We start from the raw sequence: 70,866 nt of genomic DNA, 5'->3' as shown, positions 1-70,866 counted from the left end.
TTTACCCCAGGGCACTTGCATGACTGAAGTGGGAACGTGCTCGTGTGCTAGGATGTGGAGCTCCACATTCGCACGTTAGGCAGGAGGTTCCTGGGGTCCTGGCGCCAGGCCCCTGCTCACATGAGGAGCCTCCAGTTCTTGCAAAAGGGCACTTCTCTCTGCCAAGCCCTCCTCTGGCCAGGCACAGAGATTCATTTTCGAACCATGAAACATAATGGGGAATTTTTCCACACCCTGTACCATGGCTCAGACCTGGAAATGGTCGTGCTTTTTCATTCATTCATTCATTTATTTATTCACTCACTTGCTATGCTTTAAATGCTGGGTTGAACTCTCCGCAGATATTTTGAAGAGATAGAACATCAAGGTAATGATACTGAGAGGCTATACAATGTGCAATGAACTTTAAAGGTGAAACAGAGAGCTCCAAAAGGCCACTGAAATGTGAAAAAAATTCTTCATCTCACCAGTAATCATAAAACTTTATATTTAAACAAGATGAATTTTTTGTCTCTCTTTTTGATAAAAATTTAAAAGGTTGATATTAGTACTGAAAGTATAAGAAAACAGGACCTCTCATCTAGTGCTAGTGGGAATGCAAATTGAATAAACATTTTTGGAAGATAATTGAGCAAGTTCACATCTAGAATTCATCTCAAAGTAAAACTTGGGCATACACACATAGGAAAGAATTTTTATGACGTTTATAAGAAATTTAAAATAACACAAAAGACCATCAAGAGAGGATTAATAAATAAATTATGGCACAATATTCACCCATTGAAGAGAAGGATGTTAATGACAATGAATGATGTTTGAAACAAAATCATGCAAAAAGCAAGTTGTAGAAAAGTCTACAGTGCATATATTAATAAATGTATATATAGTAGAGATAGATATTTTGTAAAATATTCCAAAAGGATATATGCTGCTCTTGACAGTTATTCATTTGATGGAATGGTTTTCTACTTAATAAACTTTGTTTATTAGGGGCGCCTGAGTGGCTCAGTCGGTTAAGTGTCTGCCTTCGGCTCAGGTCATGATCCCAGGGCCCTGGGATCGAGCCCCGCATCGGGCTTACTGCACAGCGGAGAGCCTGCTTCTCCCTCTCCCTCTGCCTGCCATTCTGACTATCTGTGCCCTCTCTCTATCTCTCTGTCAAATAAATAAATGAAATCTTAAAAAAATAAATAAACTTTGTTTATTAGAGCAATTTTACATTCATAACAAAATTGAGCAGAAAGTACAAAGAGTTTCCCATCCATCCCCACCCTTCTCATAACCTCCCCCACTATGAACATTCCTACCAGAGTGATGCATTTGTTACAATGATTGATTGACACATATTTATTATCCAAGTCCATAGTTTACATTAGGGTTCACTCTTGGTGTTGTCCATTCTATGGTTTTTAACAGATGCATGGTGACATGTATCCACCATTATAATATCATACATGGTAGTTTCACTGCCCTAAAAGTCCTCTGTGTGCCACCTCTTCAACCCTCCACTTCCCTAATTTCTGGCAATCATTAATCTTTTTACTGTCTCCATAGTTTTGGCTTTTCCAGAATGTCATATAGTTGGAACCATACAGTATGTAGGCTTTTCAGATTGGCGTCTTTCACTTAGTAATATGCAAGATTCCCACATGTCTTTTCATGGCTTGAAAGCTCATTTCTTTTTAGTGCTGAATAATATGCCATTGTATGGATGTACCACCATTTAGTAATCCTTTCGCCTACTGAAGGACATCTTGGTTTCCTTTAAGTTTTGGCAATTATGAAAAAAGCTTCTGAAAACATCCATGTGCAGGTTTTTGTGTGAACATATGTTTTCAACTCATTTGGGTAAATATCAAGGAGCACAGCTGCTGGATCATATGGTAAGAGTATGCTAAGTTTTATAAGAAACTGCCAAACTGTGTTCTATCGTGGCAGTACCATTTTGCATTCTCACCAGCAATGAATGAGAGTTCCTGTTGTTTCACATCCTCACCAGCGTTTGGTGTTGTCAGTATTTTGGATTTGGCTATTCTCATAGGCGTGTAATATTATCTCATTGTCATTTTAATTAGCAATTCCCTAATGATATATGATGTTGAGTATCCTTTCATATGCTTAATTGTCATCTGTATATCTTCTCTAGTGAGATGTTTATTCAGCAGGTCTTTTGACTAGTTTTTAATTGGCTTATTCATTTTCCTTTTGTTGAGTTTTAAGTTTCTTTCTATATTTTGGATAACAGTCCTTCATCAGATGTGTATGTTGCAAATATTTTCTCCCAGGCTGTGGCTTATCTTCTTGTTCTCTTGACCTTGTCCTTCACAGAGCAGAAGTTTTAATTTTAATGAAATACAGCTTATGATTTCTTTCATGGATTGTACCTTTGGTGTTACATCTAAAAAGTCATCATCATAGCCAAGGTCATCTAGGTTTTGTCCTATGCTACCTTCTAGGAATTTTATAGTTTTGCATTTTACATGTAAGTCTATGATCCATTTTGAGTTGATTTTTGTGAAGGTTATAAGAGCTGTGCTTAGATTCTTTTTTTTTTTTTTTGCATGTGGGTGTCCAGTTGTTCCAGCAAAATTTGTTGAAAAGACTATCTTTGCTTCATTGTATTGCCTTTGTTCCTTTGTCAAAAATCAGTTGACTATATTCATGTTGGTCTATTTATGGGTTCTCTGTTCTGTTCCATTGGTCTATTTGTCTAGTCTTTCAACAATACCACACTGTCTTGATTACTGTAGATTTATGGTAAGTCTTGAAGTTGGGTAGTGTCCATCCTCCAACTCTGTTCTTCTTCAATACTGAGTTGGCTATTCTATTACTATTTTGAACAAAGTGTTATCTGATGGATCAATTAAGAATAAGAAAATAAAAGACTGTTTACCATCACTTAATCATTCTCCAATGTTCTCCCTTTCTTTATGTAGATCTGAGTTTGTGACCTATATCATTTTCCTTCTCTCTGAAAAAGTCCTTTTGACATTTCTTGCAAGGCAGGTTTACTGGCAATGAATTTCCTCAATTATTGTTTGTCTAAGAAAATCATTATTTCCCCTTCACTTTTGAAGGATAATTTCACATGATGTAGAATTCTAGGTTGGGGGGTTTTTTCTCCCAACATTAAATATTTCACTCCACTTGCTTACATGGTTTCTGAGGAGAAGTCTGATGAAATTCTTATCTTTATTCCTCCATAGGCAAGGTGTTTTGCCCTCTGGCTTCTTTCAGGATTTTTTTCTGAAGTTTGAGTATGGTATGTTTAGCTACAGTTTTTGGCATTTACTCTGCTTCACGTTCTCTGAGCTTCCTGGATCTGTGGCTTGGTAACTGACATTAATTTGGGGAAATTTTCAGCCATTATTCCTTCATCTTGCTTCTGTCTGATTCTTTCTTTTTCTTCTGGTATTCCCATTGTGATATGTTACAACTTTTTAAATGTCCCACAGTTCTTGGATATTCTGTTCTGGGTCTCTTTACTTTTTTGGGGGGGGTCTTTTTTTTCTCTTTGCTTTTCAGTTTTGGAAGTTTCTGTTGTCATATCCTCAAGCTCAGAGATTCTTTCCTCAGTTGTGTCCAGTCTACTAATGAGCTTCATTTCTCTTAGTGTTTTTGATCTCTAGCATTTCTTTTTCATTCTTTCTTAAGATTTCCATCTCTCTGCTTACCTTATCCATCTGTTCTTGCATGCTATCTGCTTTTTCCATTAAAGACCTTAGCATATTAGTCATAGTTGTTTTTTTAATTCTAACATCCCTTCCATATCTGACTCTGTTCTGATGCTTACTCAATCTCTTCAAGCTGTCTTTTACCTTTTAGTGTGCCTTGTAATTCTTTGTTGAAAAGCAAACATGATGCACTGGACAAAAGGAACTGCAGTAAACAGGACTTCAATAGTGTGGTGGTGAGGTGTTGCAGGAAGGGAAGTATTCTATAGCCCTATGATTAGGTCTAAACCTGTGCCCCTGGACTCTGAATTTCACCAGTGCCTCTCAGTTTTTCCTCCCTTTGGTGGGACAGAATGACTGGAGGGGACTAGAGTTATATATGTCCCTATCCTCATGTGGAAGGCCAGAAAAACCAGAGTTGGATATTTCCCTTCCTCCAAGTCAGTTAGGCTCTGATAAAATCCCAACAGGTTAGGCTTTGGTAAAATAATTTCTCTGGAGGCCAGCAGGCCTTGTTAAGAAAAATTGGAGTCTTCTAGCATATCTCAAATGGTTCCTTTTCCCCTCCCCCTGCTGGAAGAATGAGGGTTCTTTTTCTGATATTCACTGTGAGGACCTGGTAGAGCTCCTGGGGCTAAAACTTACAAAAGTGTGGGGGCCTCTTGGTGACTGAGTCTCCCTGGTGTTTTTAACTCTCAGTGTTGTCCACACTGAGCCTCCAGCAATTCATCAATTCCAGTTCAGGTTCTCCTACCCCAGTACTGGGGCCTGTGGAGACTTCTGCTCATGATTTTCTGCTCCAGGAAGTTATGATTCTCTGTAGCCACCTGCCCATCTCTCCAAATCTGGGGGCAGTAGTTTTCCCTGTAACCTCACTTCTCTGAAAGATCCACAAGGAGTTTTTTATTTTTCAGGCTTTTATTTGGTGTTAGAATGGAGTGAAGACTTCTAAACTCCTTATCTGCTGGACCAGAAACCAAAAGTCCCTGTTGGGATGATTTTAAAGAGTATGTTTGCTTTCCATCTGTAGTAGTCAAAGAGAACCAATAGGATGTATCGAGAGAGAAAGAGATTTCTTTTTAAGAATTGGCTCACACAATTATGGAGGCTGGCAAGTCCAAAATCTGTGGAGTGGGATGGCAGACTGGAGGCTCAGATGAGAGCCAATGTTGCAGTTCAGGTCCAAAGGCCGTCTGCTGCAGAATTCCCTCTTGCTCAGGGGAGCTCATTCTCTTCAGGTCCATGCAGGCCTTCAACCGATCAAGTGAGTCCCGCCCACAGTATGGAAAGCATCTGCTTTACTCAAATTCCACCAATTTCAATGTTAATCTCACCCCAATCACCCTCAGAGTAATATCTAGAATAATGTTTGACCAGGTATCTGGGCACTGTGGCCCAGCCAAATTGACAATAAAATTAACCATGACACAATTTTTACAAGTTCACATTTGCTGGGAATGTTTGCAGTGTGTCTGCTTTGCTTATAATCAGAAAAAAAAAAAAAGAATACAACAAAATTAAATAAAAGGCAATAAAATGTGGTAGGGCGCCCGGGTGGCTCAGATGGTTAAGCGTCTGCCTTCAGCTCAGGTCATGATCCCAGGGTCCTGGGATCGAGTCCTGCATTGGGCTCTCTGCTCCTTGGGAGCCTGCTTCTCCCTCTGCCTCTCTCTCTCTCTCTGTCTCTCATGAATACATAAATAAAATCTTTAAAAAAACAAAATAAAATAAAATGTGGTAAATAATATATTAGAATTCTAAGATGCATTTGTAATGTGTTGCTTCAGAATGTGATGTCTGGAAACTTGGTAAGAAATGATGCTCAAATCACGGGTAAAGTAAGCTTTATGTGAGAATCCCAGGTAGGAAGACTCTCCAATGAGTGAGGAATACAAACTTGATGATTTCTATTTTGGTTGCTCAGACACCTTTTGTTTTTGCTTCCATCCAAGTTATCCTCTGAGTCTAGATACATGAGGTGCCATTTTTAAGGGAAAATGTTCCATCTGAAGCTGGAAGCTATTGGTGGAGCTCAGTTGGGATCAGGCAACAGGAACAAAGAAACAGGAGGGTGGTGTAAACAGGTTTGTGGCATGTGGGAAGCAGACAGCAAAAGAAAGCATGGAGGAGGGAGGGTGGGGCTGGGTGAGGGAAGGAAGGCAGAAAACGCTGCTCAGTAAGTTGGAGCAGATGGGCGGCTGAAGCACACCTCACAGAGCTGGTGTGGAAGAGAGGGTCCCAGGGGGTCCAGGGCCACAGTCAACATGCCAAAGGACATCCAAAGGACATCCCTCCAAGTGACTCTCCGAAGTTCTCATTTCCCAATCATGGGTCTCACCAGGTCTCAACACCCCTCCACCCACTTTAAGACTTTCCCTGACTCCCCCTTGCTCTCAGGATAAAGCCTACGCCTCCTAGGCTGACCCCCAAAGCCATGATGGTGTGTCCCCAGGTTTTCCCAGCTGTGTCTCCTGTGGCAGCTGCTCCTTGATTGCTCATCTGTCCCTTCAGCCTGGAAGTCTCTGCAACACCCCCAACACCCATGGGTGAGTCATCCCTCCCTCTAGGCTCAGACAGAAATTTCCAGCCCCATGTGCAATGACTTGGGTCATTGTGTCTGCCTCCTCCTCACACTGCGCCCCCGAGGTCAGGGACTGTATGGCATTTATTCTGACATCTCTGATGGCAGCCTGGGCCATAGGCATGTGTCGCATGGTTAGGAGTCACTCAGCCACCCCTGCCTCCTCCACCTCCCCCCCCCCCGCCACGCAGGCTACCCCCACCGCCATGATCACTGCACATCACCACAGCCATTACTGGGAAGCAGAGCGTAGAGGGGACAGACTCAAGGACAGTAGCTCTAGCTCTCAGTTACTCTGGGCTTGCCATGTGCCGGGCAGGTTTTGAAACGCTGCACACAAATGATCTCATGTCGTCTTCACCGAGAACTTTATAAAGTCAGCACCACTGTGAGCCTCATTTACAGATGGTGAAATGGAGCCTGGGAAGGTTGTCTCTGCCCCAAATCCCACTGGTGAGGATGGAAAGGCTGGGATTTGTACACCCACCATTTGACTTCACAGCCAACACGAAGCCTACACTTAAGTCTTAACTCCACAAACTTGTAGAATAACCAAAGAAAATCAAATTTTATGAAGTGATCCTAGAGTTCATCTGGAAGGATAATTGTGTCAAAAGCCATAAAATATTTGAGAGAAAAAGAATGACTGGGGTGGGGGTGGTCTTCCTCTACCAGATATTAAAAAGTCACAATACTTATAAAGTCACAATACTTAAAATGGTGGGATTGAGTCCAACCTCCAAGCGTTTATGAGAACGGCAGCATCTAACAAAGAGATTGCTTTGCCCCTACAGCATCTTGCAGGAGGCGTAGGGTGGGTATTATATGACTGTCAGTGTTGCATTGCCCTTTTACAGATGTGGAAACCGAGTCCCAGAGGGTAGGGTGAGTCACACATGACAATCAGGCCCTCTGAGGGGGAAGTGTCTGAAATCTCCGAGGGAGGGGAGCCTGGGTCAAGAGAACTTGAGAACAAAAACAAGAACTGCTTTTCCTTCGGAGGTACGGAGGTGCGAGCGAGCACCAAGCCAGGAATGGAAACTGTCCCCACATCTACACCCTTAGCAGGCACCACGGACCCACCTCGGTACCCTTCCTGGCTGAGCCGCGGCAGCCTGAGAGTCTTATTAATGCAGAGCCTCGGCCATCCGCGAGGACTGACTCATGAGATGAAAACGCTTGCCATCTTAATCTGGGTCAAACCACCTTCCCTTGCAGACGATGACCCAGGGTGTGGAGTGGGGCTCCGTTCCACCACACTGTGTCTGGAGCCCTCCTGGCAGCTCCACCAAATGCCCTCTCATCATGTGTGACCCTAAGTCAGCGGGGGCTGCCCTTCCCCTGCACCTCCAGACACAGCCACTCCGGCCCCGCTGCACCCGCAGCTGCAGGAAATGCAGATCCACAGGGGATGCCTGTCTCTGTCTCCTCCAAAAGCCCACTGCCGGCTGTTCGGCTCACTTTGCCTGCCTGATCACCTCAGCCGCCAGCCGCTGGTCCCACCTCGCCCCACTTTTGCCCTTTCTCTTCCACTCCCCAAAGCACCTCAAATATAGGGCTTTTGGCCATGACAGAGGAATATTCCTGCAAAGAACAAAACTCAGTTTAAAACTAGGCACAGGGGTGCCTGGGTGGCTCAGTCGTTAAGCGTCTGCCTTCGGCTCAGGTCATGATCCCAGGGTCCTGGGATTGAGCCCCGCGTAGGGCTCCCTGCTCTGCGGGAAGCCTGCTTCTCCCTCTCCCACTCCCCCTGCTTGTGTTCCCTCTCTCACTGTGTCTCTGTCTGTCAAATAGATAAATAAAATCTTTAAAAAGCTAAAAAAAAAAACTAGGCACAGAAAATTATCTGTCATTAGAGTGTGTCGGCCCTTTGTCCCAACAAAGGGAATCCCTTGCGTTTTTCTTAGGAGATTCTGTTCTCCCTCTCCTTTCCCCCCAAAACCATAACTCCTACTTCGGGGCAGTCTCCCTTAGAAGGGATGTTGGTAGTCTGGGCACCATGATGGAGCAGGTACCTTCACAAAACCCTCCCCATGGCTTTGCTTAGGCTGTCCCCACTGCCTGATTCACTCTTCCACCTCCTAATCTCTTCTCATCCTCAGGATATTTTTCTCTTTGTGGGAGGACCCTCCTCGGCTGAGTTAGGGGCCCTGCTTCAAGGATCCCACAGACCCCTTATAACATATCAGGTTGGAGTTGGTCTACAAGTTTATTGGACTGCTCAGATTTTTTTTTTTTGAATCTTTAACTTTTCTGATTAATGCTCCCCTTGCCCCACCCCCGATTTTTAAAATAAGCTTTTAATTTGTTTTCCAGGTTTTGGAAAATGGAAAAGTTCATACAAATATCAACATTTCTGATTGACTTTAAAAACTAAAGTCTCTAGGGGCACCTGGGTGGTGCAGTCGGTTAAGCGTCTGACTCGGTTTCAGCTCAGGTCCTGATCTCGGAGTCGTGAGATCCAGCCCCACGTCAGGCTCCAAGCTGAGTGCAGAGTCTGCATAAGTCTCTCTCTCCCTCTCCCTCTGTCCCACACCCCAAAGTGCTCTCTTTATGTCTCTCAAATAAATAAACATTAAAAAAACAAACCTAAAGGCTCTAGTTCTGGGGCCCACATGACAAGTGACTAGGCTAACAGCGGCTACCACCAGCAGACACACTAAGGTGCATCTCTGCAGTTCAGCACAATACCCACCATTCCCTATTGCCTTACACACACCCCATCTGGCCCCACACCGTGTGGGCTCCAGGTGCTGTTTGAGTGGCGTGTCCCCGGTCTGCCTCTGTCTCTCTGGTTGGACCATGAGCTCCAGTTACTCATCTGCAGAAAGGGGGTGGAAGTGCAGGAGGGCCTACTTCACAGGGTTGGTGTGAGGATTCAGTGCAGTCACGCTCCGCACTGGCCCGCTCCCTGGGGGTGCACGCATGACCAGTTCCGGGGCCCCTGACCCCAGCCTAGCCCACCAAACGCTCCCCAGCTGCAGGGCTTTGTGGTCCGTACTGCAGCTGAACTTGGTCACCCCAGTGTTGCAGCAGAAGTCAGAAACTGCCCAAGATTCAACTCTGCCAAAGGACCCAGGTGGGCACAAGACAGGACCTGGGGTCGGGAAGTTAATTACGCCAGAAGAGAGCCTCACACCGTGCAGGGCCCACACCCACCCTGGTGCTCCTGCCCTGAACAAGCTGCCATGAGACCACGGGTTCAGCTCACACGACCGGGGCTGCTCCTCCATCTTACCCAGGAGCAGCTCTGGGGCTACGCTCCTGGCAGAAGTGGGGGGGTGTTTGGGGTGCTTTGGGAGAAGGGCTGATAGACACGATAGGGGCCCAGGTAGCACCCCCAAGCCACTGCCGCATCCTGCCTACTGTTGCCTCGACAGCCCAGGTGTCCAGACGTCTCCAGTCGGGCCTGAGGGGTCCTCTCCAGGGGAAAAACCTTCACCAGTCAGTCCCTGAGGCCCAGACTGAGACAGGATTCTGAGCTTGTCTTGAAGTCAGTGCAGCACACAGCGAGCAAGCAGTGGGCGGGGGGCCAGGAGATCTGGGATCTTCTCCTGCTTTGCCCTCAACCAGATCTGTGCCCTCGGCCACGTCCCTGCTCCTCTCTGGGACCCAGAAAGGGAATGCGTCCAATCAAGGGGCCTCCAGCTGTGGCCTGGGACGTCTCAGGCTTCTGCGTCCCCACCTCCTCTGCTTCTGCCTGCTTTTCTCTCTTAAATATTGGGATTTCAGCCAAGATTGATCTAAAACAAGATAAGCAACATAGCGTAAAAGTTAACAATCACAAGCTCTGGAGACAAACAGAGCTGGAGGTTCAAATGAGTAAGTTTGGGCAAAACTGCTGGCCTTGTTGAACCTCAGTTTCCCCATCTGTAAAATCGGAATCATGCTGGAACCTATCCCCACTGGGTAGTTTCAAGTTTTAGGTGAGCTCATGCATGCAGAACACTTGACGTTGAGCCTGGCATGTGATGGGTGCTTCATAGATGTTACCTACTAGTGTAATTATTAAAAGACCCTGCCAGGAGGGGAAGAATGAAGCGGGGGAAACCGGAGGGGGAGACGAACTATGAGAGACGATGGACTCTGAGAAACAGGCTGAGGGTTCTAGAGGGGAGGGGGTGGGGGGATGGGTTAGCCTGGTGATGGGTATTAAGGAGGGTACGTTCTGCATGGAGCACTGGGTATTATGCACAAACAATGAATCATGGAACACTTCATCTAAAACTGATGATGTAATGTATGGTGATTAACATAACAATAAAAATTTAAAAAAAATAAAAAATAAAAGACCCTGCCAAATGTTTATTTTAAAGTTTGTAACCATTCACTGAGGTCTCTGATCACCTCAGTCCTAGCTCCTATCTCTGGTTTCCATCCCAGCCCTCATCCCCCACCTTGACGACTGACTCTAGGAGCCACTGAGCCCTCAGCCCGGGGCCTGAGATTGATCCCGGTTGGACATGAATGCTGGTCCCAGCCTTGTCTCTGACTAGCTGAGTGACCTTGGGTAAGTAATTTCACTTCTCCCAACCTCAGTTTATCATCTGTGAAGTGGGGATGATGGCACTGTGTACTTCCTAGTGGTGCTGTGGGGATTGGTATAGCACCTGACACAGATAAATACTCAATAAATGGCTGTTATCATTAAATTCAGTTGGGATAAGCGTTTTGGTTTTGGTTTTTAATCATGTTTTGGGGAGCGATGGGCGCCCTCTAGTGGTGGAGCCCCACATGGAGGGGTGTCTTAGCCTTTACCCAGCGGGGTAGGACGGTAGTGAAGGGAGGACAGTTGGGGTCTAGATCTTAGAGGTGGACCTTCTTCGGACTAAGGATGAGTCTCCACGCAAGGCCACCACGGGTGGGCCTGGGACCACTGATCTGTAAGCTAGTTAGGCAGGGAGGGCAGAGCAGAGAGAGAGATCCAGGTTAGAACCCGGGGTAAACCTCCGCGAAGAAAGAAGGGTGCCCACCGTGGAGCTAGGAGACAGGCATGAGAGGGTGCAAAGGCAGTTCTCCTTCTTCCTTCTTCTAGTGCTTGGTGCCCCCTCACCACCATATTCCCTCTCCATTTTACAGATGGAGAAACTGAGGCCCACAGAGGGGAAGGGACCCTCATGAGGTCATGTAGGGCATCCAAGGCAGCAGGCCAGAACTTCAGGTCCATTGCTATCTGCCCTACAAGGGCAGCTTGGCCAAGCCAGGCAATGGAGAGCAGAGGACATTTCATTGAATCACAGAGTGAAGTTTCGAAGGAGAAGAAAAAAACAGCAGCAGGCGGAGTTCCCAGGGCTGGAGCGCTGCCCAGCTGGTCCCAGGGCTCAGGGAGGGCGGGAATGACGCAGCCTGGGCCCGTGGCAGTCTCAGGAGCACCATTCGCCGGGAATCCGCCTGTGGGGGCAGCCAGAGGGGCTACAGAGACTCCAGGAAGGACGGCTGAGCCGGCAGCCCGGCCGAGTCCGTGGGGGTTCTGTGTGTGCAGCACGGTGTGGGCTCAGGATCCCCTCACCCTTCAGCACCGCTCAGCACCCCACCCACATACCCAACACACACACACGAGCGCCCAGCCCCAGCAAAGAGGGTGTGCCTGCGTAGGCAGCAGAAGCCTCCTCAGCAGGGACGGGGTCAGCCTGGAGCAGGCCCATGAGAGGGGGCGGCCATGAGCAGGAGTCCAGGCCCAGCTGCCGGCCGAGGCCGAAGTCTGAGTCTGTGAATGCAGCCAGCTCACTTCCCCCGCTCCAAAGGGCCCCCATCCTGTCCTCCAACCTGGGAGTCCTCGCCCACTGTGTGTCCTACAGACTTTCTCATGCATTAGAGCTCAGCTGAGGCTCACACTGCTTTTGTCGGACCTTCCCAGCCTACAGACAGGGAAGCTGAGGCCCAGGGAGGGGAGGGGACTGCAGGGCTCTGGGGGTGTTTCTACTCACCTCAACTGTCCATCATTCTTGGGATCTGCAGAATTAGGCTAGTGGGAGGGAAGAGCAGACTCTGTTCAGCCAGAGAGGGCCACTGGCCTCCAGGACCCTTGTGAGATGGCAGCGCGATAGCTCGCACTCTAGGCCTCACCAGCCACCAGCTCCCAACGCGTGTGCAGTCCCATGGTTTGAGCAATGAAAGGATCCAGCTCATGATGACAGAAAGAAAGCAGGCTTTGACACCAGCTGGACCTGAGTTCAAATTCTGGCCACCATCTGTTGTACCTGTTCTAATCACTTTAGCTGCCTTCACTGATGGAATCCTTATCAGAACCCTCTGATACAGTGTTGCTGACAGCTCCGTTTGCAGGTAAGAAAACTGAGACACAGCTGGGAACGGGCAGAGTGGGGACTTGAACTCTGCCTGTCTGGTCCCTTCAATACAAGCTACAATGTCCACTTATGAAGTATGAAAAGCACATCAGAGATGTTAGCTGTACTATGGGGCTGGGAACTTGGAGGTGATGTCACCACAAGGGACGAAGACCTTGAGAGCAGGGGCGCTCAGAGAACAGCCCAACCAGGGAGCACCCATCCCTGCCAGGATCCATTCTGACCACCCAGATATGCTGGGTTTGAGAGACCAGAAGGAAACCGAGTGAGGGCAGGCCTCTGGTTGGAGTCTGGGGTCCCAATTCACAGCTCCCACCAGGTCCCCTTACCAAAGTCTTCTGCTCCTCAGTAATTACTGATGCTCTCCTCTGGGACTGGCCCAGGTCTAGACACTCAGGACAAGGCAGATGAGGGACCCAAGCCCATAACAGCCCTCTCAAGTGGGAATAGGCCCAGTGGGATGTCATTGTGGTGGGGAGGCAAGGAACCACGGCATCTTGATGAGGCGGTGGCCCCGCTGCCTGTGGGAAGGCACTGAACTCTGACCCCAGGGCTGAGAGGCTGAGATCTCTCACCCCCCATGCCCCTCACAAGAGCTGCCCCTTTAAGAGGTCTGGCCCCGTCAGGAAGAGAGATGGGGCAACGCCATTTCCCACCAAGTGCCCCTTTGGCCTGCAGCTGCAAGAGTCCTGACTTCCACACCCCTAGGCGGAGCTGGGGATAGGGAGCCCCCCTGCTCTTCCTTCCACCTCTAGCCCCTCCCCCCCCAGCCTGCCCCAGCCCTAGGTCCCTGTGCCTTGGTGTGGCCTCTCAGCAGCCCCAGTCATCCCATCCCTCTTGATCCCGTTCCCTGGCTGGGACTCCTGGCTGGGCTGCCATGGCCCTTCCCTTCCCACTCCGTGCTTGGCAAAGGGGTGAGTGTCTGTTCTCAAGCCGGGGCCCAGGGGGCTAGACAGGGCCAGCGATAGGAAGGGGGATGGAGGGCAGGGTTGTCTAAAGGGAACCCCTTTCCTGAGGAGCTTGCTTTGCCCACCATAGGACTGTGGGGTTAGGACAGACAAAAGGGAAACTAGCCCTCACTTGAAGGCTGGAGAGCATCTATCTCCACAGAAGATGAAGCAAGTGGTCAGGCTTCGAGAAGAACTGATTAACCAAGGCGAGTCCTGCAAGAACAGGAAGATCCCATCTTCCTGGGCAGGCTAGCCTTCCATCACAGGAGGGTAGGAAACCAGGAGCCCAGATGAGCTCCTACTCCACTCCTGGCAATGCAGAGGCCTGTTATAGGCCTGACACCAGTCCACACCCGTACCTGCCTCCCTTCCCACCTCAAGCTCTCGCCCAACTAGGAGAACAAGTTAGAACGTGGGCTTTGGAGTTTGACCAATGCTAGGTTCAAATCCTGGCTCCATCACTTACAACCTGTGCGATCTTGAACAAGTCATGTCACCTCTCTGGGCCTTGGCTTCCTCATCTGGAAAATGGGGATAATAGTAGCTGCCTTAGGGGTTGTTGTAAAGAATGCCTGGCATGGAGAGTGTGCTCACTCAATTCTTGTTCTTCTCTGTGGGTCTGTCTGCCCTGCACACCCACCTATCTTGTGGGTCCCGGGGAGCCATAGGCAAGGATTCCTGATCTCCTCGGCTGTGGGAAGTCCCTCCCCTCAGCTCTACCTTCCTCCTGCCGGTGTGCAGTGCATGTTCAGCAGGGATGCACAAAGATGTATTATAGCCTCTTGCCCGAAGAGCTGCGGACCCTCACCACGGAGGCTGCTGGGGACCCAGCCCAAGGCCTCCCCATTGCTGTTACCCACTGGAATCAAAGTGAGGCAGAGAGGAGCCATTAGAGGGGGATGTTTTCCCCAAATCTGAGTCTGAAGGCCCAAGGTCAAGGCTCTGCCTGCCACTCTTAGCAGAATGATCTCCCTTCTTCTGAGCCTTGCTTTCCCATCTGCGAAGGGGAGAGCACAGGAAGGTCCCCAGAGACTCCAGCGTGAAGGTGGTTTGCGAGCCTCGGTTGAGCAAGGCCAAGGGCTGTAGATTCAGGCCTCAAAGCTGCCCTTGCCTTTGTTTGCTTTATTGAGTAAAAGAAAATACTTTGAACATTTTATGGGGACTTGGGGAGAGGAGGAGGGGTCAGGGAGAGGCTTCATCCAAGAGAAACAGCCTCCAAGGAGGATTCTGCCAAGAAAACCCAAAGGCGGGGGCCAGGAGGGTTCTCCTCTGAGCCTGGCCAAGGATGGGAGCTTGAGGGGACACAGGAGCCAGGAGAGAAGACAGAGAACTGTCTGTGCATGGGAGAAGGGACCCTGCTGCCCACTGGGGCCTCCCTGGATAATGAGCCAAGACAGCCCCTTGCCCCAGTCCCTCCGAGCCTCCTTCTCTGCTGCTGCTGCTGGCTTTGCCCCCAGGGCCCACCTCAGGACCCCCAGCTCACCCACTCACTCCCACTCGGCCACGTTCATTCATTCCCTCATGCCATCACACACTCATTCATTAGCACAGGCAGCCGCTTTTCTGTTCATTCATTTCCTCATCATTCACTGATGCATTTGCTCAAAGGTGAACAGTCACAGACACTGCCCTCAAAGTATTCTTGGGTTAAGACATGCTCCCGACAGAAAATCTCCAAGGCAGAGCCCACCTGAGGCTGAAGACCAGCAGGTCAGCTGTGAGGGCCTCACAGAGAAAGGTAGGTTCTGGAAATGTGAGGGGAGGGTACCAGCGGTGAAGGGGGAGGAGATGGCAGGACAGGAAGATGGCAGAGAGGTGGCCAAGAGTGCAAGGTGTTTCAGAAGGGAGAGAGAAGCCAGAAAAGGGGCAGAGCTCATCAGCCACAGAGCAGGCCAACCTTGGCTCCAGAAGGGCACTTCAGTGTCCCCCACGACCTCTGTGGGCCCTGACCACTAACCAGGCCAGGATCCCTTGGAATGCCCCAGCATTCCCCATGGGCCTTCTTTCTCCAGCTGGGTCCAGGCCCTTGCTTCCCAAGGGACTGAGGTCAGATCCCAGCTGGGCCCATCCCGTGCAGCACGGGGAAACCCTGGCGTGCCCTCCCTGCCCCGCTCCTCAGGAAACCCCGGTGTTTCCTGCTGTCCTGGTTGCAGAGCTAAAAATCTTCCTCTGGGCTCCTGTCCTCAGAGGCCACAGGTCTTGACATTCAAGCTCAGAGACTGCCAACACAGCTTGACAACAGCTATTTTTCTGAAGGAGGAGGAGGAAGAGAGGTAGAATTTGAGGGGGGAAGAAAAGAGGGCCTGGGAAGCGGGCGCAGCTGGCTTCATGGCTCTGTGGTTTCTAATTCAGTGTCTGTCCCCTGCAACAAGGGACACCTCCAGGGTGCGGCCTCACCCCTCCACGGTGAGGGCCCGGATTCCAGGCCATATCTCCACTCTGGGGTGTCTTTTAACCAAGTGCATGACTCTTCCCTAAAAAGTCACTCAGGCCCTTTGCCTCAACTTAGCACCTGAAGGTGTTGAAAACCCTCAGGTCACCACTCCTGCTGGGAATCCTGGCTGTCACCCAGAGCTCCAGGGGAAAAGCCTGAGATGACAGACGAACTCTCTACGTACTCCTCAAAGCATAGCAGGAAGAGGAAGATTTGGATGCAAGGGCCATCTCTACACTTTACTGAGTACTCTTGGGTCAGTCAAGTACTTTCTCTGAATTCCAGTGTCAATGGGGACAATAATAGATACGATAATAATATGAGTGTTATCCCCACTTTACAGATTAGGAAGCTAAGCTCAGAGAAGTTAAGTAACTTGTCCAAGGTGATCCAAGCAACAAAAGAAATAGCAAGTACCCCAGGGCACCTGGGTGGCTCAGTCGTTGAGCGCCTGCCTTCGGCTCAGGTCATGGTTCCGGGATCCTGGGATCGAGCCCCACATCGGGCTCTCTGCTCAGCAGGAAGCCTGCTTCTCCCTCTTCCACTCCCCCTGCTTGTGTTCTCTCTCTCACTGTGTCTCTCTCTCTGTCAAATAAATAAATAAATAAATAAATAAAAAAAAAAAAAAAAAAAGAAATAGCAAGTACCCCAACCCAGCCACTCCAACTCCGAGTCTGAAGACTGACCTATCACACCAAAACTCACAGTGTTTTGTGCATTCATTGAAGGAGCAAACACGGAGCGTTTCCTTGTCCTGGGCACTGGGCATAGAGAGAGAAATCTTGCGCCGGCTCTCCAAGAGCTTCTGGCCCATTGAGTGAGATGGATAAGTAACCAATAATAACGGAGCTTGACTGTTGTTCTAATAGATGAATGATAAGATGCTGGGTGTATTAGGGCATTCAGTGCAAGCTGCTTTAACAAATAATCCCAGCCTCTCGATGGCGTAACAAGATATCACATGGTGCAATGCATTGGCAGGGGCTTTTGCTCCATGTAATCATTATGAGATCCAGGCCTCCTTGGAGTCTTCTACTGGAATCCTCTACTGGATGTCGGCCAACACGCAAGAGAGAGGCGTCATGGAGGACTGCACAGAACGTTTTATGGCCTGGCCCAGAACTCACGTACCTCACTTGCCCATGTTCCATTAGCTAGAACCAGTCACACTGCCCCACTTCACTGCACCGGAGGCTGGGAACTGGGGAGTCAGGATTGATGCTCCTCTAGCAGGTCTCTGCCACAAGGGGGGAGACAAAGGAGAAAGTGGCTAACCCTATCTGATTGAGCAGAGAAGCTTCCCAGAGGAAGTCAGGATGGAACCGAGTCCAGCAGGGAAGTGGTCAGGGAGAGGGTATTTCAGGCAGAAAGAACCGCACGTGCAAAGAACTATGTAAGATCATTGATCCAAAAATGCTTTGCAATTAATTCTATAAATCTAAGTTCCGATGATTGAGTAATTTCCTAGGAAGTAGAGGGAAGGAAGGTACCTTAGGTCAGCTTGCCCAGAGCACTCTCTAAGCTCAGTATTTGAGGGCAAGTGATTTATTAAAGAACCGCTTTCAGTAAGAGATTGGGAGGACAACAGGGAATGGAAGGAGCCAAGCCAGGGTGCAAACTGAGGCAAAGCCCCAGCCTCAGGTTGATCCCACAGACAAACGAGGGAGTGAATGTTCCCCCTGAGCTTGTGCGGGACACGGGCACTGGACTTCTACGTTCCAGTACCAGTCAGTCATTGGCCAAGGATGCCCTGCTATAGGGTGAACGGAGAATATAAGTTCCAGGGCACGACCATCTCTTGGCATCTGGGTGAGGCACCTGCAGCCAGGCCAATAGGCACAGAGAACACAGAAGCCAGGGGAGGGGCTAAGAGACAGGAAAAAGGAACAGAGTCGGGGGCTGGGTGGGAGAAGCTGGGCAGGGCAATGACAGTGTTGGGTGCAGAGACAGAGTGGCACCCCAGGGGAAAGGGGCCTAGCATGACACTAGGGCTTGGCAAATCCCAAGAAGTACCAAAGGCCATATCCTTAGGGCCTCTCTAGCTGGAGGCAGGTGGAATTGAGGAAGCCAGGTGATTCTGAGTTCTAATCCTGACTCTGCCACTAGGTGAGGTCACTGTGTGGACAAAAGTCTGAAGGCAGCACCCTCATCTTATTTACAAATAAGAATGAAAACATGGACTTGAAGGGTTGTGCTGAAGATAAGAGGCAGGGCCAGGTGTACACAGTAGGCATTCAATAAATGCCGACCATCCTTGCCATTTTGCTCTTTGAATCTACACCCCAGAGCCTTGGGTGATCCAGAGCAGTTACCTGCACAGGTTGTGAGGGAACTACTTAGTCTGTGTCCCAGTACGTGATCTGATTCCTACCCACGTCCCAGTCCTGGAGGCCCCAGGAGGAGGGGAAAGGGAGGAGGGGAACCGCTAAAAGCCTGCCCCAGGAGGTGACTTCCTACCCAGTGACTTCAAGATCTACCATTCCCACACCATCAGAACTGGAAGGCACCTTACAGATCACTCAGGCCGTTATTTAACAGGTGGAAAAACCAAGGCCCAGAGAAAAGAAGAAATTTTCCCAAGGTCCCACGTTCCCAAAAACAGGACTGGCAAATAGGTTGCACCTCACGTGCCAACTCTGGTCGATTGGTAGTGGCTGCTGGAGGACTGTAGTAAGAGTCCTGGGTCTTTATCTGGGCGCAGTGGGAAAGAATGCTAGACTCAACTAATCATGCTGCCGTGGGAGGGGTTGAGAGGATATAACAGGTATTGACATTATTGCAGAAGAAGACAAAAGAAGATGAATTGGCCCTCCTCACCAGCCTCTGCCCTCTCCCTAAAAGGTTCAGTGACGTTCCTAGAAGATGGTTGCAAAGTAAGTCAAAAGGACTGAAGGGGACAAAAATCTGATGTCCAAAATTGTGAAATCAGTTAATAAACGCTAGAATATAGCAACTGTAACTCCTGACGAAAACACTGGAATCTGGTAAGTGGCTCAAGTGTCCTGAATTAGAGCAGACATGTGTTGTTTCTATTCCCCTTCCTAATAGAGTTCTAATTTCCTCTTGCCGAATTCTGCTCTCCACTGCACACGGTCTGCTGTATCTGTTCTAACCTGCCTCCCACCCCACCCAAGCCTGTAATCGGAATCTTACCCAGACAGACGCAGACATGGGAACGGTGGGGTCTCCTCCAATGGTGGCTTCCCGACCAGCTATTCGGACTTGGAATGAAGATTCCCCTGTCACGCATCACTCCACCGCCTGTGGTTCTCCTGCGAGTCAGTAAGTTCCTTAGGAACAGGGATTCTGTCTCTTTGCTAATGTGTTTCCCAAAGCCTAGCAAGATCCCTGAACATAGTAGGCATTTAATCATTTTTGCTGTTCTGGAATGAATTAATGAAAGCATGAATATAAGAAAATCTCTAAGTTCTGAATCAGAGGACAGGCTTTAAACACTAGCCCTGCTTCTCACTAGCCATGTAACCTCGGGCAAGCCTGTTACCTCTCTGAACCTCAGTCTTCTCATCTATAAAATGATACAATTACAATTCCCAGGATGGTTGAGAGGTTTAAGTGAGACAAGGGATGTGAGAGTGCTTTATAAATTGTAAATAATGTGCAGAGGGTAATTACTCCCATCACCAAATGGAGGATCGTCCTTAGGTTGGTAATAGGCCTGGAAAATACAAATAAAAGTCCACCCTAGCAGATAATTAGGGTCATGATGAAGCAGGCATTGTCCTTGCCCCCAAACAGTTTGTGATTCAATGTCTGTGTTAAGTTGAAAGTCACAGAAAATTTAATTCAAAAATAAGGAGATTCTGTTGACTGAAGTCACTGGAAAACTTTTGATGCTTGCTTTAGGTAAGGTTTGATCAAGTAGCTTAAATGATATCACTAAGGGCCTAATTTCTAAGCAGAAAGACTGTAGCTAAACACCGTTTGGTGGCCCTGTGACTGAGTACATAGTAAGAACGTAGGACATTTTTATTGAAAAAAAAATTGCTCTTAATCTCACATATGGAACAAATAGAAACTCCAATGATTCAAGAGTCTTTGGTTGCATGGAACAAAAACTAACTTAGGCAAAAGAAATTCATTGGTAGTACTGAGAAAGAGGCCAGAGAATAAGGCTTAGAAATGGACAGGAATCAATGATTGGAAGGGCCTTGTAAGCCACTGTGAAGAATCCCAAGGTCAATGGGAAAGCAACCAGAGAGTGACCTGCTTCTATTTGCGTTTCAGAAAAGTCTCTGGCTGCAGCCTGCAGGAAAGATGGAAGGGAGAAAGAGTTAAAGAGGAGGCCAGAGATGAGGCTGGCGCTATGGTCCAGGTAAGAGGTGAGAGAGGCCCAGACTGGGCAGTGGTGAAGCACAACTAGAGAGTATAAGGACCCCAGAGATGGTAACAAAGGGAACCAACAGGATATGGAGGCTGGTTGGATGTGGCAAGAGTCAAGAGCTACCTGCAGGGTCCAAAACTGGCAGCTGGGTTCAGCAATGGCACCATTTACTGCAATGGGGGTCATGCAGAGACGATGGCTTCACCCCACTGGGTCTTGAGTAAGAGTGCTCCAGCTGGCGCCATTTGTCCTGTAGAAGGCTTAGGCCAGGCAGCCTGCCCAGGGAACCGGCCAGAGAGGGATGGGCTAGAGAAGGATGCCCAGTTTGGTATCGGACGTCAGGGTAATTCCAAACTCTTTTGGGTACAGCGATGGGCCTCCAGAGCCAAGTTCTGGGATGCTCTCTGCCTCTGGCTCCCCGCCACAGGCATCATCTGCAGGGAATATTCAAAGATGTAAACATGATGATTTCATCAAGGTCCAAGTGTCAGGGGACACATGTGCAGGCGATGGCAGCCCATCAAACCGTGGAAACTCTGACCTGGGAGGTTCAGACACAACAATGTGGAGGCTTCCCTCCCCCAAATCCCCTCTGGCCTGCGTCCAGTTCTCAAACGTGGTTAATTAATGTAATGAATTATGACAAACGTGTATGGCGCCTCTGATTTGCTGACAGCTGATACAAACAGAGGCAGTGGCCAAGAATCCCAATGCGTACATCACACACACACACACACGCACACGCACATGCACACGCACACACCACAACTCCACCAAAAATAGCTTGCAACTGGGTTTGTAATTCAGTGACTTTTCCATCTGTACTAGAACATGGCAAGAAGTGGCTGTTGCTGCAAAGTTGGAAATACATTGCTCCCTATTTTTCACATTATAAAGCCTCCTTCTCCTCACCACTGCCGCTCCTATGACATACGTTCACGGGTTACTTTAGCCAACCCTGCATTCCACAAAGGAAGAGAACCACATTCACTGAGGACCTACTATGTGCCAAGGGTTTTCTCTACTAAGTCAGAACTCTCCTGGTTGCAAGCAACAGAATTCCAATTGAATCATCTTAGGGTAAAACAAAAGGGGGTGGGATGTAAAAAGGACTTTGAAATATCTCATAAAAATGAATATTCAAACCATAAGAAAAGCAGAGAAATAGCTAGATCCAGGGACTCAAACCCCCACCAGAGCTGAAAGTGTACTCTTTCTCGATCTTCCAATCAATTCTCATTTTTCATGGATTCTGTATATGTGAATTCACTTCCTTGCTAAAATTTATTTGCAACCCCCAAATCAACATTTGTTGCGTTTTCATCATTGTTCATGGATATGTGCAGAGTGGTGAAAAATTTGAGTTGTCCAACACACACATCCCCAGCTTAGGGCAAACAAGGTGGCCAGCTCATCTCCACTCTCATCCCCGCTTGTCATTGTCTATTTAGTGCCACATTTTTCTCATTTGAGTGCTTTTTGGTGGTGATTTCACCATTGAAAATGGTCCCCAACCATAGTTCTACCTAGTGATCCTAAGTGCAAGAAGGCTGGGATGTGCCTTACGGAGAAAACACATGTGTTAGATCAGCTTCATTCAGGCATGAGTTATAGTGCTGCTGACCATGAGTTTAATGTCAATGGATCAACAATGTATATTAAATAAGGTGTCTTTAAACAGAAACACAAAGAAAACAAGGTTAGGTATTGATGAGTTAATGAAAATGTGACAACCAGGGGCTCACAGGAACCTTGCCCTGTATTTCCCCTAGGAGCAATGGTTCAGTGGTCACTAATTCCGTTTGTGGCCAGTTTATAGAACATAACTATCATGAGTAATGAGAATTGACTAAATCTGTTCTTTTTCCTTTTCTTTGCCTGCCTCTGTCACTCCAGGTCAGTGTCCTTCATAGGACAAGGAACAGGCCAACAGCTCCGAAGCCTCATGTTTGATAGCATCTGCCACTAGAGAGGGGCTTTTCATGGTTGGGAAAATCCTGACCAATTGAATATAGCGGGTGTAGGGAAGGTCATACATACATGGTGTCTCCCAGAGAAACAACATAAAGCACAGAAACAGTAATTCCTAAAAGAACAGAGATCCATTCTCATATGATTGAAAAAAAAAACTGTGCAAACATATTACACACACAGGCGCACAGATGCACATTATTTAATTCTTGCGTAAATTTTACCATATCCACACACCACTTACAACATTACCAACTATTTTTCCTAAATTAACTCTTTTTCTTTCCTTAAATACATTCTAAAGGAAAATTTATATTTCTGTCATGTATAGAAATTGATCATCAAAATAAACTCATGACTATCAAAATAAGAAACTAATGTTCACACATGATATTAGTCCATGAACCATCTAAAACACTCTCCCCTGAAACCAATCACATGTTTAGGATCATAGGTTCCTGTCTGTGTCTCTGTCACCGGACTGGGAGCTCCTTTCAGAGGGGACTGTATCTTGTTCACTTCATCCCAGCACAGCTCCTGGCACAGAGTGAATACTCGATACACATTTTATATCTAGGCTAAGATTGCTGCTATCTGCATCTCCTTCCCAGGCACATTTGGAAAGGAGACTGGATAAAGAAGAGGACCCCCTCAGGGGGCACGGAAGGACAGAGGGTGCAGAGAGAGGGGACACGGGGTGCTGCCTAACATGGCCAAACCCTATATTACCTCCCCTCTGAGAACTAGACTTTCCATACACTTACTATGAACATTTCCTATTTTCTCAGCACCTTTGTCTACATGCCTTTCCTGAAATGCTTTTTCCCTCTCCTTGGGACATATTCTTCAAATTCTCCCTCCTCTTCTGTATCATTTGGGAAGCCTTTAGCAACCAGTTGAAAGGGACTTAAATACAAGAACATTTTGTTGTCTCAGACAATGAGAATTCTTAAGGAAGGCCCCACATGACTTAATCCAGTGGCTGTACGAAGATCCAGTTTTCTTCCATCACTTTGCTCTTCCATCCTCCATGCAGCAGCTAGTTGTCCTCATGGTTGCAATATGGCTACAACAGCTCCAGCCACCACATCCTCACCAAAATCCAGATTCAGAAAAAGGATCGTGACTTCCTTATGTATGTTTACAAGAGCTAAGAAACTTCCCTAGAAACATGCCCTGGCACAGCTGCCCACATCCTTCCCCTCATAGCTCATTGGCCAGACTATAGTCACATGTCCCTTATTAAGCCAAACATTGGGAAAGGGAATGCAATTAACACCATTGGCTTCGACGAGTTAAGACTCAGACCCTGAGGATGAAGATGACACAGGGCTCCTCTGAAGTACATAACCCCACAGGGGAGCAGAGAACAAGAACCAAACCTGTATTCTGTAGTGAGAAGTCTGCCATCATTCTTTTAAACCGTATTTCTTTAAACCCTTTAAATAAGCACCTTTCAGGCCACTTGGATGAAGACCCTCTTTGGTCCATGGAAGCCTTATGTCTAAAGGTTCAAACGTTTCCAGTCTTTTCTCCCCTTCTAGACTCTTCTGCACAAAGACCACTCCACACTATGTAGCTCCTTCGTCTAGACCTGTTGGATTACTTTGCCCTTCTCGAACTACAGTATGACTTGTAACTTAATCTGTTTATGAGTCTGTCTTTGTCACTAGGCTGTGAGTTCCTTCTGGGATGGGCCAGAATTGTGCTGGGATCTAAAAGCCAGGCCCACCTAATGCCTGACTAAGGTGTGGTGTGAATGCTGGTTACACTGAATTTACTGAATTCAATTGTGAGGGCAAAGAGGAGGGGTAGGAAGAGGGAGAGAGAAGCAAGGAGGAAGGAGAGAAGAGGACAAAGCCATGAATAAAATACAGGCTTTGGCTGCAGACAAAACACAGGATGCCTGAAAAGCCAATTCACAAATGGGGATGGAGATGCTATTGTGGGAAATAATCATTTGTTAGCTTAAATAAACCCTTTTACCTCAATTACATGTGCTAGAATACAAAGTATTGACTCAGCCTGGGGAGGAAAGCAGAAGTTCAAACCCACCATCACTTCATTAGCAGGCACTAATTGCCCCAAGGCTTAGGTCAAAGGTTACGGCAGGATTAAAATTGACAGTGAAAACAAAAGCAAGGCCTTGACTCCTGAATTAGCTAATTGCTCCTCTCTCCTGCCTTACCCTGGCTTTTGATGGACGTGTTCTCTTGGCTGGCAGGTCCCTCTGCCCAACGAAGCCACTACCTGCAAACCTCCCCTGGGTAACCTGAACCCTCACTACACTCAGGCCCCACCCTAGCCTGTCTGGAGGTACAGAAAGCAAGTGCTGGAATGTACTGGAGGTGGAGGGGAGCAAGGGAGTTGCAGCATCTTGGCAGAGAATCTGTCTTTAAAACCACTGCACCAGATGAGCGCTCACTACGTCCCAGGCACAGTGCTAACAGCTTCATAGGAACCATCTCGTTCCATCCTCTGTGAGCCTTGACATTCTCCACTAAAATGAACCCAGGCTCTGAAAGAAACAGCTGATCCCAGGGCGGGGCTGGGAAATCAGAAGATCAACTGGGGACATGTTGTCACACCAGGAAGCCGTCAGACTGCTGGGGGCAACGACAAAAGAACACAAGAGCCACCCAAAAGAGCACTCACTGGCCAAAGGTGGAAGAACTTGACCTTCAAAAAGCATAATGACTGCTATGGATTGAAAGACATTAATTAGGTTTTTAATAATTCCCATGGTGACACTAAAAAAATGCATTGGTCATCTTTGGAGGATGCCAGTTAACTAATTATTCTGAGAAGTGGTAAATAAAGAGAAAGAGTCAAGCACCTGCCTTTCCTATATGAACTAGCTCTCGGGGTAACTGAACAGTTGATGGGGGAAAGTTCTTAGTTCATAGGAGAATCCCAATTAATAAACACAACAGAAATGAGAGAATTAGAAAATCATTGTTCTGCCACCCTCTGGGAAGAATGGATCTAGGCCAAGTTTTCTCAACCTCAGCACAACTGACATTTGGAGCCAGGTAATTCTTTGGTGTGGGACCTGGCCTATACATCAAGAGATGTTTATTCAGCAGCACCCCTGGACTCTACCCACTAGATGCCGGTAGCAGCCTCCTGGTTGTGACAACCGAAAGTGTCTCCACACACTGCCCAGTGTCCTGTGAGACAAAGTCCCCCTCGCTGGGGACCACCGATGCAGGCCACCATGCTCAGTGGCTACTCAAACCCCGAGGTGATATCTGGGGGGAACAGAACCACGCCTGACTCATTAGGGCCCCTGGGGGTACTTGAGGAAGGTGTGGTACCCACAACGATCATCCGTGTCCATCAGCTTGGGCCCCCAGACTCCCCCAACAAAACAGAAACCCAAGGTGAATCTTCTAGTAACATCCCCCGGTTTTTGCCATCCAAGCTGCCACTCCTCCATTGAAATCATAAATCTTCTCCTGGCCCCTTTCTGTGTTCCTCTAGAGGCTAGCCTCTCTCCAGCCAGGTTTTTGCACATGCCACCTCTTCTGCCTAAAATGCTTACCCCTCCTACCCCCTTCTATTCCTGCCAACACTGTCTTACTCTTCAGGTCGCAGGTTTCCGTGACTCTTCCTCCAGGAAGCCTTCTCTGACTCCCACGTTGTGCTATGCTTGCCCCTTGTGTCACTTGTCACAGTGTGTAGTCACTGTTAATGGTCTGTCTCCTCAGTAACGCTAGCAGGGGCAGAGACCATGCCAGATTCATTGTTTTATCGCCAAGGAACCCAGTATGAGGTAGGCACTCAGAAAACGTTGCGAGGAGGAAAGAGGGAGGAAGGGAGGCCCGACCTGGCGCTGTTAGTGCTGGTGTGTGCACTTGGCTGAGCATCAGAGTGTGACTGACTGTTCACACATGTGCACATCAGGGTGAGTGTGAACACAGATGTACATGCACAGTGCAGAAGGGCCATGCAAAAATGGGGGCTTACAAAAGCCACAGCCTTGGGGTGCCCGGGTGGCTCAGTCGTTTAAGTGTCCAACTCTTGGTTTCGGCTCAAGTCTCGATCTCAGGGTCATGGGATCAAGCCCCATGTCAGGCTCTGCACTCATCACGGAGTCTGCTTTAGACTCTCTCTCCCTCCCCCTGTCCCCCTTCCCCACCTCTCTCTCTCTCTCAAATAAATAAATAAATCTTAAAAAAAACACAAACCACAGCCTTGACTCTCTTGCCTCTCTCCCCTCCCAGCTGCACCTCCCACCACTCTGCCTCCCGCTCGCCAGCCCCTGCCACACCTTCATGGGTCTTTTCTGCTTTTGCACGTGCTCTTCCTTCTGCCTGGGCTGCCCTTCCCTGTTTTGCAGTTAAACCTCCCTTCAGATTTCCAGAGTCTCCTGACCTTATCCAGTTTGTGCCCTCGTCCTCTACATCCCAAACTTCTGGGCCTCCATCTATACGCTCTTCTCTTGCTGCGTTATAGCCCACCTGTTTGCAGCATTCGACTGTGAGCTCCCCAAGGGCTACCTCTTAAGGTACCCACAGGGGACTGTGTTGTGGCACCTCCGTGCTCCCAGCTGCAGAAGACAGGCGAGCGAGCCAGTGTTTCCAGATTGAGACTCTACTGTCTCTGTGTGGGCGTAGAGCATACAGGTGCATGCATTGGCCTAGGATGGGGTCTTCACATTTTTTTTTTACTCACAAAACCCTTAAGTAATTTTTAAAATTACATCTTTTCAGTAGAATCCATGTCATGCACAGTTAAATTCAGCTAAATCTAATAAATACACACCAAGAATGAATAAATGAACAGGTGACAGCAAATAAGAGATTTCCACCCAAGTAAAAAACCAATGTGGATTTATAGTAGCCAGTAATCTTTCTGCAAAAGTTAAATGAAAATATTTCCCCTACAAGTCTGAACAAATGTTCAAGAAAATATAAAACAATAACTTCCATCTGATACAAGATATTTTACTCAAAGATCGCCTGGAGGAAGTAAGTGTGGAACATTTTACCTCCTCCTGCTTTGATTGGGCAAAATGTTTTCCATGGACCAAGGAAAGGATGGATGAGAAACACACCAGCTTCTTTCTCATCACTGAGAGTAGCAGCAACACAGCAGGATGCACTTGGCCCAGACTCGTATGTCCCAGAATGTTTTTTTCAAATTGTGAATATTGTCATTCTAAGGTGGCTTGGTAGGTAGATAGGTAAATAGGCAGACAGGGGGATGGATGAGTGGCTGGATAGATAGACAGGCAGATGGACAGATAGATGAGCAGATAAGGAATGGAACTTATCCAGGAGTTTGTGTGCCCTGAGTAAGTTACTTCCATTACCAATATTTCTTTTCCTTTCACAAGATACTCCTTCGTAGTGAATGAGTTCCAGAACATTTGGGGAATAAAAGAGGCAAAGTAATTAAAGAAAAGTTGCCAGTACATCCCACTGTGTAATATACCTGCATTCAGAATAACCCAACATGGACCAAAACAAAATGCACAATTTGCCCTGTGATAGAATAGACCAATATTCAGACAAGGAAAAGCATGAGGACTTTCCACAGATTCACGGCACCACCCCCACACTATCATCCCTTCATCCCACGATCTGGAGTTTCCTACACTCCAGGCAATGCCCGCAGTGAGATGCAGGCAGGGTGAGAGGTGCATCTTCTACTGTAAAGTGGAGGAGGGGCTTTGTAGGAAGAGTGGTGGGAAGGGGAGCCTGCCAGCCATGGGAGCATTCTCCAGCAGATCAATTTAGGGGAAAGCACTCAGGAAAGTCAAGAAGCTGTAAATTGATTTCCTCAAGATGATTGTACCCATGGACCTCTTGGAAAGCCCTTGCATAGCCTGGGGTGTATGTGTCCCCAGTCTGAAGTCCTGGATGGGAACACAGCATATACAGTGATGGTGGAGAGAATGAGGGTAAGGCAAAGGGGCAGACCAGTGGTTCTTAAAGAATCCCAGTCCAGTGGCATCAGCATCCCTTGGGAACTTGCAAATTCTTGGGCCCACCCCAAACCTATTGAAGCGGAACCTACAGGGGTGAGGACCAGCTATCTGTATATGAACAAGCCCTCCTGGGGACTCTGATGCACACCCAAGTGGACAAGCACTGGGACAGACTTTTCTTGCTTTTGCCCCTTTTCTTTTCTGGTAAGAACATTTCCATATTCCCTTGGGAAACCACCTCTTCTTCAACTTGCAGACCTTATGGTTGGGTGGACTGGCCCATGTCTCCCTAGCTCCAGCTCCCGGGTCTGGCCCGTGACCTACACCTGGCCACTGAAGCTATGCTGTTCCCCTAGCGAAACTCCAGATCATGGAATGAAGGGGAGCTTCCTATTCCAACCACAGTGATTGGTTCAAGGATATGCAAGAGAGAGAATTGATCCAATGAGAATCAGCCCTGGGACTTTTACTGGAGCCTCTGGGGAAGATATGTTCTCTTCCTTCTGAAGTTATTAAGCCAGTAGGATGTAAACCTGGAACTACAGGGAAAGCCCTCCTGAGAACGAAGCCAGCCCAGCAGAAAGCAGAGAGAGAAGACTGTGCACTTGGATCCAGCTTTGCCTGAAGCCTGATGCCTGTACACGTTTCTGTTACACAAGCCAATACATTCTCTTATTGGCTTAAGTCAGTCTTCACGTGTTTCTGCCACTTGTAACCGAAAGAATCCCGAATAACACCGGGAAAGAAGTAGAGGGTTGGGGGGAATGGAGACGTAAGATACTAGAATACAACAGATCTATTTCCAAATCCTGGCTTCACTACTTAATAACTTCACGACTTTGAATAGGTCACTTCTCTGCTCCTCTATCCTTGTGTAAAACGAAGGTGACACTAAGTCCTTGGGAGGCTGCTGTGTGATGTCATAGCAGTCAGGTGCCGGAGTTGGGGAGTCAGATGACCTTGAGCGGGTGACTTCCCTTCTCTGGGCCTCAGTTTCCTCATTGGTAGGAAGCAGATTAAAATAGCTCTCTGAGGCAATGTGGTGGGAATTAAAGAAGTGGGTAAAATGCCCACAGAAAGCTAATGCTCAATAGATGACAGTGAGCCCCGCGTGGGGCAGGCAAATGAGACTTCAGTCTGTGACAGTCTTTTAAAATCAACCAGTGCCTCTGACCCACCCCAGGGGGCAACCCAGGGCCCGGCAGCCTCAGAGTGATCAGCCTGCGAGGCTGGAACCTTGAAAGAGTAGCTCTGTCTGCAAGCAGAGGAGGTGGGCAGAAATTCCAGCAAGTGCTAATTAGGTCCGAGAAGCTACCAGAGGAATGGGGGGAGTGTCTGATTAATCACTGGCCTGCTCTGCAGGGGGCCGCACACCGGGGCTACCTGCCACGTTCCCTCCTTCTCAGAGCTGGCAACCTCAGCCAGGAGGCCAGGCGGTTCTGGGACAGGACAGCCAAAGGTGAGCCTCGCAAACATCTGGTCCCAGCTCCCCGCCTAATGTGTGTAACAGACCCACTACCTAATTGCATGGTTGGGGAGCAGCCTTCACATCTTTAGCACTTAATTCACTATTGTTTCTTTGGAAGCCCCAATCCTGCGCCTGGGGAGGGAGGGCTCTGCCTGTTTATGGGGCTTTCAAGCCCCGGGCATCCCAGCCCCGTCTAGTTAGGCTCCAGCTACACAGGCATCAGGGAGGGCATCTCTACCCCCCCCCCCCCAACTTCCTGCACTCAGCTCGGGGCTTTACTGCATCGCCCTGCCCAGGCTCACCTGATTTGGCAGGAACAGCCCCAGACACAGCCTCTCCTGGTCCTCATGTCCTCCCCACCCACCCAGGAGGGGCACTTTATTTCTCTTGCCCCAAGTTTTGGGGCTTTATTGCCCTCTCCATTCCCAACAAAGGGATGAAGAGAAACAGTGGGAAGGGGAAAGTAGGACCAGGGAAGCCTGCGTTCGAATCTCATCTCTGTCACTTTCTACCATGGGACCTGGGGCCAATCGCATTCTTCTATGCGCCTCAGTTTCCCCATCTACAAAACGGGCCTCCTAACACTTATCTTGCCAAGTTCTTGTACCAGTCAAATGAGATCATGGTAATAGCTAGGGTACCAAGAGCTCACTCTGCACCAGGAGCCATCCCGAACAGGATGTGTGTGTGTACAGCTCTGATCATAAGGGTCTGTCTAGAGTAGGTGCCCGATAAACATCACTTCCCTGTCCTATGCCAGTGGTCAGGGGATGGGTGGCCGTGGAGGGAGGAGACTGAATCCAAACAATGCCCAAATGTGGGGCAGGTAGGTAGAGCGAACACCCTTATCATCAAACCCATTTCTTTCCCTTTTGGGGGCTAGTCCCATTATCCTGACCCCTTAAAATGCTAGGGTAAGGCTCCATCTTTACTCACTTCTGGCACTTGGTCACATGGTACCACTATGGGGATGAAAAGCAGAGGGGTAGGCTCTGGGACCAAGAAACCTCAGCCCTCTCCTCCTTGCCCTCTGTTTCCTTGGGTCAAGAAGCAAATTTGGGAAGGATGCTAAGAGGGACCTGGCCAGCCACCCACCTGGCCCCTGAGCTCCCTAGAAGAGCCCTGACTCATCTCCCTTTGCCATACTCCAGCGTGTTTATTAATCACTATCATCACTATTCATTGGTCACCTAATGGGCTCTGTCGTTAACTCGCTGGGTGCCCTGGAGCAGGTCGCTCTCTCTGTCTGGGTTGTGATTGCTTCCTCTCTAAAGTGATGAGGTTGAAGGGAAATGGAGAGAAGACTGAGGGTAAAACACCTGCCTGGGTGCCTTCCAGCTCTTCCTGGGCAGGAATAATCCCCAATTATTTGCTCGGCTATCTCTTTTGAACATTACATCGGTGACCTGCAAGGTGAGAACAATTGGATTGATGAGGGATACTGCTCAAGGTCACATAGCTGCCAAAGCGGCCAAGCTGAAAATAAACTCAGGTGCCTTAGGTCCCAGATCCCTGTACCCTCTGTGACACTGACATCCTGGAAAGGGTCCAGGAGGGTAGGAGTAGAGCTGTCATCAGGGACGTGGGAATGTGTTCTCTATCTGTCTCCTCCTTCCGGTGGGTTGAGGGATGATGGACACCAAGACAGGATAGAGAGGGCCGGGGGTGGGAGAGACTGAAACCCTGGACAGGTGCCAAGAGCTCCAAGCTGTAGGGATCAGCCAGACCTGGGCTCAAGTCCCAGTGCTTTTACTGACTAGCTGTGTGACCTCAGGCGAGTGACTCCACTTCTCTGAGCCTGCTTTATAAAATAAGGCTAAAGATGCCCACCCCAAAGACTGTTGGGTAGATTCAATAAGATTGTTCTTGGTACATAATAGGTGCTCTAAAAGATTTCCCTACTCAGCTGGACTGTGGAAACACTCACTTGGCTCCTCCGTGAAGCGAACATCCTAAGACATCATCCATGGCTGGGAAATCTTCCCGCCAGTCCACTGTGCCTATCAGTAACATATTTCTCATTGTCCAGGAACTATCCAGGAAGCCTGTCTAGAGTAAACAGAAGCTGGGCCTGCATCTTCCAAAGACAGGGAATCTCCAGAGGGGCAGAAAAAGAGAATAAATGCCGGCCTCATTGCTCTGTGAGATGGAGCAAAGGTTCTGCATGTGGGAGGTGCCCGCGGCCTGTGAGGGGGTGGGCAGAGCCAGCAGCCCAGGGCAGTGGTGAGAGCCCAGCTTACGGCATCGGGCGGTCCCAGGCTGGAAACTGCCATCCTTCTCCACATGGTAGCCAGAGCAGTCCCTTTACATAAGGTATATCGCATGTGGCTCTCCGTCTCACTCCCCAAGCGGTGGTCTGGCCCCCTTCAAAACTCTGCCTCCTCCCCTATTCACTGTGCTCCACCCTCCAGGCCCTTCTTTATTCTCTGACAGGCCTCCGGGCCTTAGCACTCTCTGTTCCCTCTGTCCAGAATGCTCTTCCCCTCAGTGTCTGCCTGTGCCCCCCACTCCAGAGGCCTTCCCTGAGCACTCTGTCTAAAATAGCAGCCCCCAGGGCGCCTGGGTGGCTCAGTTGGTTAAGCGACTGCCTTCGGCTCAGGTCATGATCCTGGAGTCCCGGGATCGAGTCCCACATCAGGCTCCCTGCTCAGCAGGGAGTCTGCTTCTCCCTCTGACCCTCCTCCCTCTCATGCTCTCTGTCTCTCATTCTCTCTCTCGCAAATAAATAAAAAAATAAATAAATAAAATAAAATAAAATAGCAGCCCCATCCCTCTCTATCCCTTCATCCTATTTTATTTTTCCCTATTTTATGATTTATCACTATCTGACATATATTCTATTTGGTTTATTGATTTTCCCCAATGGAATGTAAGCTCCATGAGGGCAGGGGCTCTGCTCAGTTCACTGCTGTATCTCTAGCCTCTGGAAGAGCATCTGGCACAGAGTAAACTAAACACGTATTATTGCATGAATAAATAAATGATCGATTGAATTCTGACTCCACGATTTTCTAGCTTGAATTGCTTTGGGCAGGTCATTTCACATCTCTGAAACCTTCAGTGCAAAAGACAGGGCACACCCTTCTCCTAGGGTTATTGTTCAAATTAAATGACAAGAGTGTGAAAGGAACTGACACACAGTAGGTGCTCAGTAAATGACAAGCACCATCACAATTACTATCCCCGGGGGTCTCAGGCTCAGTCGCCCACTCACTGAGGCCTTGGACACATTGATGGTCTCTCTGAGCCTCAGTCAAGGGTACCCATGTCCCACGCCAGGATGTGTAGTGAGGCCCAGGCAGGCCCTGTAAAGTCCCCAGCAGGCCATCTGAAACACGGGAGGGCCTCACCAAGTGGCAGCTACTGCCACCCTGGGCAGTGTAGGATTTGGACACCAGCCCCAGCTTTCTTATTCTGTGATCTTGGGGAAGCTGCTAAATGTTTCTGGGCCTCAGTCTCCTCCATCTATAAAATGGGAATAATGACAATATCTTCCTCACAGGTTGTCCTGAGGTCACAATGAGATCATGTACCTGAAAGAGCTTCACAAAGCCCCAAGCAAATGTGCTGGGACACACAGGATGGGGCCCCGGGATGGAGAGAGACCCTCATCATGCAGAGAGGAAGGACAGAACCAAGAGTTATGCTTGGCCGGAGCTCGGAGGTGGGTTGCAGAGAGAGCACACAGGTCAGAAGCCAAGCCCCGGCCCAGCCAGAGAAGGTTCTCCTGCCTCCCTCTTTCCTTCCTCTCTGTAGGGCTTCCCTGGGGACTTCTCCTGGCCAGTCTTGGCAGGAAGTGGTTTCAAGGGAGGCAGGTGACAGCAGCAGGACCCCACCGGAGACATCCTCCTCTTCAGTCAACCTCCTGCCCAATCTGCTTCCCACCCCAAGACTAAGCCGGCCTCTCCCCTACATCCTGGCCAGGCCCTGGGGAAGACCTAGGAGAAAGGGCCCCTGGAAGTTAAAGAGGCGGACAGACTCCTTGCACTCCCACCCATGAGAGTCTGGGCCCGACCTGGGCCCTCTGACTGCTCTACCACCAGACACAGAAGGGGGCCCAGGGCTGCCTTGCTCAGCCTGTGCCTGGCAAAACCCAGATGCGGGCTCCACAAATGACTCAAGCAATAATCCCGAGCCTGTAAGCTCCATGCAGCATGATTTGGGGTATGCTTCGTTCTTTGATGAATTCCCAGTACCTAAAACAGTGCCTGGCACTTAGCGAAGTGCTTAATAAATATATGTTGAATGAGGAGTTCCATCAGTAAATGAATGAACGAAGCAATGAATCGGTGACTAAGTGAAGTTCCCTGGAGGCTGGCATGTTTTTGGTGTTTTTTGATAAATACCCAGTGCACCGAAGAACACAGGAGATGGCGAGCAAAGGTTTGTGAACGTATGTGCCTGAATCGGTCATCCAATCAATGACTCATGGGAACGTAATCTCTCTGAGGGCAAGGATGTCCAGAAGCTAAGATCCCTCGGTCTAAAGCTGCGTTCTCAGTGCCTAGAGCAGCGCGCGGAGCAGGCGCGGTGGCACGAATCAGCGCACGAATGAATGAGCGAGGCCCCAGCTCTCAGAGCCAGGAGCGCACACCACCAAGAATGAAACACAAAGGGGCCCGCCCTGCCTGAGCCCCGCCCCCACCACCACTCACCTCCTGGTTTTTTTTAAATAATTTGTCGATTGTTTTTAATTGTTGAGGCAGTAATACTTGGTTCATGAAACTGCAATATACAGAGAGGTGAAATAAATAGCTTATATATATATAATATATATAATATAGCTGGTTTTAAAATATTCCCTTATCATTGGTGTACTAGGTCACGTGAGTCACGGAAGGTCGATAGCAGCATCCTCCAGAACTGCGAGCAATGCAGGGTCACTTGATTGGACGAAGCCGTCTGTCGTCGGAAGTCGAGGCGCCGAGAATTCCGAGGGGCACGCCTTCCCTGCGCGGTGTCTCGGGACAGCTTGCAGCGGACAATAAATAAATGACTGCAAACCAGAGAGCGATTTTTGTTGGAGTCTGGGGCAGGGATAGGGGGTTGGGAAAGGGGGAGTCTGGGGATGGGTACTACTTTCTCTTTGTTTTTCTTTTTTTCTTTTCTTTTTTTTTTTTTTCTTTCTTTCAGAACCTTTGGGAAAAAGGACTTTGGTTTCTCAGAGCGACGTTTTCCTCCTTCAAATCCTCCTCTGGGGACGAGATTAGAGTTGTCTGTTCCTAGAGAGAGACAAGCACTTGTACGCTGACAACAGTCCCTTTTTGTGAGTCTTTTGTCAGAGACAGGGGGTTTCAAGTCAACAATAAAATCCTTATCGCTCCCCCCACCCCAAGAGTTTTGGTTCGGTTTTTGTCTTCTTTTAAACACAATGTACAAAAATAGAGCTTCTCCCTAATTTTTCATGTAAAAATATTCCTCTGATGCAGTTCTCTGTGAGTGTGAGTGTGGGCCTGGGGGCAGCCTGGGGGGCTGCGGTGGGGCCAGCCTAGCCGGGGTGTGTGGGGCGAATCCGCCGGGACCTCTTGGTCACCGTGGTATACTTGAAGGGTTTCTGCAGCTCTGCCTGTCCCTTGGGGTAGCGCTTCATGAAGTGCACGTCCTGCTGGTTCTCCCGGGTCTTGGGACCCTTCCGCGGCCGCCCCTTCTTGGTGAAGCCCACGTACCAGCCAGAGTACTTGGCGGACATCAGGGCTGTGTAGTTGTTCTCCAGGACCTTCTCAATGAACACACACTCCTTGCTGGTGCCATCAGGCTGTAGGAGGCGAGAAAAGAAGGTGAGAAGGGGAGGGTGGGTGTGAGGGGCAGAGCTACGTGGACAGGGTGTGCGCAGGTGGCAGAGGCTTGGGGCAGTAGAGTAGAAGGCCCGACCCAAGTTTTGTCCCCAGTAATTTCACTTCCTGGATCTGTGCAGTGGACTTGTCATATGGGCCCCTGCCTCCTTCCCTACCCGCCAATTAGGTAATAGATTCCCACTGTCATTCAGGAATCTATCCCTTCCCCACTCAGTACGCTACAGCCAGGGGCTTCCACTTCAACTCTACTAGAACACGAAACCCAGACCTGGCCAATAAAACATTATTTCCCATGACTGCTGCAGAGCTCGGCACGTGGCCTGAGCCATCCAATCAGAGTGCTCCTCAAGACCCTTGTATAATCCCCCAAAACACAGGCTGATTTAAACTTAAGGAACATGTAAGGCTGAAGCAAAGGCAGCCGTTTTACCACAATGAGGAGAAACGTTGTCTGACAATAAGGCCAACACAGAGGAAGTAAAGCCAAGAGGAAGGGAATGAGAGAAACCAAGTTCTGGTCACAGCCTTTGGGCTCTGGACCAAACAGAATCTGAAGCTCATTACCTCATTTCCTTTAAAGTAGTTGAGATTATTTTCTATCACCTGCAACAGAAAGGAGTCCCTGCAGATGTGCACAAAACCTGGTATGAAGTCTGCTACACCACTGCCACTCCCCTCCACTGCAATACAGTTACATTTAAATTACATTTAACGTGGGAGATGGTGCATTTTAAATGTTTGGTGTGAAGAGGGGTGGGGACCTCCAAGAATAAGAGTTTTTGCATGGCCAAACTCCAAAGCCTATGCCTTTGGTTCTGAGATCAGGCTCCCCAGCAGATGTGTGAACTCCCTAGGAGACAAGGGATGCCGGGCAAGGAGTACTAGATTTGGAGTCAGAAGCTGAATCAACTCTAACACTTCCTTATGTGACCTCAGGCTAGTTAATTCCACTCTCTAGACGTCGGATTCCTCGTCTGACCAAACCAGGACAGGGACCCCTGCGTCACAGAAATGTTGTAAGGAATGATACTTATACTTGAGCCCCGTACACAGTAGGAAATTGCTAAATTATTTCTGAAGAGCAGGTGGTTCAGATGGCTCTGGCCTCCCTCCCTGGATCAGAGCTGGACAAAGGATGGTGGGAGGCAGGGCTCTGAATCTCCTCCCTGAGACAGCCGAATTGCTCCATGTAGAAGAGCGAGAAGCACACAAAGCTGGAAGGCCTGAATTAGCAGCACTCGAGTTTCCAACTAACATCTCCAAATTTAGGCTGGGCCCACTCCTCGTTACGGACGGATGCCCGGCCAAGTTGGAAGCCCAGCGGTCTGGCTGTGCGTGGTGCCTGAGGTGCGAGTTCCAGCCTTTTGTTTGAAGTGGAAAACAGGCTGGAGCTTCCAGGAACGTTCACCTTTGAGTGGAGGGCAAGCTTGGGCCCTGCAGACAAAGTGCTGAACTTTGCAGAAAGGGACAGACAGGGTAAGAAAACATTCTCTGGAGGCCGAGATCTTTTGAGGAGGCTACAGAGCAGGCAGTGGGTGGGACTGGGAGGCATGTGGGACCCAGAGGACAGTGTCTGTCAGGGGGTGAGCCATGAGGGACTCTTGTGAGGGAAGTGGGACATATGTACAAGGCAGGTAGAGGGGAGTGGTCTCTGGGCCCCCCATGGATAATTCTGGAAGCTGCCTATCCAATCTAAGTCCAGGTCCCTTGGTCACTCTCAATGGAACAGTCACAGCAAACTGAACAAAGCCTACACCATGCTGTTCCCCACCATAGAATACCTGCCACTACCTGGAAAACTGCTTTCATCCTTCGAGGTCAAGCTCAGTAACCACCTCCTCCAGGAAGCTTTCCTTCACTGCCATCTAGCTCCCTCTTCTTCATTTAAGACTCCATTCAAGCATTAGGTTTTATGGGACTCACATACTCCATCTTCTCCCCCTTGGCACCCACTCCTCCTCCCGCTCCCCAACAGAGCAATCCCATATCTCCCTGCCTCCTCATTAGCCCAAGAGCTTCAGGAGGTCAGGACCACCTGTCAGTTGCCCTCATGGCTCAGCACAGGTCTTGGGCACCCAGAGCATTTGTGGTTGAATAAAGGAGAGTTCTGGGATAGAAATGGTGGCAGGGACCCCTCAAAAGGCTTTCTCCTAAAAGAAAGTGGATACTGTCCCCTGAATCCCTCACCAATGTCCCAGAGACCGTCGTGAGCTAGGGGAGGCTCTCCTGCGGGTGTGCTGAGAAAGGGACACACAGCAGGTAGAGGACCAGAGCTCCCGGCCTGGCCACTTAGGCTCCCTACTCCTTCATTCACTTGCTCATTCAGCATTTCCTGCTTGTCAATTATAGGCTCGACATCTCCACGTGCATTATTTCATTTAATCCTCTGAACTTGCTCAGGTAGACTCTCCCTGCTAGAAGAAAACAGAGTTCAAAGAGGGCGAAATGGCTTGCCCAAGGTCACGGGACCTGTAAGAGGCAGAGCCACGTTTTTACCTGCATTTGCCACTGCAGCTCCTTTCTCCTCTGCCCAGTTCCAGAGAGGTCCATGAGGAGAAAGAGTGTGGAAGAGAGGGCAGGGCACTGTCTGTCAAAACTACTTCCCCTCCCCAGGCCCACGCGGCCGCCATCAGCATGAAGCAAGGTCTCGGACATGCAAGGAGCAAACACAGCGCCTGGCACTGTTTGTGTGTGTCTGGGTGTATTTATGAGGGCTAAAATTCCCAGCACCCCAGAGCTCGGGAGCCCCTTGGGAGGCGCCACAGTACCCGTGATGGTCACAGGAACCGCCCCCCCCGCCCATGAGCTCAGACACAGCAGATTCGAAGCTACTGGCAGGCCACACCTGGCCTTGACCCTCACCTCTGTTCCTGACTACCTCTATGACCCTGCTTATTGCCTGCAAAGATTTACAAAAAAACACCTGTGCTTGGGCCTCACCCCCAAAAATGCTGACGCAATGGGTTCGGGCAAGGCAGACCATCAGTATTTACAGAGTGAGTGAATATCCCATCGCAGAACTTTGGTGATTAAGTAGAATTTGAGCATCTCTCCCCCACCCCCACCCCCACCTCCAACCTCTAATCTCCTCCTTTCCAAACTGGAGTCCTATTCCTTCTATTTGATCTGAAGACTGAATCCTGATGACATCATTTGGCCCCTAGATCCCGTCTTACTTGAAACTAGAACTACCCCCTGGACATTTGTAGTTATGTGAGCCAAAGAATTCCTTTTTTTGCTTAAGGCATTTTGAGTTGGGCTTCAGTCGTTTACAACCAAAGCAGTCTTCACAAAGATGTGGTGGTGGGCAGGGGACCTCTCTGCCCTGAAAGGTCTGGGGTGGCCCTGTGCTGCCCCAAGGAGGGCTCACCAGTGATCACTCAGGTGGGGACAGATCAGAAAATGATCGATCTGGGGTGAATCCTCAGAGACTGGGGGAGAGGGGGGGATGCCTAGCACATAGTGCTCCATACTCAACAAATGTTTATGGAATGAAAGGATGTGCTTCCTCCTGGGCCAGGGAGATGTGGGGTCCAGAAAGGTGGCAAAGGGAAGGGGGCTACCTGAGCATGCAGGGGTGCAGGGCAGAGCTTTGGTATATGATTGTCATAGTTCAGCAGAGCTACAGCCAGGGGCCCAGAACATCTGAAAAGGCTCTGGTGGGGGTTCGATGCATGTAGGGCCAAAGAGGCGCAAGGCTGGCACCCAGGGTCAAGACCACCCAAGAAAGCTATCCTGTTAGGCCCCTGCAAAGGAGTCAGAGCCTAAGGTGAGGTCAAGGGTTTCCACAGGTGAAGGAGTAACTTTGTGGCCTGGCTTCAAAGGGGAAGTGAATGCATATTTATCAAGTGCCCACCAGATGCCAGCATTATCATTGCCATTGTACAGATGAGGACACCAAGGCTCAGCAGTTAGGGCACTTGACGTCCTGGCCCGACATGAATAATTTTAGCTGTGGCTTAAGACAATCCTCAGAAAGCAAGAACCATTTTTCTACTTCTTTGGTGCTTCTGCAGCTCTGTGGCCTGGTACACAGAGCATGGATGGATGGATCCGGAATCAGCCCTCCGGGAGCCCTCAGTCGAGTTGCGAGATGTAGGCACACAGACAAACAGTGACAACTTGGGTTAGCGACAGGCAACAGAGGACCGTGTGAGGGACTATGGGCTCCAGGGCAGGTGTGCTGTATGAGGGGTGGGGGAGGCCAGAAGCTGCTGAAGGCTACGCAGGACTTAGGGCAGATGGACAGAGGGAGGGGCGATCAGCATGTACAAAGCCCGAACGCCCTGCCCAGGGATCGGCAGTTGGCAGTGCCATGTGTCGGGGGCTGAAGGAACTGGAGGATGGGTGGCAGGGCTGTGAGGCCAGGGACGCTCCCCAGGGCCTTGTGTGTCTCCTCAGGGAGTGTGGCCTTTCTCTGGTAGATGGGAGACGGTGTGGACCCAAGGATGGGTTCTGAGATGGGTTGGGGGTGGAAGACAGGGGATGCGCTTTAGAAAGCTGATGGTGGGTAGTGGGCAAAGGCGAAAGCCTGAGGCTGGGACTCCTGAGGCAGCTGGGGCGACAGTTCCAGTGAAAGGATGAGGCCACAATAGAGGCAGAGGCAGCAATGAAGAACAACGCAGGGGTAACCCCAGGACCTTGGGGCCTGCCTGCCTAGGAGGCTGCGATGAAACAGCACCCCAAGAGCCTGTGGCTCCTAGCTACCGGGACCAGAGACAGTGAGGGGAGCTGGGCTAGGCGGAGGGCAACAGGGGGCCTGCCCAGGGCCATCCTGGGGCAGGTGGATTTGGGGGCCAGCCCAGAAGACAGGCGCGCCTGTACGGGGATGGGGAGCTGCCGCGAGCGGGGGCGGGAAGGAGGGAGCCCTCCCCGGGCTGCGCCGAGCCTGGCCGAGCCAGCGCCAGCTGAACCGTCCCCAATATTAATGACGGGAGAGAGGGCGAGGGGGCAGGAAATCGGAGCCGGCTCCTGTGGAAGCGGTGAGTCAGCGGCCAGCCGGCGGGCGGGCGGGCGGGCGGTGGGCGGCCGGCGGCGGGGAGCGGGGCTGCTCTTTTGACCCCAGCGCGGCCCCCCTGGGGTCAAGCTGCCGGGAAGCGCGCAGACCGGAGGGAGGGGCGCGCGGGCACCGGGCACGGCGGGCTGCCGCGCGCCCCCCCTGCAAGCCGCGAGGCAAGGAAGCCGAGCGTCCAGCCGCAGGCAGGTTGGGCCTGGGAGGCGGCCCGGGCGGGCAGGAGAACAAAGCGCCTGACGCGGGGCCGGGCTGCGCCGCCACAGGAAACGCACTGCCAGGCCAGGGGACCCGGCGCCCGGCCCGCCCGCCGCCCCTGCCCCGATCCCCTCGCCGGCCGGCCGCCCCGGGACGCGGAAAGTGAATCACTAATTAAAACCACTCTCCGGCATCCCGGAGCCACGCTCTGCGGATTACTATTCTTGCGCTCCCCGAGCAGAAGCTTCAGTTGGTGAGGGCAGTGCGGCTGGACCCTCTGCCTTCCAGACCGGGCTTGGGATCCCGCGCCGCTCTAGTGTGGGACCTGGGACAAGTGCCTCGGACGGCGCCAAGCCTCAGCTTTCTCCTCTGCGAAATGGGGATGGTAGTGGTGGCGACCTCATGGGATTATTTGGGAGCATTTTTGCACAGTGCCTGGCAGAAAGTAGGTGCTCAATTAGCAGAAGCTATCAGTAGTGTTATTGTTAACAAATAAGAAGCAACGGGACTCTGGCTCAAGTCCCTGGCCTGTTGCACTCTCCCCAGCCACTAGGGTGTGAAGGAGGGGAAGAGGGAGAAGAGTTGGGGGATTCAGGAAAACAAAACCATGGCTTAAACAGGAGTCAGGGCCCTGCTGCCTCCTCCCAAGACCGTGTAATAAATGCAAATCACCAGCCAGGGCCTTGCATGGGAACAGGAAGAGCCATCCTCCTTAGAATCAGGATCTACCCTGCACCCCTCACTCCACCTGTCCAACAGAACCATTTTACAAGTTAGATATGGGGGTGAGTAGGGGCCCAGCAAAGGGAAGAGAACACAGGGCACGAGCACCAGGTAGCTACTTGCCCGTAACACCTTCCACTGGAGCACCCAAAGGAAGCAAGTGTATGAACTTCACAAACAGGCACACCCAGGAAAAAAGGGGGACATCAAGCAGGACCCGAGGAAACTCAGAGCCCCAGGCCTGTGGGTCCACCCCCCCCATACCCACACGCCACCCTAATTTGTTACATGCAGCTCTGTTGCCTATTCCAAAGTAACAAAATCTTCCTGAAATGCTAGAACCATGAGACCCAGCGCTGAGGAGGCAGCGGGGTCCGGGCTTCTCTGCAAAGCCCTGGCGATTGTTGAACCATTGCTGCGGCCCCAGCCCTCGGCCTGCCGCTTCCCTGTTCTCAGTCAGCAGACACATGCAGGCAGGGAGCCCCTGAGCCCCTCGGGGTCCACATCGAGCAGGAGAGATCAGGACCCTGCATGCTCCCCAAGGTCATGACCATGGATACCTCGGCCTGGCAGGCTGTGATGTGGGGGCAGAGAAGGGGCTAAAGGAAGACATTACAGTCAGAATCTCTCTCTCTCTCTCTCTCTCTCTCTCTCTCTCACACACACACACACACACACACACTCACCGGGCTTGTTTTCCATTTGGGGCTGACAAGGCCCTGAGCACCCTGTTCCAGCTACCCAGTGTTACCAGGGGGAACCCTCCTGAATACCCTGGGAATTCCAGACCATCACTCACCTTCCCCACGAGCTTGCCTTTCCGGTTCATACACAGGTAGAATTCCGTCTCCTTGCCCTTGATCCGGACTTGACTACCGAAGGTGTCTGTCTCCACTAGGAGCTGGGCTTCGAAAGGCAGAAGGAGAACAAGACACATTTTTTTTACCAGGGGCAATGGTTTGGCCGAAAGGCTCAGAGACATGATCCCTGACCCTGTCCCTGGACCCCCTCACTGCTCCAACATTGGGCATGGGGAAGGCTTTGAACAGGTCTCACTCGGGCACCCTGCCCCTTAGGCAGCCAGAGAAGCCTTCTGTCTGTGTTCTCCACCCCCCAGCCTCTCTTGACTCCACTTGGGACCTACATGGCTCCAGCTGGAGGGTTGTTCTGCCCCTTGTGGCTAAAGACCAGTGTATTCTCCCCTCACCCACCCCACCAGCCCCTCATCTCTGTTCCCCAGAACAGGACACACAGCCACCAATAACCCCAGAGAAGTAGCAGTCTCTAGAATGGGGGCAGAGAAAAACGCATGCGAGTTTGCACAGCACGCTCACACCCTGCCTCGGGGGATATCAAGCTACTTCCTCCAAAATTTAGGTCAAAGGCCCCTCCCTCCAGGGCAAACATGTAGAACCCCTTCTATGTCCCCTCCCCATGCCACACCTTTGTAACTTAAAGTGGGGAAGGCCCAGAGAGGGGAGGTTTAAGGCCCCCGGGGAATGGAGGCTATCTTCAGAATATTCTACTTTGCTCAATCAAGGCCACCGAGGCTGAAACATAGCGAACTTCCAGGAGCCCAGAAGTCCCAATCAGGACCCAATATTCCCTGGTTCGAAGTAGGAGACCCCACACTAAACGACCCACTCTCCATAGAACCTCCCTTAGGAGAGGGTGGTGTCCAGAGCTGATCCCCCAAAGCCCTGACTGAGCAAGGGTGTCAAATGGTCAAAGGGTAACTGTCCCTTGATTAGGCATGCTGTGCCTAATCCCTGTCCCTCTGCCAATCCACTTTTTCTCCCCAATAAGGTGCTGTGTGACTTCAGTAGGCCACACACACTCTCTGAGCTTTCTCTCCTCTCTGGCCTTGAATTCCTATGCCTGGTTCCCTCCCCAACACCTCCTCCCACCGCTGCCTTCTTTGCCTATGACTCCCCCATTCTCACCCTCCCGTCTCTGACCCTTTGCTTCCCAGCACCTGCCCCTCCCTCACCCACAAACTTTTAATTTCAGTGACAAGGGACTTGCTTCTCCATAACAAAAATCATAGCCCTAAATACGGCATCCTTGGAGCCACAAAGCGTGTACCTCGGTGCCCCTAAAATACACTAGGTATGATTTTAATAAAAAAAAATTAAAAATATATACCCTGGTGCCCTGCTGTGAAAATTAAAACCATCTGGAACTCAGGATTTCCAATAATTAATCTAGCCCTCCTTTGACACCACTACTAATTAAAATATGATACCCCACCTTTCCAAGGAAAATAAGAAGAATTTACATAAAATTTAAAGATCTAACAAGAATTTAGTAATTCTAGAAACAGGGAGGGAGGGGGAGGCACATTCTTCTCTCCACCTTCCCCCATCCCTAGTAAACACAGTCAAGAAAATTAAGCAACACTGAGATAGGGGGTTACAAGCCCCGCATCCTCCCCGCTCCCCTTTAATTCAAACTCCCTGTAACTCTCCCTGGGAACCCAGAGCCAAACATCAGAGCAGCCTGGGGCTTGCTTTCTGCATCTCCTTGAAACGCTCAGGCACCACACAGGACGGAGGTCGTGGGGTTCAGGAGTGTCCCCCATCCCAGGGGGGTGAAGAAGACAGCACATGTAAGGGAAAGGCGAGAGCTTTGGAACGCGCAGACCTGGGAATGAAACCCCGGCTCCACTTGCCAACCATGTGATCTTGGGCCTCAGTTTCCTCACCTGTAAAATGGGTATAATCATCCTTAATCTTCAGAAGGTATTGTGAGGATTCCACAAAAGGAAGGCAGAAAGGTCCTAGCACCTGTTCTCAGAGGCCAGGTGAGGGAAGTAACTATTGTGTTAAGTTTTGTAATAACTGCAAAACTAAACCCTTTTCCCCTAAACACACACACACACACACACACACACACGTGCGCGCACACACACACACACAGCATAGTGGGAAAAAATCAGATGCATGTAAAAGGGCAGAAGTAGAACCAAACTTGTCTCCCCAGGCATGCCTTCTGACCTGAACTTCTTCAGCATCCTCCAGGGTCACAGGCATCCCACACTGCAAAGTGCATCAGAACATACGTTGGGCTGGGACTTATGGGGTCTGATTCCATTTCTGGCATCGCCATGCTGGGCTGTGTGACCTTGAGCCAGGCACACCACCTCCCCCTGGCCTCAATCTCCTGACCTGTGCAAGGGGGAGGGGGAGGCTCACCCCTATTCTGATTCTCTCTGGGATTGGGGCAGAGCCTAGGAGAGGAGTAGGGATGGGAGACTATAGAAAGGGGCTCAGGCCCCAGGACTATGGCCCAAGAGACCCCAAGTGAGTCTGAGGGGAAGTCTGTCCCTCTCCCAGCACATGCCTGGACCTCTGTCCCCAGAACAGTTCCTACCGTTCTGGCTCCCACGTGAGCCCACTGAAATTTATACTTCACCTTGAGCTTGGGTGGTTTTGTCCCCATTTTATAGTTTAGGAAACTGAGGTTCAGAGAAGCAACCCAGCAGGAGGGGCTGCCATCAGGTCTGCCTAATTTTCTGCTGGGGCCTGGGCATTAGGGGAGGTCCCCCAACTCCGGGGAGATGTAGCCCTCTGCCCGCCCCCCCCAATCCCCCAAGGCTCATCAGTCACAGCCCACCACAGAAAGCCCTGGCCTTTGCCCGAGCTGTCCAAAGGGCTTAGGCTGGGGCTGGGCTGCACCTCTACCCTCACAAGCCTAGCTGCCCTCACCCCAGCATGGGGAAGGTCTGCTCCAGATGCCATGCTGGGGAGCCAGCAGTCTGTTCTTCCCGACCACAGCAGGCCTTGCAGTGACCTATACTCCACTTGGGTGCATGACATAATGAGGAGGGAGCCGGGCCAGAATTATGTAAAGTCTGCGGGGAGTAATAGCGGCAGCAGTTCTCAGAAAGAGAGAGAAAAAGAGAGAGAGACAGAGATGGAGAGAGAGAGATGGAGAGAGAGACCCACCCACCCAGGCCAGGTCTGCTCCACAGACTACTTCGTCCACAGCATCACGGCCCCCCTGCTCATGACCCAAGCCCCCAACATGCAACTCTCAGGAGCTCAGAAACCTCAACTGGGCTCAGTTCCATTCTCAAGGCCTGTACCAGGCCAGGCAGGAGGAGTCTGGGACGTTATCTGGCTCCACTCCTCATCAGACCTCCTCTCTAGGCATCCCCTCCAGACTGCACAACTCAGCAGCCTCCTCTCTCTGCCAGAGAGATCCTTTAAAAATATAAAATTAATTTTATCTCTTTCCTGCTAAAAGCCTCCTAGGGATCTCCAACCCACTTAAAATCTAGCCTCTTCATGGGGACCCAGATGGTACACATGCTCCGGCCCCTACTGATCCTTCCTACATCCCACCCTCACTCACAGCCCTCCAGCCAACAAGCCCCTTTGCTGTTCCTCTCTGACACACCACGCACACTCCTGCCTCAGGGCCTTTGCACTTGCTATTCCCTCTACCTGGAGGCTGCCTTGCCTAGAGCTTCCCATAGAGGCTTCTCTTCTCTTAGGTTGCTACTCAAATGTCAACTCCTCAGAGAGGCCTTTCCTGGCTACACCATCCAATGTCTTACCGCCCTCCCCAGTCCAGCTCTACCCACCCCTGCTCCATTTTCCTCGGAGCTCTTCTCCAGATGGTCTTAGTTGCTATCTTTTTTTTAATTATCTGTCTCTCTCCACCGGAAGGTAAGCTCCACTACAGCAGACCTTACCTGTCTTATACACCACTGTGATTTCTGGTGCCTAGCCCATACCTGGCTCACAGGAAATGATCAACAAGTAAATTTTAGTAAATGCATAAACGGCTTTGTGAAGTAGATATGAGTAACACTATTTAAGGTAAGAGTTAAAGAAAACAAGATTCAGGGAGGTGAAGGGACTTGCCCAAGGGCACACAGCTGGTCAAAGCAGGGCAGATGTTGGGACCCAGTCTGACTCCACAGTCAATGCCCTCGGCCACTCCGCTCCCCACTGGCTGGTGCTACTCCTGCCACTCACTAGAACTCTGAGCTCCCACCCACCTGTCCCCAGCCTCAGGATTATTATCACATCTTCCGACTTGTCATGTGACAGAGGGGAAAACCCTGTTCCTCTCCGGGCCAGGCCTAGGTGACCTCCAAGGCCTCTTCCAGTTCGGCCCTCTAGAAATATTATCAGTAATCTACATTTATTTAGAGCTTATGATGTAGTGGGCACTATACGCATATTCTGTCACTCACAATATCCTCATAATAATCCCATGAGGTGAGAACTGTTATTATCATCCCCATGTTACAGGTGAGAAAACTGAGTCCCAAGGTTACACGGTGATGGAGTTAAAACCCAGGCAGCCTAGCCCAGAAGTCTTGGTCTTATCTTGTCCACCGCTCCCTTTACCTTCCCTCTGCATCAGTCCCTTCCCTGGGAGAGTAAGCGAGTAAACACCAAAGGCGGGGAAGGTCTTCGCTTTGACCTCACTTTCTTTTTTTTTTTTTTTTAAAGATTTTATTTATTTATTCATGAGAGACAGAGAGAAACAGAGGGAGAAGCAGGCTCCCAAGGAGCGGGAAGCCCGATGCGGGACTCGATCCCAGGACCCCGGGATCATGACCCGAGCCGAAGGCAGACGCTCAACCATCTGAGCCACCCAGGCGCCCTTTGACCTCACTTTGTTGATGCAGAGGGACTATTGGTAGAGATGCCCACAGTGCCCTTTCTATAAAAAACTCATGCTGCCTTTTTTCCCCCCTATTTTCTTAAATGCTTGAAGTAACAATGATAATTTAAAAGTCCCAACAAATACTTATTTGAGCATTTACCATCTGTAGGCACAGTGCTTAGTCTGAATGTGCAGTGCCTCATTAGATGCTCACAATCCTATGAGGTAAGGACTATAACACCCATTTTATAGATGAAGAAACTGAGGCACTGAGCAGATAAGTTACATGCCCAGAGCCACAGAGTAGGTCCGGGATTTGAACGCTGGCAGAGTAACTCCAGAGCTAGTCTGAGACAGACAGAGATTCCGAGTTAGGCAGAAGGGTACAGATACCCTGCAGGCCAGCCAAGGCAGGGAAAAGGGAAGTGACATTGACTGACTGACTGACTGACTGACTCCAGTGTGATTCCCTACCTCGGCCTCCCAGCGTGTGATCCAGGGCCTCACTTTGAAGACTTTTGGTTTGAAGCATAGGGAACAGCAGGGAAAGACACAGAGAGGCAGCCAAAAACCAGAGACACAGTGCAAAGAGAGACACAGGAGACAGGAACCAAAGAGAGGAAGCCCGAGGGAACAAAGCTGGAGAAGGGGTTTTCTTTTCCCCCAAGCCTCAGCCTCACCAACAGCCCCCCCTCCGGAAGACCTGCAGGAGCAGTGTGGGAGCCAGGGGCCCCCCAGGGCCCTGTGTGAGATGACCAGCAGCTGGCGGGCCATTATGGCTCCAGGGCTGACTGCACGGCTGGCTACTCTCCAGGTGTCCTCCAGCGAGGAAATGTCCTTGCCACCAAAGGCACAGGAAGGTCAGAGCAAATCAATCCTCCCTTCGTCCCTCCGAAGGTGGACCAGGTGGAGAGGAAGGGGCAGGGAGAAGAAATGCTTTCTGGAGATGTTTCCACATCAGTGTCCACACACACACACACACACACACACACGGCCTTTCTCCCAAAGTTCCCTTCTCCTAAAGTCCCCCAAGGAGGTTTGCAGCCCACGTGGGCTTGCTGGAAAGGAAGAGGGAAAAAATCAATAGGATTGATCAGGAGCTATATTTAATCCTAGCCATAACTCTAGGGTGGCTATTTCAGCTGCAGAGTCAGCGAGGTGTGGGTGACCACTCCTCACTGGGGACAGAAGTTATGGGACATGAGCTCAAAGGGCAGGGGTTTTGATGCCTCTTCCCAGCTGCAAGGGCCCTAGGGGAAGCCAGGTCTCTTGCTGCTTATACCCCCATTGCATGTTGCAGAGCTGGAGGCTGGAAGGATGGAGGGGAGGACGAGAGGTCGGGAGAAGAGGAGGCAGGGAGCACCAATTTGTGTGCCTGAGCTCTGTGCCAGGCACCTGCCCCAGGGGGAGAACTCCCAGACACACACGTGGCTCATCAAGCATATATCGAGCACCTGTTTGTGGCTGGCTCTGTGCATGGTGATACAGCAGCGAACCAAATAGACAAAAGCCCTCTACCCTCAAGGAGTTTGCATTATAACAGGGGAGACAGGGAGCAAAAGGCTAAATATGTAATAGAATACCTAGTAGCAATAAATGCTAGGAAGAAAAATACGTCCACAAGGAGACAGAGCCAGGAAGTCTCTGATAAGGAGACAATTGAACAGAAGCCTGAGTGAAATGAGGGAGCAAGCCATGAGGATATCTGGGAGAACAGCATCCGCAGGTTGAGGGAACAGCAAATGCGAAGAAGGCCCTTAGCCAGGAGCACACCTGGCCTGTTGGCTGGTGGGTGGGGCTGGAGCTGAGTGGGCGAGGAAGAGGCAGTGAGGCGAGGCTGGAGTGGTAATCAAGAGCCAGGCCATTCTGGGCTGATCCAAGAATTGGGATTTAATCCTCAGAGAGACAAGCGCCTTTGAGAGTGAAGTGACACAGTCTCACATTTTAGACTGCTATATGGACTATGGGCATTGGACTCAGAGAGTAGGGGGTCTCTGCAGCATCAGCCACACCAGCCCTTTCTCCTTATTCAAACACAGCCCTCCAACAGGTACCAGGATGAGGGAAATGGGGCCAGAAGACTCCCCCTCACTCTTGTCATCTGCTCAGCAAAAGGTCTGGAATGCCCCACACACCTTCCTGCGTGAGCCACACAAGTCAGTTCCAGATCATGCTTGGAGTTGCCCCATAATTATTTTATTCATTCACCCAGCAACACGTAGGTGCGGACCTGCTTTCTGCCAAGCCTTGTACTGGGCATGGGGACATGCAGAAGGGCCACTACTTTCAAGGAGCTCATGTTCTCAGGAGGGCAAGGCTGAGCAGGAAGGTGCAGGCCCATGCTGGGATGGGCTGACTCCTCCTGACCCCACACAGCAGTTCCACAGCTGGAAACACAGACGAATCCATGCCTGAGCTCTCGAGGAAGCCAGCGGAGTGCTAACTCCACACCCCGCACGCAGCCCCCCAGTGAATGGTGAGGAAGCCCAGGCTCAGGGAGGGAATGAGAAGGACCCCAGGTCACACTGGAAGTTAGAGAACTAGATTCTTCCTACTCAGAGTCAGCCCCTGAGATGGAGCAGGGTCTCTGGCCTGGGAGCAGTGTGAGGGCTGGGACCAAGTATGTCTCACCACCGTATCCCCAGGGCTCAATAATTCTGTACAGCGAGTTAGGGACCCCAGCTCAAACGGAGAAAAGATCAGACCACACCCAGCAAGAAGGTCCAAAGACCCTGCCTCCTCGGGCCCAACAGGAGCCAGAGCAGGCCGACCTGCTGCTTGGAATCATGCCGAAGAAGCCTCTTAGGCCTACAGCTGACATACCAGGGCCCCACAGATGCAAGAGAGACCTGGCTCCTTCTGGGAGCCCCAGGAATCAGTTCCTGAGAGGGGAACTTCTACCAGAGCCCGTGTGAGTACCCCCCACACCCATACAACAGCAGTGATTCAAGTAGTTATCATTCACATTTTTTGCTTTAATAATCATACAATCTGTGAGCATAAGAGATGCTCTCATTTCCATTACCCCATTTCACAGAAGAGCAAAGAGGATCAGAAAGGCTAACTCAGATCCGAGATCTCTAGCCCGCAAGTGATGGAGCTGGGTTCAAATCTTGTCCAATTCCGGAGTCTACATTCTCATCCCCTCAAAAGATCAACTTCCTGGCTGACACAGCCCCTCCAGGGGCCTGCCTGGGGGCTGTTCTGGGCACAGTCCTGGGAGGCTGGCCTACTACAAAACATTGGGTTTGGGGGTTTTCTTATCTTTTTTTTTTTCTGAAGTAGAAAACCCTTTTTTCAAATGAAAACAGGAAAGAATATCCAGTCACACTGCTTATAAAGGCAGAGTTGCCCCCACACTGCCATTTCCACCGCCAGGGTCCCTCCCCACTCCCTGAGCGCAGACTCAGTTCATGTCCCACCCCGCACACCCCCCACAGACCCCCCATCCCCCATCCCCCGGGCCTCTTCCTCTAAAACTCCACCTCTGTCACTGGCAGCCTGGCCCCTTGCAGCCAGGAGGACCTAATGCCTCCACACCCCGGGCTCAAGCGCATCAATCTCGGAGGCAAGTCGAGCGGGCCTTTCTCATCCTCACTTGGCAGAGGAAGAAACTAAGCCCAGAGCCAGACACGCTTGCCCCAAGCTCCACGGGCTGCTCAGTGGCAAAGCGGCAACAAAAAACAAGGTGTCCTGCCTCCTGGAGCTGTTTCTGCAATAGGGCCACTGCCTACACGACAGAGGTGGCCAGGGCCAAGGGCAGGAGGGCCAGATGTAAGCATCCTAGGTGGGCAGGGTGGCCCTAACCGGCTCGTCAGCCATCCCCCTCCAGAAACCCTCAGCTTCCTGGCTAGCACGCTTGTCCCTCCAGCACCTGGCCCACCTTCAGGCACCTTAGGGTGCTTGGGGGGAAAGCTTTGGGGAGCCCTGGGGAGATCCTCTTGCAGAACTGCGGGGTGTGACTTACATCTATGCAGATCTCACCAAAGACTGCTCCCAGATGTAAAGATGTAAAGCAGGCCAAGAGCTCCTGGGCCAGCCCCAGACTAAAGTGGGCCCGTGCCTTGTGCCTGCCCTGAGTGTAACACCTCAGGATGTCACTGAATCTGAGATTCCGAGTGTCTGTCGGGATTCCAGATTCCAGGTGTTTCTGGGGCCCCTGTTTATACTTGGTGTTTGCTGAGGTTCCCAGACTGCATTATAGCTGCATATGAATGCAAGCCTCAGACCACATCATTCTTTCAGCCGCACAGAGTCCCGAGAAGGAGGGACTGTCCACTGTCTGGTGGGGGGGGCCTGGCCTGACTGGGGACTACTGGCTGCCCATCCCCCACAGGCAGGGCAGACCCCTACCGCAGCCCCATCCTCCAGGCTGGCTTGGCCACATAAATCACCCTCCCAATAATATTTGTATTGATTATCTAGATTGGAAGCCTCAATTGGCTCCATTGTCTCACTTCCTCTCCCGGGGCTCACAGATGGGGTCCCTTCGCCTCATCTGCGTTTCTAATGCGACACTTAAATGAAGCAGCCTCAGCAGCCAGCAAAGCCCCACGCTGCCCTGGCGGGGGCTTGGAGAAGTGATAAACATATTCCTTGAGAGAGAAGGATTCAATCTGGGGCCTGTGGGGCTCGAGAAGCCAAAATGGGCTAGTTCCTGGATACGCGAGGTGTGGCCTATCCGCACCATCTGGGCGCGCGTTAGAAATGCGGAGCTCAGGCCCCACCCCAGACCCACCAAATCAACATCAGCATTTAACAAGATCCCTTGGTGATTCCCAGGCATGTTAATGTTTAGGAAGCACTGCTCTAGTATGCAACCCTTGTATTGTACAGATGGGAAACTGAGGCCCAGAGGAGGCAAAGGGCCTGTCTGATGTCACACAGCACGTGCGATCCCCTGAGTCTCTGTCTGGCTCAGGCAGAGGAAATGAGAGGCAAGTAACTTCTGAACCGAGGGGGTGGCCTTTTTTGGGCTCCTCTCCCTCCTGAGCTCCTACCTCCTGTCTCAGGGCGTGGACAGATGGTTCAGACCAGGCCTGGAGGGGCCAGCGAGAGCTCCGGGGACTCCCCAGGAGGGCACCTCCCTCCCGGCCCGGCCAGCCAGCTGCCCCTTCCCTGGCAGCAACTGGACAGCAGATCCCAGGGAAAAGCGCCACCTGGGTCCGCCCAGCACAGCGGGGGGCCCGGAGAGACAGAAGCCCCCTGAGAGGCAGAGGCGGAGGACCTGGGAGACGTGGGGAGGAGGGACTGGAAAGCTGTGATCCGAGGGAGGGAGGCAGGGAGGACAGAGATGGTGGGGAGGGGGAGACAGAGAGAGGGATGGACAGACACAGAGGGGAAGGGGTGAGCACCGGGAAGGAGGGGAGAAGGACTGAGAGAGAGGGGTCGGGAGAAAAGCAGCAGTAGCAAGACTGAGAGGGGAAGAAGGGGAAAGAGGGAGGGAGGGAGGGGAATGGAGGCCCTAAAGAGTGATGGCACAGGGAGAAGGGAGGCAGCTGGCCTGGAGTCGGGGAGCCCAGCCCGGCGCAGCCCTGCCCGGCCTGGCCCGCCCCAGCCCCCAGTGACGGCGCAGCTGCCACACTTGGGCCCTACCATGAGGTCAGTCCTGCCCCGGGGCGGAGGGAAAATGAATGGGGTCCAAGATAAAAGGTCCAAGAAATTATTTGTCTTCTTGTCATGTCTTGACTGCAACGAGCAGGGGCCGGCGGGCAAGCAGGGCATCATCCCAGAACAGCCCAGACTGGCAGGCCCACAGTACACACCCGGGCCCCAGCCCCAGCCCCAGCCCCACGCCTTGGTCACCCGCAGCCCCAGCTCCCCTGCCCAAGGCCGGAGAAGGGGGGTGTGGGGGGCTGGGACATCTCCCAGAACCTGGCTTAAGAAGGCAAGGACCAGGGCCGCCTGGGTGGCTCAGTCGGTTAAGTGTCTGCCTTCGGCTCAGGTCATGATCCTGGAGTCCTGGGATCGAGCCCCGCATCGGGCTCCCTGCTCGACGGGGAGTCTGCCTCTCCCCTGCTCATTCTCGCTCTCTTTCTCGAATAAATAAATTTTAAAAATCTTAAAAAAAAAAAAAAAAAGAAGGTAAGAACCCGTGGGGCAGGGTCAGTATTTGCTCAGCACCGGTCCCCAAAATCCTCTCGAGGCTCCGGGCAAGTGGAGTCCTGTCTGTTTCTCTCACTGCTGAGGGTCTGTGTGAGCTGGGGGGTGGGGTGGGCAGGGGGGCAGGGTGTCTCATTCCTCCCAGCCCCCTCGCAGAGGCAGCATGAGGTGAGGGATGGTTCCCAAACACCCCAGAGGAGGGCTGGGCGGTTTCAGGGTCAAGGGCAGGCCAAAGGGCCGATAGCCCAAGTGCTACGAGCACTATTCCTCACAGGTGTACAAGCCCAAGCTCGCAGAGCACATACCCGTGCTCACACCCATGTGTGCCCATGTGCACCCACACTCACACCAGGCCGATTTCCGCACGGCCGGCAGCATCCAGAAAGCACTCCCTGGAGGCTCCCACCTCTCTGAGCACCTGCACCCGGGGCTGGTGAAGCAATGCTGTGGGGAGCAGCTCCTGGCTTTAGGCCGTGCCCAGGGAAGCCACGGATACCCACGACCTTTCCCGGCAAAGCGCTGAGCACTCCCCCCAAGGCTCTCCAGGAGACACGACTGCCCCTGCAGTTTGCAGAGGAGGGGTGGGAGGGCCAGGGAGGCTGTGCCAGGAGCGAGGTTACACAGCCAGGGCAGGGCAGACCTGGGATGGGAACCCGAGGGCTGGGAGGCGCACGGTGAGGGAGGAGGGGGCTGGCACCTACCATACTTGTCCCCGTCCTCGCCGCGGGCACTGATCCTGCGGCCCAGGACCTGGATGTGCTTCCCGCTGGTCCGGCTGTAGAGCTGGTACAGCCGCAGCTGCTTACGGCTCACATCGTCCCGAGCCCGCGTCTGGTTCTCCACATGGATGCGGAAGTCCACGTTCTCCTCGGCCGCCAGCACCTGGCCAGGGAGAGCGGCATCAGGGATCTACCTCGGAAGTCCTGGGTGCCCTCACGTGGGAGCCACGTTCACACCGGAGAGCCAGGGCCCCGCTCCGGGCCGGCTCCGGGCCAGGCCCCTGCGCAGACCCGTGCTTGCTCTGTCACCATCCCCATCTCACAGATGAGGCAACCGAGGCTCAGAGAGGTGAGGCGTGTTGCCCGAGGTGGCTCAGCCAAGAAGCGGCGAAGCTAAGAAGCAGGCCTCGGTCTACTGGACAATAAAGCTTGCGCTGCCTCTCCACCAAAGCCCCAAATTAAAGCAAGAAGTACGGAGCGGAGGTTTCTCCTGTGACCTTGGGCACACAGACTCCCTCTTGGTGAAACAGTCGAGCAGAGCCCCTACCCTGATTACGTTCCAGGGTGGCCATGAGAATAAAGTGAGCACGTGGGGAGTAAAGGATCAGAGTAGATATGAAGATGGGAGAAGGATGAGGGGCATATAACTGCTGGTTGGGTGCACAGCAGGGAAGGACAGAGGCCTGGCAAGTCACCCTGGGAAGGAAAGGGCCAGAATCCACTGTCCCTTGGGCCCCAGGAGTTGATGCCAGGGGCTCTCCTCTCCATGACCAAGCACCCTCACCTGGCATTCACCCACACCCCTGGCGTCTCTTGGAGAAGACTTCATTTTGCATCTCCCACCAAAACTCCCTATCTCCCCAGAGGTTTAGTTCACATCTGACCACATCCTCCAGGAAGCTGTCTCTGGCTATGCAACATGTATCTCTCCAGTCTCCCTTCCTGAACATGACCTCTCACCTGGACAACTTGCAGCCACCTCCTCACCAGCCTTCTGTTCCCACTCCTGCCCCCTGGTTGTCTGGCTTCCACCAAACCCAAACACCTTGAGTAATGCTCCCCCTCCACACTCTCCGGGGCTTCCCATCACATTTAGACAAAGGTCCCTACCACGGCCTCAAGGTCCTCAGGATGAGTCCCCTCTTCATCCTTTTACTACTCTCTCACCTCCACTTGTACCAGCTGCCTTATTATGCCACTGAGCATTCCAAACACAAAACACACACCTGCCTCAGGGCCTTCACACTTGCTCTTCCCTTGGCTTCAGTGTTCTTTCCCAGATTTCTACATTCTGGCTCCTTGGCTTCATTAGGCTTTCTGCTCAGTGTCACATCCTGAGACTGGCCCTCTTTGACTGTTTTTCTGAAGCAGCCCCCACCCCATCACTCTCCATCTCTCTACCTACCATGCTATGTTTTTTCCTTCTAACATTGACCAACCTGACATAACATCTACTTATCTGGTTTTTGTCTGTCTCCCCCCAGCATTACATTGGCAGTACCATGAAAGCTGGGGCTGTCTCCTTCTTGCTTGCTACTCTATCCCCAGCATGTAGCACAGCAGAAACTCAAACATTTGTTGAATGCATGAATGAATGAACAAATGAACACTGAAAAGATGTGGAGCCCTGTCATTCCATTTACTAAAATTAGGTTTTCCTAGGCCCTGCTAAATGTATGCCTGTCCCATCCCATCCTAACCATAAAGCTGAACAATTCTTGAAGCCCAGACAGTGTTCTTGGTTTGTTCTGTGTGCCCACAAGGTCCAACATGATGCTGGGCAGGCAGGACCCCACTCCCATGAGAGCACGGCCCACTCAGCCTGTTGCAGAGCTCTTGGGACCAGGGCTGCCCAAGCATCTGTCTCACCTCTCAATCGTGAGCTCTTAAGGGCAGGGACCGTGTTCTCCTCATTACTACATCCCACGCCCAGCCCAGGGTCTCTGTCCCCAAGGTGACCTGCACATGTCCCCTGTGGCTAGCCTGGGCCCCACAGGCACTCCAGCTGGACCACATTATTTATCCTTCACTATCATCCTCAAGGTGGAAATATTATCCCACATTACAGATGAGAAAACTGAGGCCCCAAAGCTAAATTGACAAGGTCCCAGAACAAGCAATGGCAGAATTAGCCCCGAATTGGCTCCAAAGCCCCTCTTTCAGCCCCATTTTGCTGTGCCCCACTTGCCCCACCAGCACAATCAGGAGGAGGTCCCAGGGTCAGAACCCAGGGTGTGCCCTTCCCTCGCTAAAGGGCCCTAGGCAAGTTACCAACCCCTCTGGACTTCAGCTTCCCTGGAAAATGAGAGGGATGACAATCTCATCCACCCCAAGGGCTGCTCCTCAGATGAAATGTAGAAAGTCTTAGAACAGTGCCCAGCACAGAGCGAGTACTCAAGAGGCATAACTAAGAGAGCACATGGGGGTCCTTTCAGAGGCTCACAGTGAAGACCTGCAGACAGAGCCTCTCTGGAAATACAAGCAGACCACACCCCCATCCCTGCAGACAGGGCACCTCGGCACACACTCAGTCTGGGAAGACGCTATTGCCCCGGACCCTCCAGACAACCCTGCAACATGGGAATGCTTATCACCTCCACTCAGCAGATGCAGAAACCAAGGCTCAGGAAAGTTAAGTCGGTTGCTTCCAGCCACACAGCCAGGGGTGCGGGGCCTGGCGCCTGGCCCACCAAGGGCGCGCACCCTTCCCTCTCGCTCTTCTCGATGGCCAGCCCCTGTTACCAATTCACAGCCAGGGTCTGACACCTGGGACCCACCTCCTCTCATAACCCGATGCTCAGGGAGGGAAGAACTCCGTGCCCCATGAGGTTCACACCTGGTGGGCACGTGTCCTGAAGACCCCCCGCCCATGGCCCTCGACCTCCCCAGAATGACTTCCTGAGGTAGCCTGGCCTTGTCCCGTCCCCCAGGGGCGGGCCTCCAGCCTCCTTCCCTGTCCTCCAACTCTCCTCCTGCTCACAGGAGACCTTATCGACCAGAGGTCAAACCAATCTCCTTACCCCAGGTCCCCAAGGGGAGCTGCCCTGCCCCAGAAGCCAGCCTCCCATTAACGATTTTCTCCCTGGCCCACTGGACAGAGGCAGCGCGGGTGACCCAGGGTCAGCAGGGGCTATCCGGTGGCCCTTCCCCAGGATGTGGAGGGAACAATTCATCTTGCCCAGCTTCCACCCATTCAAGCCACATTCTGTGGTCACATCCTTCCCAAGGGAGGTAGCAGGGGTGGCCTCTGACACATAAACAGAGTCCATCCTTCTGAAAAGGCAGAGAGACCCCTGGGCTTCCTGGGCAAGACCTCTGGGGAGCCCCAGGCCTTTGCACAGGTCAGGTCCTCTGCCCAGGGCACCCTGCCCCCTCGGCCCAGCTGACACCTGCCCTCAGGTGCCTCCTCTGGAAGCTTTTCCTGCCCCCCACCCTCCCAGCTGGGTTAGGGTCTCTGGACACTATACTATAATGGCTTATCATCCCCAGACGGCAGCTTGTCCGGCTCATCCTGGGGTCTCCAGCTCTGGCCCCAGGAGGTGCCCGGCAAAGGTTTGCTAAATGACTGTGGCTAGGATGAGGGAAACATGGAGGCCAAAATCCGCTCCAGCACTTACTACCCAGACAAGCAGAGTGCCCCACAGAGGGGTGGCAAGGGGCATTCTTAAAGCTATCAATTGCTGAGCTTTCCTCTATTCCAGGCGCTCTGCTAGGAAGCCCTGTAGACGTGGTGCCTCCTTAGCCAGTCCTGGAGGTGGGCACCCGTTGGAGCTCACTGCAGAGACTGGACCTCTGAGGCGCTTCTCCAGGGCCACGGAGCTGGAATGTGGGCAAGCGGAGCTCTAGCGTCTGCCTCAGGAACATTCTTTCCCTCCTGCTTTCCTGCTCACTGGGTGGCAGGTCACTGGGCCTGGGGGGGAAGGAGGGGGGGACTGTATTCCAGGCCTTCCTGGAACAGCCGAAGCTGCTCTCCACAGGCTAACACCTCCCCCCCCCCAGGGGCACAAGCATGTGGGGTGTCAAGAAGCTGCAGTGGGAAAAAAATGAGACTACTGCAGCTCTCACAAGGTGAGCAGGCTGGTACATCCAGGATGTGTCCTTGGGCAGAGGAAGGGACCTTTGTCACTCTGCCTTCCTCCCACCGCAGCTTCTCTCTTGGGTCGAAGCAGCTTTTCCCACAGCAGGATGGCCTATAGTGGGGTCCCCCTGCAGCCCAAGACCCCCCATTAAGACCCCCCTCCAGCCAGCCCCTTCCCCGCCCTAAGAGCTTGGGCTCTGGTGGGAATATTCACTCCCCAATCCAGGAATGGCACAGAGGCATCAACGGCCACATGTCCCCCAGGGTGTGCCGAGGCCCCAGGCCCTGGCACAGACAAGGTGCCCAGTGGGACAGAGCCCCCTACCTTTGGCCTGGCCTGCAGTCTCATCCTTGCGGGACACAGCGCTCTAACACTCAGGGTGAGGCCGGCTCCGACTGCACACTCGGCCTGGCTCCCCACTGCCCACAGCACGGTGTCCACTCGGGGTCCTTCACCATCTAGCCTCTCCTACCTTCTGAGCCTCTTCCCTTAGGCAACTTGGGGTGAACCTTCCATGGGGTGAAAAGAGGTTGGGGTGATCTCAATGCCAGCTCCCAGACATCAACCCAGGTCCCCTCCTACCGGGGCCTCCATCAGCCACCCCTGCTCCGTCCGGCTGAAGATTTCCACTTCACTGACCCACTCCTGTTCTGAAGACATGTTTGGGGGCTTCTGCTTCTTCCCGGGCCGCACCGCCACCTTCCACAGACGTCCGCCGCGTCATGCATCACTTCGGCACACACACCACACACGTCCAACAAGATGACTAGCACGGACTGACCACCGATTTGTTTGCTTTCTCTAACGCTCAGTTTTCTCACTGGCGGGATGGGGACTGCAGATCACATTTACCTCAGAGAAAGGAACAACCACCACAACTGTTTTTCTTTTTTTCTTGTGTTTTGTTTTCTGAACAGCCACTGCTTATTGAGCATAAGAACCACTTTAGGTCAATGGTCTTACATAATTCCCAGAGCAGCCCCATGAGTCGGGTGCGAGTATAGTCCCCATTTTACAGAGGAGGAAACTGAGGCTTGGAAAGGTGGCATCGCATGTCCAAAGAGGCACACTAGTGAGCAAAGGAAAAGGCCTAGAGCCCAAGCACTCCAGCACTTCACCCTCGCCTGCCTTCACTCTCCCCTCTCTCCACCCTCCTCCCCTCCCTCAATTCAGGATGCAACGGGTTCTGGCCATAAGCCATAGTCGGGGGCAGGGACTGGAGCAAGGATTAAACATGAAAGGGCTGAAGGCCTTGAGCTCACTCCCCCTACTCCAGAGGAGGATGGGGTCACACTGCCCCCTCCCGCCCAGGTCCCCATCCTTGAGGCCTCCTACAATCCGTGCCCCTGTCTCCAGGCAGCCTGCCCAGAAAGGGAGGGTCTCCTCGGTCCCCAGAGGAGCAGCCCACAGACTTCCGGCCACATTCCACCACCGCCTGCCTCCTCCAGCAGCAGTGTGGCCAGCCCCGCCGAGGGCTTTCAGAGCTTCTCCACGTTCTCAATTCACCCCTCCAGGAGTGGGCCCTGGTAAAGTCAGCCCTGCTCACCTCCCCAAAATGCAGCTCCCCAAACTCTGCCTGGACTCAGGCCCAGGAGCTGCTGCCAGCCCCAGTGTGCTGTGGATTATTCTCTGAGAGGCTGAGACAAACGCTGGCTCCCACTTGCTGGGCACTTGCTTTGTGTCGGGGCCTGGGCTAAGCACATGGCAGGCATGGGCTCCCTCCTCCTCACGCAACCTGGGCGGGTCAGAATGATTACCATCCCTACGACAAAGGGAGACACAGAGAGGCCAAGTGGCTTACCCACGATGTTGTACACAAAGCAACAGAGCCAAGATCAGAACCACCTCTGGCTCGAGAGCCCATGAATTTTCCCCAGCTGGCATCTGTGGACAGAAAAGGGAGGGGGAAGGCCAAGCCCACCCCTGGATGTGAATTTGGCTCAGATTCACGCTCCCATTCACCCCTCAGCTCCAGGCTTCTCCCTTCTCTCCTGTCATAGTCCCCACACCCAACCCAGCCAGAACAGTGACGTTGCAAAGGGCCCTTCCCCACCCCCAGCCTGTCCATTAAGCTCCCAGGGCTATCAATGTATTGATTGGTAAGGCTGAGGCATCAGCGTGGGAGGGAGGGGCTGCCACCCAAGGCGGCTGACTAGAAGCCCCTCTCCCCACACATCAGCCTTCTCCCTACAGATCGTCAATATGGGTACCTCCGGCAGTCAACCCTGAAGCCAGCTGGGGGAAGGAGGCAGGACCCCTAAAGACTCAAGTTCCCTTCTTTTCTTTCTTTTCCCGTTCCCACCAATCCCTGTTTCAATTCCCTGTCCCTTGAAGCATGTGGGTGGGGAGTGGTCCGGCATGCCTACAAGGTAATAAACAAGCCTTTTATTCCAGCATTCAATGCCCACCATGGCCTTTTACATCACCCCTATTCCTGAACTTGATGCTCTAACTGGCTCGGAGTCCCCTAAGCACATCAGGCTGTTATGTCCCATGTGCCTGCAACGGCTTTTCCACACACACACACACACACATGCACACACACACACACACGCATGCACACAGGTTCACAATGTCTTCACCCAGCTTGTTCCTACTCTAAGATTCAAATGGGGCATCTTCCCTGGTCAGATCCTCTGGCCCCCAGTCTGGTTTCATGGCCCTTCACCAAAGTACCCACAGCACCCTTGAGCTCCCGTACCCCTGCACAGATCCCTCAGATTCTCTCAAGTCCCCAAGGGCTGGGATAGGTCGTGAGCCCCCTTGCCCCAAGCCTGGTGTCAGAAGGGGCCTAAATCCAGCTGCCTGGCCCCAGCTTCTCTGGGGCCCCTCCAACTCACTGACTCAACACTCATTCTGCTCACCAGGTCTGTGCCAGGTGCCGCAGGGCCCTCGGGATGGGTCCAGCCTCCCTTGACTTCCAGGAACCACGAGCTGCTAGACAAACAGGCCTCTAGACACACCAAAGTCAAATGCCTAACTACGGCTCACATTTACTTAACACTTATAATGATCCAGGTGCTGTGCCAAGTACTTCCCCTGGGGTGACCACAATTCACCCCTACAGCAAGCCCAAGAGGGAGGTTCTACCCTAATGCCCACATTAAAAATGAGCCACAGAGAGGCCAAGCAATTTGCTCAGTCATGAGACTATGAAGTGGCCAAGGCAGGGTGTGATCTGCTGGGCTGGATCCAGATCCTGAGCTCCTATGCTTCCCTGTGAGCCCCATGGAGAACACACTGGGTCATGTGACAGTGACAAAGTACAAAGGGGTTCCAAGGCAGAGGTGGAATGGGGGTAAGGGAGGTGAATAAAGCTGCCCAAAGTGTTAGTCATCTCTTCGCAGGGAATGCTTTGAGGGAAAAGCTGAATGGATGCCTTCTTGGCACCCCCTCTAAAATCTAGTCCAAGGCCACCCATGCAGCAAGTGTCCCATAAATGTTTGCTGATTGCTAATGAGGAGCAGCATCATAACTGAGTAACTGCAGCATACCTGGCCCAAGACATGACTTCAATTACACCTCCCAACAGGCCTGGGAGTGGTACTATCATCCCTATTTCCCATGTGATAAGGAGGCATAGACTCAGAGAGGTTAAGGGTCTTGCCCAAGGCCACACAGACTGAGAAGGGTGCAAACCTAAGTCCAAAGCCTGTGCTCTCAACTTAGACAAGAGGAGCCCTGAGGCCACTGATGCAAGGAATACATCCCTCCCAACCTTCCTCAGCACCCTGCAGAATGGTACGCACTTAACACACACACGGAGCAGGTAACCGATCCAACAACTACTGTTACTCAGTTATTTCCAGAGTGCCAGCCACTGTACTAGCTACTCTGTGTGCATTATCTCACTTAGCCCCCACAGTAACCCTTAAGAAGTAGGTCCCTCTCATCACCCCACTTTACAGGTGGGGAAAACTGAAGGGCAAAGGGTTGATGTTAAGAAATTTGTCCAGCAGCACAGACACGATTCAAACCTAGGTCTCTCCTATGCCAAAGCCCATGCATTCAAGCTCCATAGAAGTCAGCTAGCTCACCTCACTGATACCCGGGTGTGTAAACTGAGGCCCAGAAAGGGAGGTCATCCAATGAGCCAGTGACAAAGCCAGGACTGATCCCAGGGGTCCTGAGAGCGTTTCTGCCATCCATGGCCCATCTTTGGCACAGGAGCATTTTAAATGGCCCATGGGCATTATGCCATTAAGATGTCAGAGCAATAATCCACAAACATCTCCCAGCCCCTACCAGCAAGCCTGATTAAAGCCTGAGGGACCAATTTACCCACCAATGTTCCAGAACAAGTCCCCACACTCAGGCCCAAAGTGGAGACAACAGGCTTCCACCTTCTCTGAGGCTCCGTGGCTCTCCCCCAGCCCGGGCCAGCCTGGCAAGGCCCTTGGCACTGCCCTATCCCTGAGTGTCCCAGCAAAAAAATGGGGTACACAGAGGTGGAACAGAAAGCCCCTGCCCCCAGAAAGGAACCAATCCACATCTCCCCCCTCCTAGTCACCAGGAGGTGACAGTGCCCTGGGGAAAGGGGGCTTACCACACCAACACGGGTAGGGGGGCAAGGGAGCCCTCCCAAAACAAGAGACACGGGCGCTAGTACCCTGACCCCTGCTCTCCACCTGTAGGAGGCAGGGATTGGTCGGTTGTTTTCTTTCCGTTTTACACATGCAGAAGCTGAGACCAGAGAGGTTAAGTAACTTGCTCAAGGTCATACAGCAAAGATAAGGCAGGGCAACCACTGGAACCAGGCTGGCACACCCCAGAACGCCCATACTGCTGTTTCATAAGCCTCGAGCCTAGAGCCAGGTGACCCAGAGTCGAAGTCCGCTCTGCCTCTCTCTTGCTGTGCGGCGAGAGGCAGGTTATTTCATGCCCCTGAGCCTCACTTTCCTGTCGGCAGAATTCCCTGATCTCGGGCTGGTTGCGAGGCTGAGCCTCCATGAGGTGCGAAGGAGCCTGCCTGTCACATCATGAGCACACCATGCCTGGTGGTGGCTACCAGCATTGCTGTTGGCCTGATGGGCCTGCAGCCTGATTTCCCACACCTACACCTCTCCTGCAGAACCAGAAGGTCCTGCTGAGGCTAGGAAGTCTCCCCTGCTGTCGCCCTCCATCTCCCTTTGGGGGCCCACTGTGCCCTGAGAGCTACCCCAAGCCTGCTAACCCTGGCGGTGCCACTGCAAGATATTTTAACAATCCACCTCCTTAGCTCAGGCTGCAGGGATAGCTGGCAGGGTGCCCCCTCCCCTTTCCTGCTGGGAACGAAGCCAGGAGGGGAGTGCTGACTCCCCCAGGCCCTACCCTCCTAGACACCCACCTCTGGCTCTGGGACCCTTTCAGTCCAGAACATTCTAGGAAAATCAGGGCCTGCAGACTCCGAGTCAGGTGCCCTCCATCAGAGACACCTATCTGGGCTCTGATCATCCGTAGCATGGAGATCCTATCAATGAGAATCCAAGAGGAAGCGCTCCCTGAGAACCCCTAGCATGCCCCTTGGAACTCCATTTCCCCACCAGTATTCTTTCTGAAGAAGTCTGTCTGGTGTCATGGAAAGAATACAAGATCTTGAATCCAGAGTCTTGAGTCTTAGCATTGGCCTTGAACAAATCCCTTCCCCACTCTGTGCCTCAGTCTCTCCAACTGTGAAGTAGGAATATTAGCCCACCTACTTCAGGAGGAAAAAGGACAGGAAGAAGGAAACAAGCTTCTGGGTGCAAGAGCCTTGGAGTCTTACTTGGTTGGACAGAAGCAGGATGTGCCCCCCTTCCGTACTTCTCAGGAGGCAGGATCACAGGAACTCTCCCCTCTAGAATGGGAGCATCTTGAGGCCAGGAACTGACTAGTCTTGTTCTCAAGGCCAGCAAGAAGCGGGGTTCCAGCAAGTATTTGTTGAATGAATATCTGACTGGACACACAGATGGATGATGTCACTGCCTTAAGAAACTTAAAGTGCTACCCAACAGGACAGCTCTCCATCCTCCTCATGTCCCAAAGGACTCTGTCTCTGGCTTTCCTATTCTAACCAGCTAGAAGAAAGGTTCTAAAACTCACGGAGGAAGCCAGGTGTGGGGGGTGGTCAGGTCAAGAGGGGGCGTGAAAGGAAACTTCAAAACTTGAACACACTGGGCGGTGGGTGAGAGAGGAAGGGGTGCTGTGGGAGGGACAAGGGGTGGGTGGTGGAAGCCCCCCCTTCCTGGCCCGCCTCAAGCCTGGCCTGTCTGGGGAAGGCCAGGACCTAGCCGAGCCTGGCGGTAGGAACAATGTCAGGCAGGTGCCGGCCAAGCTGCGTGAAAGGCCCAGCCCGGTGTCATTGTCAGCGCTCAGCCAAGTGCAGAAAAGCAATTTACTGGTCACGCCGCCTGCTCCCCTCGGAAATTTTTAAAATTCTTCCGATTTGAGCTATGCGCGGTGTCCCAAGTCGTGTGGAGAAGGGATTTTATTAAATTCCCAGCTTCCTGCTTCCTGGGGTGGCCAGCAGGGGCGGGGCTCACCCCATGGGGGGTAGAGGGGGGAGGCAGTGTCTGGCATTGACTGTTGTACTCTCTCGAAAATGTGGCTGGAGGTGGGGGCCCATTCTGGGCCTGCTGGCTGATGGAGGGGGAGAAGGAAGAGACCAGAAACTCCCCCCAAACCAGGGAGCGGGGGGATGGGAAGGGCAGAGGTATATCCATTTCCCAGCAGAACAAAGTACCCTCCTGTGTGAATGAGAATCTCCAAACCTCCTTCCACACCTATCATGTACCACTTCAGCCTCAAGGCCACCCATTTCACAACTGCTGAGGAAAGATGAGGCTGGGGCTCAGGCCCGGTCCACCAGGTTGCAAAGCTCTGAGCTCTTCCCAGCGTGCAGGGAGGCCTCCCCAGGCTCTGCTCACCCAGGGAGCTCCTGTCACCCTCTCTAAGCTTGCCCTGCCGGGAAAGTAGCTGCTCTCCCCTCTGCCTGCCCAACACCACCTCAGCAGGGAGCACACTTCACACTCCCAGCAACGAACACTTCAGGCCCACCCCTCATCTCTACCTCTAATGGCCATGCCACCTTTGTTCCTAGACCATGAATGGGGACAGGAGCCTGCCGTTTCTTTATCTTTTAGGACTCATAGATGCTTTTGAAAATCTGTGGGGAGCTGAGAGCCCTCTCCAAAACATGAGCACATTTGGGCACCATTTTGGTGTGACATATCAGGGGCCTGCCTCCTCCATAATCCCATCCTTAGATACTCTATGCGTGCAGGGACCATGGGTTAAATACATCAGTCTTATGGCAGTTTGGATGGGGAAAGTCTGAAAAGATAGGAAGAGGTGAGAGGGGGGAGAGGAGGCTCCATCACCTGCTTGAAGTCCTAACCCAGATGGACCACCCAGCTCTTTCCTGAGAGGCTGGCTCCAGCTCTAGGCCAGGAGGTCGAGGTGGGATGCAGAGTCCAGGTTCCCTCCCTCGTGCTTCCCCAGAGAACACAAAGATGCTGCAGCAACCCCTCCTGGGCCCTGCTTTAAGGACCAAGAGGCAGCAAGCTGCAGGAGGCTTGAGCAACAAAGTCCACAGATCTCTCTACCTCCATGCTCATTGCAGCAGTCCCCCATCTCCAGGTGCAACATGCAGGAAAAGAGCTCTCACCCAGATCAGACAAGCAGGTCCTCTGGAGTGACCCTGGGGCCTGCCCTCTGCTTGGGGACTCAGCTGCAAATCAGGCAGGCCATGCCTGGCACTGGCCTCTCTCTCTGACACCAGCCATTCCCCACCCCTGCCCCCGCCACCACAGGGTCACATCTGCTTTGGCAAACAGCCAGTTTTAAGTTACTGACTCCAGTTATATTGATTCAAGGAGTCACTGGGGACCTCAGCCTGGCCAAAGCTGGGGAAAGAACCCATCAGTCCGTCTGTCCATCCGTCCATCCATCCATCCATCCTCACAGCCCCCAGCCCCAACTAGCTTCCCCCAGCCCAATGTCCATTCTGATGGTAACGATCCTCTCCCAGGAGTGGAAGGGGAGGTAAGCAGACCCACCACCACACCAAACACTGAAAGAGGCTACTGGGTCTCAACAGCACTCAACACACACAACATTCGTTAAGCCATAAAGCTGGGAGAGCCACCATTTTCCCCACTCAAGGCTCTTTTGGGGCACCTCTGGAACCCCAAAGGCTAAAACCTAAGCATCGTCTCTAACCCTGTGAGGACACCTGCCTTCAACCCAGAGGGGGAAGGGGCAGATAATCTCTTTTGGCCCCAATCCAGCTCCTCCTAAGGCCCCTCCCTTGCAGCTCTAGGTGGGTGGGGGGCTAGGGTAGCTGGCACTTCTATTTCCCTTCCCTTTGCCCCCCCCCTCCCCGCCCAACCACGCTGAGGCAGCCCTGGTCTGGTTCTAATCGGGGCTGAAGTCGCTCCCTCTTTCCCTCTTCTCTTTCTCTGCGGGCCCCCCCCCCCTTTTCCTTCATTTCCACGGCTTTGGAAGCCAGAGCGTTCCAACTGTCTGCGTGCCAAGACCTTCCCGAGTCTGAAAGCTGCTGAAGTAACAGATCAGATTTTAGCAAGTGCTTTCCAGGCTGAGCGCCAAGCCCTCTTCTGATTCACAGAGAGCGAGCGAGCGGGGAGTAAGGCGGGGAATCAGTCGAGGGCTGCACCACCTTGGGCGAGGGTGTGCGGAGCGTGGCCCATTCTGGAGCGGCTTCAAGGGCAATGGCCTCTCAGCCCAAGCGCCCGTCTCTGCTACCTCTCACCTAGTCTCTCCAAGACCTGTCTCTGTCTCTCCCTCTCTCTCTCCCTCTCTCTCTCTCTCTGTCTCTCTCTCTCTCTCCCCTGCAAACGCCTTTGAAACCACAGAGTAATTTACAACTGAAGCTTTCTCCCTGGACTCAAAATCCATTCGGCTCAAAGGAGCCTTTTTGTTTGGAAGAGCGACCGGGGATATTAAGGGACGGATGGCAGAAAAAATCCTCAGGTCCCAACTCCCCTCCGGTTGTGGGCAGGGGGCTTGGAGCTGGGCACACTGCAGCGGCTGAGTCCGCTGGCTCCGGGGATCTCCTCCCAGCCGAGGCCGACAGGGGCCGCGCCAGTCTGAGCCCTGCAACAGAGTCCCTTGCCCTTGGCTGGTCCCCCGCCGGCGCAGGGCGCGCGCGGAGCCGCCCTTTGGCGCCCTGGGAACAGGTGCACTGGGCTCAACGCCCAGTAGGGGTGGGGCACAGGGAGGGGGCGCGGCCCAGGGGAAGGGGGTCGCCCTGCACCGCTAGGCAGGGGCAGGGGGAGGTCAGAGTCAGGATCCTACGTACCTGTACCTGGAAGCACAGCAGCAGGAAGTGTAAACACCTGCGGGAGAGAGATGGAGAGGTGGTCAGTGGGACTTGAGGGAGGGGGGCGCGCGGACAGACAGACGGATAGGCAGCCGGAAAGTCAGACGAACGGCCGGGCGGGCAGACAGAGTCACAGGCACACGGACAGACGGCCAGGCAGGGTAGGCAGCCCCGCGCGCGGGCGCTTACAGGCAAGTGCAGGCGGAGGGCGCTGAATACATCGCTGGGCGGGGGGGAGGCGGCGGCTCCTAGCCCAGCCTGCACATGTCCGCTCCGCGCGGCCGGGACCGGGCGCCTCCGCCGCCGCCGCCGCCGCCGCCGCCGCTGCTGCTGCTGCTCCCTCCTCGCCGGCTGCTGCTGCTGCAGACTCTGCTGCTCCGGGGCGCTCCGCGGCGCGCCCTGCGGCATCAGCGCCCCGCGCGGCTCCTCCCGAGCGCTGCGCCCTCCGGGCTGGCGCGGGGGCTACGGGGTGGCCGCCGCTGTGCAGGAGGCGCCGGGCTGGTGCGGGGAAGCTTGCTCACTGCTGGCCGGCCGGCCGGCCGTCCGGGCGTCCGCGGGAGGTTGGCTGCTCGGTTCACTCCGGAGGCAGCATGCGCGACGGGGCTGGAAGCTGGGGCGCGATCTCCGGCCGGGGCGCGGGGCTGTGCGGGGCCAGGGGTCAGCGCTCCAGGGCCGGGGCGCGCGGCTGCAGCAGGAACGCGTCACGGCCGCACCGTCTGGGCGCCCGCCGGCTTATGTCTCCTCCTCCGCGTCTCTCCGGCCGTGCGCATCGCCGCCTCCCACCACTGGCGGCGGCCGGGGCGTTTTCTACGCGCGGGCGGCGAGGGGGCGGGGGGCCGGGGGCGGGCCCGGGCCCGAGTCGGCACAATGAGGATGCGGGGCCCGGGGGCTCCCCCCTCGGGGCGCGGCCGGACGGGCGCTCAGCTCGGCTGGGTGCGCCGCGCCCACATCAAAGGCGGCCCAGCCTGCTTGCCTGCCTGCCTGCCGCGGCCTCTCCACCGCCTCCTCCTCCTCCTCCTCCTGGCGGCTCCGGGTTAGAGGGAGGCGCTCAGACTCTCGGAGACGGGACGCGCAGCTCCGAAGGGGCAGAGCCCGCGAGGCTGGAGCTGGTGAGCGCTGGAAGCCGTCGGAGCTGTGCGCCCGGGCGCAATGACCCGCGCCGCGGCGCAAATGCTGCCCGAATTGGGAAGGCGGCGGTCCCCAAGAACGCAGTTAGGTGCGGAGCGTCCTCACTCACCCACATTCGCTACTAGCACTCACTCACACCCACTAGCGCTTCAGTGGGGAGCCGGGAGGGGGCGGGCCAGGCCCAGCCCCCGGGGCGGCTCCGTTTAAGGGGGTTCGCTTTCGCCCGCCCTGTGAGTCCACGCAGGACCGTGGCGTGTCCCAGATGCCCTCTCGGACGGCTGGCACTCTGAGACCCCTTCTGATGTCTCCGTCCTTGCCGCTGCGGGGGAGGGGGGTCTCCAGGACTTCTCTCCCCCTCACCCTCCTCCAGAGCTCTCGGGTCGGTTCTCGGGCTCCCAGCGGGGCTCTCTGGTAGGCGAGCCAGCTTTGGAAACGCGCGGCTGCCACCTAGCGGCCCCGAGGCGTCGCTGCAACTCCAGCCCGGGAGGGCTACAGGGAACAACCAGCAGGACTCCGGCCAGCGACCACTCTAGGCCCTCCGCCGGCCACCTGGCTGAGACTAGCTTCCGTTTGTATACTAAGCGGTTTAGTTCCTTTAACCAGGACTCCAGTGAGGGTATCTCCTCTCCCCTCCTCTCCCCGCTTCAGGGGCAACACTCCCGTCCTTTCCATCTTCAAAATGTAGGTGTTGTCATATGCCGCCGACAGTCGGGCTGTCCTTTGGCCTGATGCTAAGGGAGAGGTCATAGTGAGAAACAAACTCAAAAAAAAAAATTCAGGAATCCATACTATTTGGTTAAAAACCTGGTGTCACTGGCAGTGGTTGATAATCCCATTGTACTAGAGCATAAACTGAGGTAGCTGCTGTCAAATAGGAAATAACTGTTCCGTGTACCAGCCCTCTCCGCAAGCTCTTGTGAAGTTCCCTTTCAAAGCTAAGGCTCTTAAACAGGTTGCCTCTGTCTCAGCATTAAGACACAAGAACAGAAAACCTTTTGAAAACTAGCTGCTGGGTGTCGGGGAAAGCTTCTGTGTGAAGGGCTGGGCTGAATTTACTTAAGACATTCTCATTGCCAGGTTTGGTCTTGCTTATACTATTATTACATTCTATTACTTTTAAATGGAATGGGTATATAACTATCTTCTAGGTAAAATGCTTGCCATTTTTTTTCTTTTTTTTTAAAGATTTTATTTATTTATTCATGAGAGATAGAGAGAGAGAGAGAGAGAGAGGCAGAGGGAGAAGCAGGCTCCCCGCGGAGCAGGGAGCCCGATGCGGGACTTGATCCCAGGACCCTGGGATCATGACCTGAGCTGAAGGCAGACGCTTAACCGACTGAGCCACCCAGGCGTCCCTTTGCCATTTTTTTCAATGTTCACATAAAGTCTGTCAACCTCACAAATAAGACTATCACCCAAATAAAGACTGACCAAAAAAGTCCAGTCAAGAGAACAGTTCTGAATAAGAGCATGAACTCAAGAGTCAGAAATCCTGGATTTGAATATTGCCTCCAACATTTACTTATAAATTCCAGCAAGTAACAGTCTGAGACTCTGCTTCCTCATCTACAAACCATGGCTAAGAACAGTAACAACTCAAGAGTTGTTTTCAGTTACTGAATGAGGTCATTCTGAGTCTGGCACATAATAAAGGCTCCAAAGGTTTTAGCCATTATTAATATATTATAATTATGTTTCTCAGATTTTCACTTTCTTTGTGATTTCATGAAGTAGGGAGGCAGTATCATTACAGCTTAAGAGGTGTCCAGTCAGGTTCTGTCTTAACTCCAACTCGTCATTTAACCACGTTTTTTCTTACCATTTACATCTCAAATCTAGTTTTCACATACCTATTTACTTACTATATACATGATTTTTATATGGAGTTTTCCTATCTGAATTTGACACATGAATTCATATTAACTTCATACGTACCACTATTTGGTAGTCACTTCTCAATTCATTCAATTACGATTTATTGATCCTACTGTCAAGGCCATGGGTGAAGACAGACAAGTTCCTGTTCTACAAAAGCTATTTCACTTTCAGGGAAAATGGGCAGTAAGTAAGGGAAGTCAAGAGATAAATTCTAGCCTATCAGTGCTTTGAAGAAAACCAATGGGATAGAGAATACCTCTTAGTAATATTTAGGCTAAGCCACAAAGGTGAGGAGAGCTAGCCACGCAAAGGAATATTCCAAGCAAAAGACACCAAGTGCCTACAGGTAGAAAAAAGCTAGGTAACAGGCAGGAATAGCCAGGGTGAGTGGCAAAAGTTCAGGGTAAAAACAGGCAAATACTTGATCATGCCTCAAAGGCTCTCAGAGGCCAATAGGTAGCCAAAGGCCTTTTTTAAAGGGACTATAGATATACAATTTTTAAGTCTGTTTTAAGTGTGCTCAGAGTTTAACATAGATCTATGTAAACACCCCCCCCTTTTTTTTTTAGATCTTACTTATTTGACAGAGAGACAGCAAGAGAGGGAACACAAGTAGGGGGAGTGGGAGAGGGAGAAGCAGGCTTCCT

At 52.1% G+C, this 70,866-nt stretch overlaps 1 protein-coding gene across 1 annotated transcript; it reads right to left on the bottom strand.

The window, feature by feature from the left end:
• Nucleotides 1–34,309: 34,309 nt before the first annotated feature.
• Nucleotides 34,310–67,996, bottom strand: FGF18 (fibroblast growth factor 18). Its single transcript, XM_081826300.1, has 5 exons — nt 67,403–67,996; nt 67,193–67,229; nt 53,819–53,999; nt 42,190–42,296; nt 34,310–35,418 (listed from the first exon to the last, which is right to left on the bottom strand). The coding sequence occupies exons 1-5, from the start codon at nt 67,432–67,434 to the stop codon at nt 35,152–35,154; spliced, it is 624 nt and encodes a 207-aa protein (XP_081682426.1). The 5' UTR covers nt 67,435–67,996; the 3' UTR covers nt 34,310–35,151.
• Between the last annotated feature and the right edge of the window lie 2,870 nt (nt 67,997–70,866).

This window comes from Leptonychotes weddellii, chromosome 7 (genome assembly GCF_054177405.1).
Source record: "Leptonychotes weddellii isolate Sample4059 chromosome 7, ASM5417740v2, whole genome shotgun sequence".
Lineage (NCBI taxonomy): Eukaryota > Metazoa > Chordata > Mammalia > Carnivora > Phocidae > Leptonychotes > Leptonychotes weddellii.
Note: the sequence above shows the minus strand (reverse complement) of the source record. Positions and strands in the feature narration are given on the sequence as shown.

Coding starts and splice junctions, on each gene's coding strand:
- FGF18 (XM_081826300.1), bottom strand. CDS start 67,434: ATGTATTCAGCGCCCTCCGCCTGCACTTGCCT. Junction 54,000..67,192: donor TGCTGTGCTTCCAGGTACAG/GTACGTAGGATC, acceptor CTCCCTGGCCAG/GTGCTGGCGGCCGAGGAGAA. Junction 35,419..42,189: donor AAGGCAAGCTCGTGGGGAAG/GTGAGTGATGGT, acceptor CGCCTCCTACAG/CCTGATGGCACCAGCAAGGA.